The sequence below is a fragment of the Macaca mulatta genome, chromosome 15 (genome assembly GCF_049350105.2).
Source record: "Macaca mulatta isolate MMU2019108-1 chromosome 15, T2T-MMU8v2.0, whole genome shotgun sequence".
NCBI lineage: Eukaryota > Metazoa > Chordata > Mammalia > Primates > Cercopithecidae > Macaca > Macaca mulatta.
In genome coordinates, this window is record NC_133420.1 from 126,604,796 (window position 1) to 126,666,145 (window position 61,350).

At 43.0% G+C, this 61,350-nt stretch overlaps 1 protein-coding gene across 6 annotated transcripts; it reads left to right on the plus strand.

Moving 5' to 3' along the window:
• Positions 1 to 30,295: 30,295 nt before the first annotated feature.
• CTSV (cathepsin V) lies at positions 30,296 to 52,115 on the plus strand. 6 transcript variants are annotated; one of them, XM_028835376.2, is made up of 8 exons: positions 30,296 to 30,493; positions 31,307 to 31,442; positions 31,743 to 31,865; positions 31,963 to 32,109; positions 32,613 to 32,837; positions 33,663 to 33,828; positions 34,530 to 34,647; positions 51,723 to 52,115. In XM_028835376.2, the coding sequence occupies exons 2-8, from the start codon at positions 31,317 to 31,319 to the stop codon at positions 51,883 to 51,885; spliced, it is 1,068 nt and encodes a 355-aa protein (XP_028691209.1). In that variant the 5' UTR covers positions 30,296 to 30,493; positions 31,307 to 31,316; the 3' UTR covers positions 51,886 to 52,115. The 6 variants fall into 6 exon arrangements, with proteins under 6 accessions (XP_028691209.1, XP_028691210.1, XP_028691207.1 ...); XM_028835377.2 differs by having other exon boundaries at positions 30,296 to 30,492; positions 31,300 to 31,442; XM_028835374.2 differs by having other exon boundaries at positions 30,296 to 30,364.
• Positions 52,116 to 61,350: the final 9,235 nt, after the last annotated feature.

Here is a 61,350-nt window from a genome sequence, read left to right on the forward strand (position 1 = left end):
TCTTATTTGTTTTAATTTCGAATGAATATATATTATTTTAAGACCAGGCACCTGTGGCTCACACCTGTAATACCAGCACTTTGGGAGGCTGAGGCAGGCGGATCACCTGAGGTCAGGTGATCAACATGGTGAAATCCCATCTCTACAAAAAACACAAAAAATTAGCTAGGTGTGGTGGTGCACGCCTGTAATTCCAGCTACTCAAGAGGCTGAGGCAGGAGAATCACTTGAACCCAGGAGACAGAGGTTACAATGAGTCAATGTTGTGCCACTGCACTCCAGCCTAAGGAACAGAGTGTCTCAAAATACATATATATATATATGATTGTAAAATGACTTCACAGACAATACAACAGTGTAAGGCATATTGTTGAAGAAAAAAGTGCTAAACCAAATATAATATGTACCTTATGGTGGGAAAGAAAAAGAGAGAATAAGAAGCTGTATTTCTACTTGGTTTGATATGCATAAATATATCTGGAAGGGTGCATAAAGAAAACAACAATGCATATTATAGGGGTGAGGATGGAGAAGAGACCCAGATTTTTTCAAACCTTTCATTTTTTATGTATTTTTTTGAAGAGGTGTGGAACCGGTAACTTACTTGTTGAAAAAAAAAGTACTTTGTTTAAATTACGACAAAAAGACCTGGCACAGCAACTCACTCCCGTAATCCCAGCGCTATGGGACCCTCAGGCAACAAAAATTAGCCAGATGTGGTAGTGTATGCCTATAGTCCCAGCTACTCAGGAGGCTGAGGCAGGAGGATCACTTGAGCCTGGGAAGTGGAGGTTGCAGTGAGCCGAGATCATACCACCACACTCCAGCTTGAGCAACACAGTGAAACGCTGTCTCAACTTTTAAAAATAAATAAATAATAAATCATTTTAAAAGTTAAAAAATTGTTCCCTACACAGCATCCTAATGTCCCTATCAATGCTAGAGATCATTGCTAATATCATAGCAATTGGCAACCAGGGCTTCTCAACCTCAGTCCTATAGATTTGGAAGCCAGTTAAGTCTTTGTTATGAGTTGTTTATCAACATCCCTGGCCTAGTCACCTAGGCATGAAAATCAAAAATGTCTATTGACATTGCCAAATGTCCCCTGGTCTGAAATCTCCCCAAGTTAAAGACCACTTTACTAGACTCTCTCTATGCATATTGCTACATCTGCATATCAAAATACACATATATGGTAACTTGGGGTGTTTTCACAGTTTTTTTTCATTCTTAAATTCATTCTTCCAAAAATATGCTTTATTTTTGAAAACAATAAAACAAAAGCTTCAACTATGAACTGACAAAATAGAGGTGAGTTGGTACCGGTGGACCAATTCTTAACATGGACATTTTAAAATGCTGTTTTCCGTATTACATCAAAATGATTTGCAGTAAGAAATTGGAAGGGGTGTAATCCCAGCACTTTGGGAGGCCGAGACGGGCGGATCACTAGGTCAGGAGATCGAGACCATCCTGGCTAACACGGTGAAACCCCATCTCTACTAAAAAATACAAAAAACTAGCCGGGCGAGGTGGCGGGCGCCTGTAGTCCCAGCTACTCAGGAGGCTGAGACAGGAGAATGGCCCGAACCCGGGAGGCAGAGCTTGCAGTGAGCTGAGATCCGGCCACTGCACTCCAGCCTGGGCGACAGAGCGAGACTCTGTCTCAAAAAAAAAGAAAAAAAAGAAAAAAAAAAAAAAAAAGAAATTGGAAGGGGGCGCAAAGGAGAGTGCAAAGCATGTACTGAGGTCTTTCTCCAGGTGTGTGATAGAATGCTGATTCAGCATGATAAAACGTGCTTTGCAACACTGGCCTTCAAGGTGTGCTACCCCAAGGAACCTGTGAAAATCGGTTTTTTATTATGCTCAACAGAAAAAGTGGTATCCACTTAAACACAAAGTAAAACTTCATAGTAAGATCTGCTGTAAAGTTACTTGCTATAGCCCATAGATTCAGTTAGTTCAACAACCTCCCTCATTGACGGAAAAAGTCAGCAAATATGACTTAGGACAAAAATATTTTCTATCAACTTCCACTTGAAAAGACCACAGCTTTAATGATTTTACAATCCTGAAGCTTAATCCTTGGTCAGTACAGATTTCCAAACCAAGATCAAGTCATGAGCTGTTCACAATAGCTACACTATACTAAGATGCTAAACATTTTCTTTTGAGTATGTCTTCCTATGAGGGAAATAAAATAGTAGGAAGTCTTCCTCTTCACCTGGGGATTGATGAAAAGCCTTCTAATCTACAAGTGTTCTTCTGCAAAACTAAAATACATTATAAAGTCAAACACGTAAATTTACAACAAAACCAAACTGATCTCAACAAAGTCTTGTTTCCAAAGTAAAATCTGTTAAGAATAAGTAATATACAAGCACAAGAAATTACAAGAAATGAAGATCACAGTTAGTTACAAATGCAAAGTAGTATCTAGCATCCCAAGCTTTTGGGCATAATAATTAAAATCAAATTAATAAGTTAGTTCAAATATTATGTACAATTTTGATAAGCTGGTCACATGTTATTTGAATACACACCATATGTGGTAAACCTAAAAGTATATTACCTTTTCTCCTCCTTTAATATTTGTAGATACATGCCAATATGGGGAAAAAAATGTATTTCCATTTATGTATTTATAACAGAGAATAACAGAATTTCTACTGTGTATATTTCACACTGTTAAAAAAAAAAAAGTTGGCCGGGCGCAGTGTCTCATGCCTGTAATCCCAGCACTTTGGGAAGCCGAGGCGGGCAGATCACAAGGTCAGGAGTTAGAGATCAACCTGGCCAACATAGTGAAACACTGTCTCTACTAAAAATACAAAAATTAGCAGGGCATAGTGGCACACGCCTGTAGTCCTAGCCACTCAGGAGGCTGAGGCAGGAGAATCCCTTGAACCAGGGAGGCAGAGGGTGTGGTGAGCTGAGATTGTGCCACTGCACTCCAGCCTGAGCAACATAGTGAGACTTCATGTCAATTAATTAATTAATTAAAGGCCAGGCGCAGTGGCACACCTGTAATCCCAGCACTTTGGGAGGCCAAGGCAGGCGGATCACGAGATCAAGAGATTGAGACCATCCTGGCCAACACAGTGAACCCTGTCTCTACTAAAAATACAAAAATTAGCTGGGCGTGATGGTGTGCACCTGTAGTCCCAGCTACTCGGGGGGCTGAGGCAGGAGAACTGCTTGAACCTGGAAGGTAGAGGTTGCAGTGAGCCACGCAACTACACTCCAGCCTGGTGACAGAGTGAGACTCTGTTTCAAAAAAAAAAGATGTACATTCAGTTGCTGTTGGATGGAATGTTCTATTTATGTCTGTTAAGTCCATTTGGTCTAAAGTTTAGTTCAAGTCTAATGTTTTCTTACTGTTCTCCTGTCTGAATGATCTATCCATTGTTGAAAGTGGAGTATTGAAGTCTCTTGCTATTACTGTATTGTTGTCTATTCCTCCATTTAGATCTGTAAATATTTGCCTTATATATTTAAGTGTACCTGATGTTGGGTGCATATTATTTAAAATTGTTCTATCCTTTTTATGAATTGACTCCTCTATCATTATATAATAACCCATCTTTTTCTTGTTGAGTTTTTGACTTAAAGCCTGTTTTGTCTGATATAACTACCCCTGTGCTCTTTGCTTTCCATTTGCATGGAATATCTTTTTTCATCCCTTCCCTTTCAGTCTGTGTGTAGCTTTAAAGGTGAAGTGAGTCTCCTGTAGCAACATATAGTTGGGTCTTATTTTTTCTTTCTTTTTTTTTGAGACTCAGTCTCACTCTGTCTCCCAGACTGGAGTGCAGTGGCGTAATCTCAATTTACCGCAACTCTCCCTCCAGGTTCAAGCAATTCTCCTGCCTCAGCTTCCCTAGTAGCTGCAACTACAGGCATTCGCCACCACGCCCTGCTAATTTTTGTATTTTCAGTAGAGACGGGGTTTCACCATGTTGGCCAGGCTGGTCTTCAACTCCCAGCCTCAAGTAATCCACCCACATCTACCTCCCAAAGTGCTGGGATTACATGTGTGAGCCACCGGGCCTGGCCTTGTTTTTGTATTTATTAAATCCATGTAGCCAACCTGTGTCTTTTGATCAGCAAATTTAGTCCATTTACGTTTAAATTAATTATTGATAGAGAAGGATTGATTATGTCATTTTGTTCATTGTTTTCTGGTTGCTTTGCAGCTCTTTTACTATTTTTTTCCTCTCTTGCTGTCTTTATTTGTGACGTGAGGATTTTCAGTAGTGGTATGCTTTGATTCCTTTCTCTTCATCTTAGTGTATCTGCGATAGGTTTTTGCTTCATGATTGCTATGAGGCATATTAAAACATCTTCTAGTTATACTAGTCCATTTTAAGCTAAAAACAACTTAACTTTGATCCTGTATAAAAGCTCTGCACACACACGTACACATTCTGTTTTTGATGTCACACTTTACATCTTTTATGTTGTGTATCACTTAATGAGTTATTGTAAAGTTACTTTTAATACTTATGACTATATGTTTACCTTTACCAGTGAATTTTACACTTTTATATGTTTTCATATGATTAATTATCAGTCTTTCATTTTCAGTTTGAAGAACTCCTTTTAGTATTTCTTGTAAGGCAAGTCTAGTGGTGATGGACTCCCTCCCTCTGTTTGTGTGAAGAAGTCTTTATCCCTCCCTAATTTATGAAGGAGAGTTTTGCCAAATAAAGTACTAATATTTTGTTTTTTAATAGGATCGTACCATAAACATTGTTCTGAAGTTTGTTTTTTGTACTTACAGTTGTCCTGCACACCTTTTCATTACACACAGATACAACTATACACAGACACAACTCATTCTGCTTAACCATCACATGTAACCATAATTTTAAAATCTCCTTATCGATAAACTTATAGATTCTTTTCAGTTTTTTTATATTATAAACTCTGCTACAAGAAAAATCTTTGAATATGTGAAGCATGTAATATTCATGCTTGTGTGACTACTTTGTAGAATATAAGTGGATTCATTGAGGCAAACAGTATGTACTTTTTTACAAAGCATAAATATTGCCAAATTTTTGGTCATAAAAGTACATCAATTTACCAGTAAATGGGTAAATTTACTCATTTACCCCCTTCTCCACACTCACACCAACCCTAAATACTATTTAATCTATTTAATTTTATAAAATTTAGAGGTTAAAAATAAGAAGTTATCTTACTTTAATTTGCATCTTTTGGATTTGAGAGAAGCTGAGCATCTTCTCCTGGAATCTTGTCTCCTTTTGCTCTCACTCTGAGAAAAATAGTGGTCATAAGGTGGAATCCCTGGAGGAAGTATGGCTTCCCTTCCTAACACCCTGACTTTATCAAAGTTTCATCACATCAGAGGAGGAGCAATGAGATAACAGTCATCTAAGACAAAGGTGGAAAATTGAAATGCTGGAGGGCCCTATAGGAAAATACAAATGTTCAAGCAAATCTGTAGATAGCATAGAGGACTTTGGCAACTGGAGAGAGCATATCTTATCAAAAGGAATTCACAGCTGGGTGTGGTGGCTCACGTCTGTAATCCCAGCACTTTGAGAAGCCGAGGTAGGCAAATTACTTGAGCCCAGGAGTTCCAGACCAGCCTGGGCAAAATGGCAAAACCCCATTTCTACAAAAATATAAAAATTAGCCAAGCATGGTAGCACACACCTGCAGTACCAGCTCCTCAGGAGACTGAGGTAGAAGGATCACTGGGGCCCAGGTGGTCAAGGCTGCAGTGAACTGAGATCATGCCACTGCACTCCATCTTGGGTGACAGAGTAAGACCCTGTCTCAAAAAAATAAAAAAAATTAAAAAACAGAATTCATGTTTTAAAAATTGTTCATGGTTGGGCGTGGTTGCTCACGCCTGTAATCCCAGCACTTTGGGAGGCCTATGTAGGCGAACCACGAGGTCAGGAGATCAAGACCAGCCTGACCAACATGGTGAAATCCCGTCTCTTCTAAAAATATAAAAATTAGCTGAGCATGGTGGCACACACCTGTAATCCCAGCGACTCAGGAGGCTGAGGCAGGAGAATCGCCTCAAAAAAAAAAAAAAAAAAATTGTTCATGATTGTGTACACTGAGTATCAGAGGTCAGTGGGTCAAATCTGCACAACTTGCACCAATTTGCAAAATGTACTGGATTTTGGATTCTGTAGCAAAGGAAAAAAATTCTAATTTTCAATTAAAATTTTTGACTTTTAATTTTTAGAAAACATGTGAAATACATTTTCTTCATTACCTAAAAAGGGATACCAAGTAAGAACAAGCATGAATTTGCCCAGAAGCAAGTATTAAGAGTGTGCTAATTTTTATATTAACAATACCTATACTGAAACATATACATTCTGAGAATTCTTAAACCTTTCATTGGGTTGAACCATATAAAATTGCACTTTTGGAGGTCAAAAATTGTCAAATTTTTCATTAACCAAAAACTTACCTATTAAACCTACCTTCTCCATAGCCTATTTATTTATTTATTTATTTTTATTTTTTAATTTTTTTTTGAGATGGAGTCTCGCTCTGTCACCTAGACTGGAGTGCAGTGGCACAATATCGGTTCACTGCAAGCTCCGCCTCCCGGGTTCACACTATTCTCCTGCCTCAGCCTCCTGAGTAGCTGGGACTACAGGCGCCCGCCACCACGCCCGGCTAATTTTTTGCATTTTTAGTAGAGATGGGGTTTCACCATGTTAGCCAGGATGGTCTCAATCTCCTGACTCATGATCCTCCCGTCTCAGCCTCCCTAAGTGCTGGGATTACAGGCGTGAGCCACTGTGCCCAGCCTCCGTAGCCTGTTTATTTTAAGATACCCGTGCCTTTCCACAGGAAGGTGGGAACAATACCATTGAAGTGTTAAGACTCACATGAATTCGTTTATTTGTTTTATGATCTGATTCAGGCTCTTGCTCCATCTGTTTGTTGAGTTGATTGCCAACCAGTGTGGGAGTTTGGGTACCAGTTTTGGGAGAAGCCTGAATCAAAGCAAACAGCTGTATCTCTTACACGAAATGTCTGCCTACAGGGTTTATTGGAAAAAAAAAAAAAAAAAAAGTTCTACTCTTCAGAGAAGACTTTTCGGCTGTGAATAGAAATGAGTAGGCCCTGGCAGGTAAAATGTTCCATGCTGCTCTGAGGTATGAAACATTACCTGTTTGGTGAGGCAACATTACATAACTGCTGAACCGGGAACTCTCCAACCAAATGATTCATCAGTTTTATGGGGCCACTTGTCAACATCATTATTTTGTCACCACCAATTAGCATTTGCAGAGTACCCACACAGAGATGACACTGGATTTGATGCTTGACAGAACACAAGGAAGACAGAGAGGACAGTTGATAAAGTAAACTATTGGAACTCTACATGTGAATATGAAACTCAGCACAGGCACACCTGTAAATCCTGCCTGCCTGAGCCACACATGGTGGAATAAACTCATAGAAGCTCACCATGGAGCTTCACAATGGTTCTTTGTGTTGCAACAGGGGATGAAGCAGGTGCTCTTCCACCCAGAAGATGTGAGAAAGGCTCCAGGTCCCCTTGGGAATCCCAGAATCAGACCCTAAAAATTTGGAAGGGCCTTTGTTGAACACCGAGTCAAACTTCCCAGAATCCTTTTACAGAACCCCTGTCCAGCAAGTGACCAGCGAGGCTCTAAAGACACTGAGAATTTGCAGATTCTAGGGAAGACTTCATAGGTTCAGAGATGGGAATTTTGGAGCGTTCTAGAAAGAAATTCCGGAATACAAACAAATTTGGAATTATCATAGGAAGGCTATTATGCAATTGTTTTCCAGTTAATAGCTCTTAATAAGAGATCTAAGGTGGTCATTGGAGTTGAACCAAGACAATTTTCTTCCATTGTTGCCATTCTAATTTCAGAGTTCCTTGCTGTTTTATTCCTCCTCAGTTCCATTTTGGACTAGATAGAGATAGAATAGAAAGAAAAACTGAGCCACAAATTCCATTTTTCCCTGCTTAAAGGGTAAACTCCTGCCTGAGAAGCACACTCAAGTGTTCCAGAAGATTCCAACAGGGGAGTCCCAGTTTATAAGCAGGTTGTGTGTCTTCAGTGTGTGGTCAGTCAGCTGTGTGGAAAACAAGATGTATTTTCCCCCCGAGACTGTGCACTTAGTGGTTGGGTACTGAGGCTGGTACATGACAGCCTGCTTAACTGGGCACACACCTGAAGGGTGGTGCCCCATCAATGACACACAATGCAGCCTAGCCCTTGTGGGCCACAGTATTTCCCTAGGTAGCCAGGCACACACCTGTCCCAGTGTAGTAGGATCAAGGCCTCCCTCCCTCCCTGCTGCCCAGTGCAGGGCATTGAGAGATGATGGGCTCTTCTCAGCACCATGTCCTAACAGTACAGGCTGGGAAAGGAGAGAAATGGGGTTGGAGGGTTCAGTGAGCCTCTGGTGGTGCGTGGGGCTGGAGTAATTTTGTCTGTCCAAATAGCCTTCCTATTCCTCCAGCCTCGCAGATGTGTCTAGCATTCTTTTTTGCTAAAGATTTGAAAGTAGCCTTGGTGGAGAATGCCCAGCGCTGTGAGGTTTTCTGAGTGTTTGTAGCTAGTAAGGAAACAGATGTAATGAGATGGAGAGCCTCTCCTGCCCACTCGGCCACGTGGGGTGTCTGGTCCCAGGACCAGGTGCACAGACTCAGGGACAATGACAAAGGCCAGAGTCTGTAACTCTGCAGCTGGGGAAGCCACCCAAAGACGGGAGCCAAGGGGCAGGGGTAGAAGCTGGGCCCTGTCCTCCCCTTTGCCCTCTGAGGACCCAGCCTCTGTCCGCCTGGGCACTGGTGAGAATCGGGCCAGTGTGGGTGCACCAGGGTGTGCTCCTCTGTGGCAGCCTGGGCGGTGGAAGGGAGCAAGCACCTCCAGGTGGCAGAGGTGGTAGAGAGAGAACGAAGGTTGGCGTCTCCAGTCATTGGTGGTGCCAGGTGGGGAATTTGGTAGGACAAGATGCACTCAAGAAGCTTTAGGAAAAATAAAATCAACTTTCATATTACTCATTGCCTTTCAAAAAATATGCTTCTATACATCTCCAATGAAAAAAATCAATGACCCAATAAAAAATGGACAAAGAATATAAACTGTCTATTTTAGAAGATATACAAATATCCAATGCAAAATTAGAACAAAATGCACTAATGATCAAACATGAATCTCAGAAGCACTGTGCTAAGTGAAGGAAGCAAAAAAAAACACATACATCTATACTGTGAGATTCTAATAAAGGCAAAGCCATAGGGACAGAACTGATCAGTGTCCGGCAGGGGCCAGGCTTGCGGGCATCATGATTGTGATGGTGGTGGTGGTGACACAATTGTAAGCATTTTGCATTTTGTATATATGTATTCAAAACTCATCAACATGTATACTCAAATATGAGGAGTTTCATTGTATGTTAACTATACCTCAATAAAGCTGACAATAAAAAAAGATTTTAAAGCCAAATCATGGATATTAAGCAAACACATAATTTAACCTTGTTAGCGCTAAAAAAAAAAAAGGTCCTTTTTAGGTCTAAAAAAAGATCCAACTCCTACCTTTTAAATTTTATAAATAAGAAAATAAGACATTATTAATAATATTATTATTATATTAAATATTACACAGCCTGCTAGAGGTCAAGTCACATTCCAGCACTCAGACCTGTGTTTTTTTCAGTCTTGTCTTTCTTTCTCTTTCTTTTCTTCCTTTTCTTTCTTTCTCTTTCTTTCTTTCTTTTCTTTCTCTTTCTCTCTCCTTCTTTCTTTCCTTCCTTCCTTCCTTCCTCCCTCCCTCCCGCCCTCCCTCTCTCTTTCTTTCTTTCTCTCATTCATTCATTCCCTTTCTTTCTTTCTTTCTTTCCAGAGAACTTGGACCATGATGCACGGTCTGATGCCAGCTTCAGTCTGGATCTGCAGAGTCCTTCCTGCAGCGACCACCACAACTCGTTCTTCAGATGGGACTCACCCAGGTGCGGCATGCAACAAGAGATCTTTTCAGTCTTTCTATTTTGTCATCCTCCCCAGCACATTGAAACTGTAAACTGCGTTCTCACACAATCCAGAGGCACTGTAAAATACCTTGCAGATATAGAGTAATTTAGTTTTTAACACATCCCCATTGTACTCAAAGAGGCAGAGGCAGTGGGAGATACACATGACAAGATTTATTGCAGGGAATAGGTTTATGTAATTGTGGGGCCTGGCCAGGCAAGTGTAAAATCTGTAGGGCAGGTTCTCAGGAAAACCATGCTGGGACTGTCCAGCACAGCCAAGCCCATGAGTGCAATTTCTTCTTCCCCAGGGAAGCATCTGCTTTGCTCTTAAAATATTTCAACTGATTGAATCAGGCTCACCCAGATTATCTGTGATGATCTCCTTTATTTAAACCCAACTAATATGGACTTCCTTCATATCTACAAAATCCATGCACACCACCTAGATTCGTGTTTGACTGAGTAACTGGGAACTGTAACCCACCCAAATTAACAAGCAAAACTGACCATCACACCTATGTAGTAGAGAAGGAAGATATCGCCATTAACTTTTTTCTACTGGGGAACTAGAAGCAGAGAGAACTTAAATTATTTGCCTAAGGACACACAGCTAACTCACTTTTTGTTTTTCAGCTGGAGAATGGATTAGCAATTCCTACTTGGTGTGATGTTGTAAGGAGTTAATTAAATCCATTCCAGTTGTGTATGTACAGTCCCTCAATTTTGTATAAAAAACATCATCCAGGCGCAGTGGCTTATGCCTGTAACCCCAGCACTTCGGGAGACCGAGGCGGGCAGATCACCTGAGGTCAAGGGTTCGAGACCAGCCTGGCCAACATGGTGAAACCTCGTCTCTACTAAAAATACAAAAAAAAATTAGCTGTGCTTGGTGGCGCACGCCTGTAGTCCCAGCTACCTGGGGAGGCTAAAGCTGGAGAATCACTCGAACCCAGAAGGCAGAGTTTGCAGTGAGCCAAGATCGTGCCACTGCACTCCAGCCTAGGCGACAGAGGGAAACTCCATCTCAAAAAAATAAAAACAGTTATTAGGTCATGTTCTGCCTATAAAGTGAGCTGATTTATGAGTTGTGAGGGTTATAGACACTCTCTTTAACTACAGGGGGAGTACACGTTAAAATAACTTTTTTCAGCAAGTAGTTCCATTTCCAGAAATTAGTTTTATTTCTATTTTTATTTATTTATATTTTTTGAGATGGAGTTTTGCTCTTGTTGCCCAGGCTGGAGTGCAGTGGTGCATTCTCAGCTCACTGCAACCTCCACCTCCTGGGTTCAAGTGATTCTCCTGCCTCAGCCTCCCTAGTAACTGGGATTACCAGCATGCACCACCACACCCGGCTAATTTTTGTATTTTCAGCAGAGACGGGGTTTCTCCATGTTGTCCAGGCTGGTCTCAAACTCCTGACCTCAGGTGATTTGCCTGCCTCGGCCTCTCAAAGTGTTGGAATTACAGGCATGAGCCATCACGCCCGGCCCAGATATTAGTTTTATAATAATATTTTTAAACATCTGTAAAAACACATGCACAAAGATATTCATTGCAGTGTTGTTTGCAAGTGAAAAAAATCTAAATGTCCATCAACAGCAGAAAAAGAGATTGTTAAATGAATTATGATGTGGTCTAACAGTAGAATGCTCTATACGTATCAACAAAGAAAGGTGTCCATGGTATAGTATTACACCTAAAATAGAAGATCTAAATAGAAGAGCTGTTAGATCTGTTAGATCTATTAAATCTAAATAGACGATCTGTTAGATCTATTAGATCGAAATAGAAGAGTGTGTGTTATTTGATGCCTTTTATGATGTTAGACATTTTTCTGCTACCTTTGGTGGTGGGCAGCAAATGGGTCCTTTACTCATCTGTTCAAATGGATGCTTTGTCTCCGAGGAGGACCTCTGAGGTGGTGAGGGTGTTCGGGTTGAAACTCCCAAGGCTGCAGATCTCCAACAGCTGCCCCATCCACACCATGACCTGTTCTCCCTGGAGTGGGAACCTCAGCCATTATTTGGAAATCACCAACAGGAGTCGCTGTGCAGGAGCCTGGGGTTCCACGATGCAGTGATGCAACTCCTTGAAAATGGAGACCAGACACCAGGTCACAACAGAGTGAGCTAGAGCACAGCTACCCAACAAATGGTTAGAGCCGAAAACCTGAATTGGCAAGGCACGTTCCATTCATGATGAAAAGTGCCAGGATGGCCAAGTGCAGTGGCTCATGCCTGTAATCACGGCACCTTGGGAGGCCGAGGTGAGCAGATCACTTGAGGTCAGGAGTTCAAGACCAGCCTGGCCAACATGGTAAAACCCCGTCTCTACTAAAGTACAAACATTAGCCAGGTGTGGTGGTGCACGCCTGTAGTCCCAGCTACACGGGAGGCTGAGACAGGAGAATCGCTTGAACCTGGGAGGCAGAGGTTGCAGTGAGCCAAGATTGTGCTGCTGCACTCCAGTCTGGGCCACAGGGCAAGACTCTGTCTCAAAAAAAAAAAAAAAAAAAAAAAAAAGGTGCCAGTAGCCTTGGTCAGAATGTCTTCTGAGACAACAGGTAGCGTGGTGTACTTTTATGTAACATCATTCAGGACTTCTCTTTTTCCTGAGGAGATCAGGAGAAGAGTATGTGGCCATACTTTCTGAGATTCCCTCTATCGAGGGGAGGAGATGGCTTCATGGACACCTCAAGACCCTCTACCTCACACCTACTCCCTTTTCCAAAGTGGAATTGGGAGCATAGTTGACAATTCTATTATCCTTCTTAGAGGACTTCAAATTCATTTAAAGGTCCATGTGGAATCCTTGGCGCAGAGAGTGTTCTGTGACAGTGAGTTTTAAAACAAAGAAAACTGGCAGAGGACCATCCTGAAGGGGCAGGAACTCCCAGGATGTTATGGTTATTGAGGGTGTTTCCCTGAATCAAGTTCAACACCTCTCTAGTGCATGACAATAGTATGAGTATGGAAGAAACACACAAACTGAAAGTGCTTTTTCTACTCTCTCAACAACAATCAACATAGAAGACTTCTGTGGACCAAATGTGCAGGGATTTCACCCACCCGCAAGGAGGCAATCATTGCAGCAGTGGACACCAGCTGGGTGTCTTCCAATCCAATCCTGGCTTTATCTACCTGGAGATACCCTCAAATCCCACAGGTCGAAGACTCAGTCCCACAACACTGTCCCCATTTCAGACACCAGTCACAAGTCTAGTTCTCCAGAACTTCTGAACAACTGGGTTTGAGTAATTTGCTACAGCAGCTCACAGAACTCAAGGAAACACCTGTTTACATTTGCCCATTTATTATAAAGGATATTACAATGGATACAGGTGAAGAAATGCATAGGGCAGGGTATGGGGTAAGGGGTGTGGCGCTTCCATGCCCTTCCTGGGTGTGCCACCTCTTCGAACCCTGTCCTTTTGGGTTTTTATGGAAGTTTTATTAAGTAGACATGATTGATTAAACTATTGGCCACTGGGGACCAGCTTAGCCTTAGACTTCTCTCCCCTCTCCAGACATGGCTCAAAGTCCCAATCTTAACCCTGCCTTGGCCTTTCTGGTGACCAGCTCCCATCCTGAAGCTACCTAGTGGCTACCAGACACCAGTCAAGTCATTTGCATACAAAAACCCAACATTTTGGTGTTTCTAAGGATTTCAGGAGTTGTAAGTCAGGAATCGGGTTGAAGACCAATCACGGTCCACCCCTGGTCTTCAAACCAGGGTCTCTTACAACCAAAGGACATATAACTCAAAAGATACCATTACATTAGTGCAATCCAATTCAGTCCTTAATAATTAATCCAGTTCATCAGATTGTATAAATGTCTGCCAGGGCAAGGCCACTCAGGTCTGCAGGCTTCCAGTCCATCTTGCCAGGTTCCAGAAGCGAGTGGTCTCGGCACACACATCTTTCACCCTTTCAGGCATCTGGGATCATTGAGCTAAGAGACAGTACAGTCTCTTGCTCGGAGCTTCTTTCAAGGTGTTCAGGTAATACTGGGTTTCCCTCGATTTATAACCCATTTATTCATTTCTTTACACTCAGCTACCATTCCTCTCTCTCCATTAACATCCAAACTTTTCCACCTTTGGAAGGGAAATTAAAATTGCCTCTGTCTGTACTCCCCTCACTTTGGGACGCCGAGGCAGGCAGATCCCTTGAGCCTAGGAGTTTGAGACCAGCCTGGGCAATGTAGGGAGACCTCATCTCTTCAAAACATACAAAAATTATCCACACATGGTGGCATGCAGCTGTGGTCCCAGCTATTAGGGAGGCTGAAGTGGGAGGGTCACTTGTTCCCAAGAGGTCAAGACTGCAGTGAGCCAGGACAGCCTGGGTGACAGAGTGAGACCCTGTCTCAAAAAATACATATATATAAAATTTCATATTAAAAAAATGTATAGGCCGGGTGCGGTGGCTCAAGCCTGTAATCCCAGCACTTTGGGAGGCCGAGACGGGCGGATCACGAGGTCAGGAGATCGAGACCATCCTGGCTAATATGGTGAAACCCCGTCTCTACTAAAAATACAAAAAACTAGCCGGGCGAGGTGGTGGGCGCCTGTAGTCCCAGCTACTCGGGAGGCTGAGGCAGGAGAATGGCGTAAACCCGGGAGGCGGAGCTTGCAGTGAGCTGAGATCCGGCCACTGCACTCCAGCCTGGGCGACAAAGCGAGACTCCGTCTCCAAAAAAAAAAAAAAAAAATGTATATAGGCTGGGCGCGGTGGTTCACGCCTGTAATCCCAGCACTTTGGGAGGCTGATGGTCTCGATCACTTGTCCTCGTGACCTGCCTGTCTCAGCCTCCCAAAGTGCTGGGATTACAGGTGTGAGCCACCGCGCCCGGCCAACCATTTTCTTCTCATCATGATGAAGCTCTTCTGGGCACTGGGTATTCACATAGAGAATCTGTCCCTCCAGGCACTCCAGCTTCTGCTCTCCTCCGTGTGGGCTCAGGTAATCTTACTGGTTCCCCTTTAGCATGTCCAATTAATATTGCTTTTAGGATGGCTTACATGCCTTCTGTTTTCCAGAAATAAGTAGGGATAATATTCCCCACTCACATACAATGTCTGTTCCTATAAAACATTTAAGTAAAGGAGACACAACTACTTTACATGAAGACTGTGTAAACGTTCCAACTTTCTTAATCCTATCAATGCTTACATTTTTATGCTCTAGTCCCAGGAACTTCTCTCTCCATCCCCAGAACACTTTCACCCTCTCTTATATAAGGCTTTTCGTCTCCAGCAAGGGTCTGGCCAAGTGACTCTGGTCTCTGGTTACTTTGATTAGCCAGTCTAACTATTGCCCCACGCAATACCAGTTGGGATTTCTCATTGTAATCTTTCATCTTTCTGCCTTTTAAAATTCCTCCAAGCTAGGGAAAATACAGAAAACTGATTTGGGATCCTTTAATATTGGGGAATGGGGACTGGACTCCCTTTGGTCCATCCAACCTTTGATGGTATTGTATTAAGACTTTTGTTTCAATTCCATCAAGTTATTTATTCATTCCATTTTTAAATAACCATCTAAAGATTTCCACCCTGCTGGGATGAGTCCCATGACTCTCTCCTTTTCTTTTCCCCTTTGTTTCACCTTTATCAATTTTTTAAAACATTCACCTTATTTCTTAATGACATTAAAAATTTCCACTTCCTGGGATGAAACTTTGACTCTCCCTTTTGCCTTTCCCCATTCTCTTGTTAATTACTGTAATGTTTTATTAGCATCTGTAAGCCCCGTGAGGGAAAGCTGTGAATTACATAAGGCTTCTCTGACCATAGCTGGATTTGACAGCAATAAAGTTGCATGAGGTGCCCATGCAGAAGGGGTCCCCTTAGCCACAGCATTTACCATGACCTGGGTAACAGGTACATTCAGCAGGTGAATATTCATTCATCCGAAAACCAGTCCCACGTGGCTTACATATGAAGGATAGCAGTTGCTTCATCTGGGTTGCTCCACTTGGCATTTATAGGGGGAGAGGGACAGTTTCCCTTCTCAGGGTAAGCAGACCTTACAGTGGCTTTTTTCCAATCCACCAGGTGGGCTGTTCCCTCGGAAATAACCTCCTCTGTGTCTGCATCATGTATAGTCATCTGTGATGTTGAATAGTGAACTGTGGGTCCCTCATCAACCCAAACATGCTCTTGCACCCTGCAGCATACAAAACCAAAGACCCTGCTCCTAAGTCAGTTACTTCACTATCCGCTTTAGTAAAAGCTAATGATACTGGTCTCCAAAATGAAACAATTCCTTCCACCATACCCTCTGGTTTCAACAGTTACTTGGTCCTCCCCCAACATTGACTACTTTCTTGGTAATCATGGGTCTCAGAGGTATTTCTGTTGCCCCTGCATAATTTCCTCCTTTGTGCGTAGCTTTGAGGCTTGTGAGCAAAGCTCAGATTCACTGAAATCTGAGCTTGGTCTAGCATCAAGCTCTGACCCAGCACTCTCTTTTTATTTTCGTTTCAGCTATCAGAAAAAGAAAAATATGGAAAAAAAAAAACTTTTTTTGAGACAGGGCCTCACTTTGCTGTCCAGGCTGGAGTGCAGTGGCACTATCATGGCTCACTGCAGCCTCAACCTCCAGGACCCCACCTCAGCCTCTCGAGTAGCTGGGACCATAGGTGCATGCTGCCACACCTGGCTATTTTTTTTTTTTTTAAATAGTTTTTGTAGAGACAGAGTTTCACTACATTGCCTAGGCTGGTCTCAAACTCCTGGGCTCAAGCAATTCTCCCACCTCGGCCTTCCAAAGTGCTGGGATTATAGATGTAAGCCATTGCACCTAGCCCAGAAAAAAAATTGTTTAGGCGATTCAAGATGGCTGCAGGTTGGACATAGAGGCAATAGATACTGCTCAACCCTCCCCTGCAAGGCTGGAGTCTCAAATATTTCAGCGGCAGGTATTGATGACAACATTGCCTATCAGATGAAGCCCAAAGGCAGGATAGAATCAATCACCCCTCTTCAGACCCTAAGATGCCTGCAGACTTCCTAAGCCTTTCAACCCATATACATTAACAGCTCATTTGCTTTTTCTTAGGTACAAAGCCACTGAGCACCAATCAGAATTGGAACAATGTCACCTTTGCTTTACTCCTCCCATCTTCTACATAACAGAACATGTAAACAGAATTGGAACAATGTCACCTTTGCCCCCTCCTCCCATCTTCTATATAACAGAACATGTAAATAGGGCATGGGACACATTCTCAGTTTGCACTGAGTTTCTGTTTTTTGGCTATTAGTCCTCAAACTTGGCTCAGGATAAAAATTAATTTCTTTAAGTTTACAAGGTGCCTGTTATTTCAACTTTTGGTCTACATAGCTAATACAGATAACAGTAACCAAGGGATTGAGTATTTTGCTTTTTTCTTATCAGTTTGCATTTCCTTATGCATCCAGGGAACCAACTCCCTGAGAGTTGGATCCATCTCTAAATTCCACAGGTGGCCAGATGTGGTGGCTTGTGCCTGTAATCCCAGCACTTTGGGAGGCCAAAGCGAGAGAATTGTTTGAAGCCAAGAAGTCAGCTGCAGTGAACCACGATGGCACCACTGCACTTCAGCCTGGGCGACAGAGCCAGAGCCAGAGATCTTGTCTTAAAAAAAAAAAAAAAATCCTGTTGACAGAGCAGGAGCACCATCATCTCGGACAAACACTGCCACTTTAAGTTCCAGCTCCCTTTTTAGCCTCGTGCATTTCAAGAAAATCACTTCTCTTCTAACAACAAGCAGCCGGAAAAAGACAATAAAACACAGATAAGCTCAGGCACAGAGCGGGGAGTGGGGGGAGTCTCTTGGGTAACTGCCAAACTTCACCCTCATACAATGGGCCCCAGTAAAACAGTGGGTCTTAATAAGCACGTTCCTTTCCTTTCAGGGACACTAAGATAGGAAAGCTAAAAGCAGATTCGGGGGATACGGCTGCAGGAAGATGTATGGGAACAGACACACAACTCTCCCTCCCAGATAAGCACAACAAAGAGACACAGAAGCAGTCCAAGCCTCTGATAAACTCTCCCACCCTGAATCCTTAAAAACAAACTCTTAGTCTGTAAGAGAGTAGGGGCCAGGTACTGTGGCTCACGCCTATAATCCCAGCACTTTGGGAGGCTGAGGCAGGAGGATCATATGAGATCAGGAGTTTGAGACTGGCCTGGCCAACATGGTGAAACCCCGTCTCTACTAAAAATACAAAAATTAGCCAGGTGTGATGGTGGGTGCCTGTAATCTCAGTTAACTGGGTGGCTGAGGCAGGGAGAATCGCATGAACCTGGGAGGCAAAAGTTGCGGTGAGCCAAGATCATGCCATTGCACTCCAGCCTGAGGAACAGAGCAAGACTCCATCTAAAAAAAAAAAAGGGCCTCTGACCCCTCTGACCTAACTCAGCCAGAATCCCCTCTCAGGTTTATTTTCTCTAAAATAAACCTGTCATTGACTATCGAGCCACCTTTCATATTTCTTTCCTCTTTTGTTAATTCTTTTTTTTTTTCCGTTAATTCTTACACCCGTAACTTTTACCTTTAGTAACTCAACAGCTCCACACCATGCATGACCATGTGGCCACCCAGGAATCAAAGGATTCTGGTCTTGTCCCTACCCTTGCATCCTATCTTTCACCAAACTATGTGTTGCTGTGAGCTGGAGCCGTTCTAACAAATCCCACTCCTCTGACACCAAATGTGAAAGTGGAAAAACTCAAACTGTGTTTTACTCTGCTTTCACATCAAAACAATCAACACAGAAGACTTCTGTGACTAAACAGGTGGTCCCACAAGCAAATGAGCAATCAGTTTTGCAGTGGACACCAGCAGGGTGCCCTTCAATTTAATTCTGACACAATCTACCTGGAGACCACATCAGATCCCACAGGTTGAGGGCTCAGTCTCCAAGACCAAACCCCCATGCCTGAACCCAGTCAAAAGCTCGGCCTCTAGAACCTCTGCCCAGCTGGCTTCAAGTACAGGTTCCCACGATGCCCTCTTTGGGTTTGATTAATCTACTAGAGTGGCTCACAGAACTCAGGAAAACTTACCTACATTTACTGGGTTATTATAAAGGATCCAGTTGAAGAGACGCGCAGGCCAATGTACGGGAGAAGAGGTGCAGAGTTTCCATGCCTTTTCCACGTATTACCCACCAGGAACCTTCGTGTGTTCAGCTCTCTAGAAGTTCTCTGAATCCTGTCCTTTTTGGGTTTTTATGGAGGCCTCATTATGTTGGCATGATTGATTAAACCACTGGTGATCAATTGAACCGTCAGTCCCTCTCCCCTCCCTAGAGGTTTGCGGGGGTGAGGCTGCAAGTCCTACCCCTCTAATCCTGCCTTGCTCTTTCCTGTGACAAGCCCCATCCTGAAGCTACTGAAGGGCTGCCAGCCACCAGTCAATCATTAGCAAACAGAAAGACACCATTTTGATGTTTCTAAGGATTTTAGGAGTCGTGTGTCAGGAAACAGGTCGAAACCAAATATATATTTCATAGTATCAAAGTGGGATCACAGATGGGCAAGAATGGTTAAAGCACTAAACATGGTCAGTGTACAGAATTTCAATGGCAACGAGTTTCACAGAAAAGTTACTCTGCCTTTGGATTGAATGTGACTTCTCAACGATATGCCAATTTTCAGGGGAGAAATTTCTGTAGATGGCTGACTATATCAATACTTGTGTTCTCTCGCTTAATTTTTATTTATTTATTTATTTAGACAAGAGTCTTGCTCTGTCACCCAGGCTAGAGTGCAGTGGTACGATCTCAGCTCTCTGCAACCTCTGCCTGCCAGGTTCGAGCTCCCAAAGTGCTGGGATTACAGGTGTGAGCCTCTATGCCTGGCCTCTCATTTGATTTTTTTTTTTTTTTTTTTTTTTTGAGACGGAGTCTCGCTCTGTCGCCCAGGCTGGAGTGCAGTGGCCAGATCTCAGCTCACTGCAAGCTCCGCCTCCCGGGTTCCCACCATTCTCCTGCCTCAGCCTCCCGAGTAGCTGGGACCACAGGCGCCGCCACCTCGCCCGGCTAATTTTTTGTGTTTTTAGTAGAGACGGGGTTTCGCCGTGTTAGCCAGGATGGTCTTGATCTCCTGACCTTGTGATCCGCCCGTCTCGGCCTCCCAAAGTGCTGGGATTACAGGCTTGAGCCACCGCGCCCGGCCTCATTTAATTTTTAATACTACCTCATGGGGTAGTTGATATTGTCCACATTTTGTAGTGGATGAAACCAAAGCTCTGAGAAAGTAAGTCAGTTGTACAAAATTTATGCCTGCTAGAAATGGGATTGGAAATAGCTACATTCCAAAGTCAGTGATAATTTGGGTCAAGGGGTACTGATAATTGTTGCTCCTACTGGTTAGTCATTTTCTACGGAGCTTTTTTTTTTCACTTACTATTACTACTTTTATTATTATCTTTTGATTTCATTTCACAAAATTATAGGTTTGCATCAAAAAGCACCTAGTTCCTGGTTCGAGCCTCATCTTTGCAGGAGATCCTGAAGCTTAATTGCTTTACATGGTTCAGACTAACCACTGAGCTTTTTTCATTTAAAAATATTTAATTGATAAAGTTTGTATCTATTCAAGGTGTAAAATGTGATGTCACTGTTTCGGTGCATCTGCTGTAACATGGAGAGATTTTAAAATGAAAGCTTTTGGATATTCTGTCAGTTCGGTTATCCAAGTTTGGTATTTCCAGCAAACACTTATTTATCAACTCACTCTTTTATTACCACAATCAAAATAATAAACAGAAAGAAGGGATAGCATTCATGATTTATTTTTCAGTGCTTCTCCAATCCAAAACAAAAAAACAAAAGTATAAAATCAAATGAAAGATCACACAAGTCCCCAATTTTCTTCTCTTTCATCAGTTGGGCAAAATAACCAAATACCCATTTTCAGATGGTAACTCCCCTTTGCGCTCACAGAAAGGCTTTGTTGCCTGTTGGGTGCAAAGCTTCTATCTCTGTTGCCTAGGGTGTAATAACCCAGGGTTTCCTAGATCCTAGGGGAAACGAAACATTATTATCTCAAATGGATTTATTATGCTGCATATTCTTGGATGTCTCTAGATCAGACACTAGGTTTAGAAGTGTCTTTCCTTAAGTAGCCTCTGTGCTCATTTGTACCATTAACTTCAGCATCCCAAACTGTTTTCTTCTCAATATCCGTCCAGGGCTCTCTGGGGTAGGAGCAGCAGAAGAGACTCCCACCTCCCTGGGTGAAAACTGCTGGGATCAGGCAGGAGTGGGGGCCACCTGGCTGGTCATCCTGAGAAGTCACCTCTACCGGCCTCTTGCATTGGCCTTGTGGACTCTGGCAGAGTTCTAGCATTCCTGAGGATGGGGTGTGAGGCCGTACAGGACACTTGCAGGAGATACTGGCTGACTCCTGGTTGTGGGGACTCTCTAAGAAACAGAAGACATTGGCCTGATGCATGGCTCACACTTGTAATCCCAGCAATTTGGGAGGCCAAGGCAGGCAGATCACCTGAGGTCAGGAGTTCAAGACCAGCCTGGACCACATGGTGAAACCCCACCTCTGCTAAAAATACAAAAATAAGCTGGGTATGGTGAGGGCACCTGTAATCCCAGCTACTTGGGAGGCTGAGGCAGGAGGAGAATCGCTTGAACATGGGAGGCAGAGGTTGCAGTGAGCCAAGATCATGTCATTGCACTCCAGCCTGGGCAACAAGAGAGAAACTCCGTCCAAAAAGAAAAAGAAACAGAGACTTCTAAGCTCCCTGAGGCATTTCTAAGCATCTAAAGGACAGCAAGGAGAGTCTAGGATTTGTGTGTTGTGGGGGCAGAAGAAGTTCCCCAAGTCCACCTGAGACCCACTGAGCTCTAGGCCAAGTGCCAGGTTCCGTAAAGTTGTAGCCAAATTAGCAACAACTCGTCCCTTAGCCTAAAAATTGCCATTCTGCGATGCTATTTACTGGCCATCTATCATACATTGGGGTCCCCAGTTCTATAAAACAAAGTCTTTGTCTTCAATTCACTTGGTTAAGGAGAAAGAATATGCAACTTAGTTTTGCTTGCCCTCCTGGTATAACTAAAACACTTTCCTTATATCATTCAAGTTATCATTTTGTTCCATTTCTCCCTTTGAACTTGGAGAAAAACTCCTTTTTACCACTCTCTAATTTTTCTTGGTCAAATTTCTCTTAGTTTCCTCAGAGCCATGCAACCATCACTGGAGGCTAACTCATAAATGTTGCATATCAGCAACTTTCTATACAGAGCACATGGAAATTTAGAAGCTGGGGAAGTGTGCATGAGGAGAAGGGTGCTGTGCAGAGGTGTGGGTGGATTGAGAGGACACTCAGGCCATATCCCCAGTGTAGAAGCTAATTAGCCTGGGAAAGGTCAGCTTGTATGGTCCTTGCTCCATTGATAGCAAACCGGAGGTGCTGGCCGAGGGAATACAGGCAGAACCATCCCACTCCAAGCCTTGCCAAATCACTGTGGAGTGTGACTGCAAACATGGGAGATCTGTGCCTTCTGCCAGCGCCTGACTCCTCCTCCTAGAGTGGGAGGTAAGCAACTGGACAGAGGATCTTATGAACAGAAAATGCATTTAAAAGAAGCAATTGAGGCCTGGCACAGTGGCTCACACCTGTAATCCCAGCACTTTGGGAGGCCAAGGTGGGCGAATCACCTGAAGTCAGGAATTCGAGACCAGCTTGACCAACACGGTGAAACCCCGTCTTCACTAAAAATACAAAAAAATTAGCCAGGTGTGGTGCCAGGCACCTGTAATCCCAGCTTCTCTGGAGGCTGAGGCAGGAGAATCGCTTGAACCCAGGAGGCAGAGGTTGCAGTGAACCGAGATCGCGCCACTGCACTCCACCCTGGGCGACAGAGTCAGACTCCATCTCAATCAATCAATCAATAAAGCAATTGCTCCTCCTCGGATCAGAACTGTGAGTTTTATATGAACTGTTACATATTGTTTCCTCTTTATATCTTAGCAATGATCAAAAAACGATCAGATTCCTTTTGCAGAGGGTGGGCTAGTTCTCCTAAGGAGAATCTGGGTCCTCAGTGGATCCTCTGGATTTGAGAATGAAGTTTAGAAGTGCTTGGGACCATAGCTGTGGGTCTGATTTGAGGACAAGAAAACCAAAACAAGCGGGGAGCAGCCTCTGGTGTGGGGAGGTGGGAAGGAGAAAACAAGGAACATAAAAAAACAAGTAAAACCACCAGGGCAGAGTTTATAGCTCAGAAAAACTTTCGAGCTTATATGGAGAGGATTTCCCTGTTTTGGTTTTTAAGGGGATCATACAGATAACCAGGGAGGGTTGATTATCTGGTTCTATTTCCTTTCTGTGGTCTCAAAATCTTTTAAAAGAATATTTTATGTGTTTGTTTTTAAAATTGGTGAATGAATAGGCCTCACTTTTTATAATACCTGGGCTTCTCAGAACCATGAGTCACTGACGTATTATCACCAGAGCCAGGCATAAAATCTGACATTTAATTAGCACAGGTAAGAGCCAGAGCCTTTGTCTCCTAGAAATGATCAAGCACAAAAGCACCCACGAAGCACCGGGCAAAATGCCCTCCTGGAAGCTGGTGGGGTAGGAAGGTGTGGCGGCCCAGCCCTGCCCGGGCAACCTGCCTGCTGCGTGACTCACCTGCCTTTTATTCCTTTCAGGGTGAATCCAGCTGAGCCTCATTCACACTGAAGTGGAGAGACTGCCCTGGGGAGCCTCCGGGCTTTATCTGCACGGCCTTGGTGCTCACATTCCAGTTCTCCTAGTACCCTCTGGCTCCCAGAGTGCAGTTTGCCAAGCAAGTGATGGGCACTGGGAGAGGGACCAGGCAAGAGCCCAAAAGCTCAGCTTCCTTTCCTAAGCCCTGCTGGCCTAACGTGCATTTATTTATTCACTTTAGAAAAGAGCCTGTCCCCACCCTTGATTCTGTACCTCCCACTGCCCTGACCACCCTCATCTGTAAAATGGGGCGTAGAGGAGCCCCCATCTCCTAGGGCAGTGGTTTTCAAAGTGGGTTCCCCTGTATCCCTTGTGAAGTTTTGTTTTTTTGTTTGTTTTTTGTGTGGGTTGTTATTGTTGTTGTTGTTTGGGGTAGGGCAGGGGACGGAGTCTTGCTCTGTCACCCAGGCTCGAGTGCAGCGGCGTGATCTCGGCTCACTGCAACCTCTGCCTCCCGGGTTCAAACAATTCTCCTGCCTCAGCCTCCTGAGCAGCTGGGATTACAGGCGTGCACCACCACACCAGCTAATTTTTGTGTTTTTAGTAGAGACAGGGTTTTGCCATGTTGGCCAGGCTGGTCTGGAACTCCTGACTTCGTGATCCGCCCGCCTCAGGCTCCCAAAGTGCCGGGATTACAGGCATGAGTCACTGCGCCCGGCCCACCTTGGGAAGTCTTTAGAAAGCAAATTCTGGAACCCTGTCCCAGACCTACTGAATCAGAAACTGGGGTTATATTCAGCAATCTGAGCTTTCAGGAGCCTCCAGGTGATTCTGATAAAGCTGGAGTTTGAGAAGCAGCATCATAGGATTGTTAGGAAGATGACCTCAGGAGCACGTGTGAAATACTCAGAACAGTGCCCACGCCTCAGAGTTCCTTAGCTATTGGAAACCCAGGAAGTCACAGACAGAGACACTCTTCCTCTGGAGCAACCCCAGGACAGGTGCATCTGCAGGCCGAGCCTCTTACAGCACAGAGCCTTCTCCGTCTTCACCACTCACTAAAGTGACGCAGGGTGTCAAGCGGAAAAAATGCAAGTTCCTACATCAGTAAGGAAAGGCTTTATTAATGCAAGATATTGCAACAAGGAGATGCTCAAAGCCGAAACCAGAAGTATCTCAGGAAAAGGGTGGGTCAGCAATGCTTTTTTACACAGAGACCATGGGACAGCTGGCTGTGAAAAGAGTAAGGAGGGGTGGTAAAAGCTGCTGTATGGGGATCTTGAAGAAACTTTTTTGTTTTTTGAGACAGGGTCTCCCTCTATTGCCCAGGCTGGAGTACAGTGGTACAATCATAGCTCACTGCACCCTCAACCTCCTGGGCTCAAGCCAGCCTCTCACTTCAGCCTCCTGAGTTGGTAGGACTACAGGCATGCACCGCCATGCTTGGCTATTTTTATTTATTTTTTGTAGAGACAAGTTCTCCCTGTGTTCCTCAGGCTGGTCTCGAACTCCTGACCTCAGGCAATCCTCCCACCTCCGCCTTCCATAGTGCTAGGATTACAGACATGAGCCACTCACTACACCTGGCCAGGGTCTTGAAACTTAAAAGGCTGTGTCAAGCTTTGCAAGGGAAATGCAAGGCGGGAAATGTTGCCAGTATTCAGGTACGTGAGGCAGGGATCTGAGGCTGAGATGGAGCAAAGAAGTCACAGTGTGGGAAGTTCCCAGGGAGCGTAGGGCCCAACTGTCTAGTCAAGCCAGCCTTGAGTTTTTTTTTTTTTTTTTTAATTTTTAAATTTTTTAAAAAAATTTTGAGACAGAGTCTCACTCTGTTGTCCAGGCTGGAGTGCAGTGGCGTGATCTCGGCTCATTGCAAACTCTGCCTCCAGGGTTCAAGCAATTCTCCTGCCTCAGCCTCCCGAGTAGCTGGGATTACAGGCACTCGCCACCACGCCTGGCTAATTTTTGTGTTTTGAGTAGAGGTGGTTTTTCACCATGTTGGCCAGGCTGGTCTCAAACTCCTGACCTCAAGTAATCTGCTCGCCTCAGCCTCCCAAAGTGTTGGGATTACAGGCAAGCCACCGGGCCCGGCCAGCCTCGAGTTATAATAAACACAAAGTTTTCATCAGCATTGTCAAGAAACTGATTTTTATTTATGCCATGTGTAGCAGGATGTTTATAGCCCCTACTAACAACAGGTCTTAATTCCTGGCCCCTGAAGCTATTATCTTATACAGCAAAGACTTTGTAAATGTGAATCTGTGAAGAGTTCTGAAATGGAATGGTTATCCTGGGTTACCTGGGTGAGCCCTAAATGCAATCACAGGTGTCTTTATAAGAGGGAGGGAGATTAGACACAGACAGAAGAAACGGGAGGGAGATTGAATACAGACAGAAGAGATGGCAACGTAGTCACAGAGGTTGGAGTGATGCAGCCACAAGTCAAGGAATGCGAGCAACCACCAGTGCTGAGAGAGGCAAGGCACAGATTCTCCCCTAGAACCTCAGGAGGAATGAAGGGAGGGAGCCCTATCACACCTGGTCTTTAGCCCAGTGACGCTGATTTAGGACTTCTGGCCTCCATAACTGTGACTGAATAAAGGACTCCTGTTTCAAGCCACCAAGTTTGTGGGGATTTGTTACAGCAGACACAGGAAATGAATACACCTTGTTTCTTGAAAAGACTGTTTGAGGTTTGAAGAATTTTTTAGATTTGGCTGAGAGTTTGTGGATTACTCTTTTAGAGGAGGAGAGAAATTCCACCATTTCTCTTGTGAATTGGTTTCCTTGTTACCTACTATACAAAAATGCTTCACCATAGTTCCATTTAAATATATCTGTCCTGTTCGATTTGCTGTAGAACTGAAATTACTATAGTGAACCACATATTTAAATATGGAAAGGCTGAACCTCAGAAAGCTGTTAGGAAAGCTAAGAATGTGGAAGCGAATGCTCATGCTACACCAGAAGAAGAGAACTGGTACCGAGTAAGAGCTGAATTCTCATTGACTGATTTACTACGTGCTCAATGAATTGGCTGATAGTTGAACTCTACAGGAAAAGCACAGTTACAGTAACCCAGAAAAGTAGTTACTTCATAAGTGGTTTCATATGAACCTCAAATCATAAACAGGCTGTTTGCTGTATGATTATCAATGGTGATAAACCATTTTGCAAGTGGGCAGTTTGCTGGATAATGCTTCTTACGAGTAATTCTTGGCTCAGTGAATTTAAACAAATCAGAGGGGGTTATATTGGGGAGAGGTGTTAAGTGATGTCAGGGTCTTGAATGCCACCACACTAAGTTCACCAGTTCCCCTATGGTTTAAAACTTCCAAAGACTGGGTAAAGAATTATATCCTTATTTATTTTTTTATTTTTACGACACAGTCCCACTCTGTTGCCCAGGCTAGGGTGCAATGGCACAATCTCGGCTCACTGCAACCTCCGCCTCCCGGGTTCAAGCGATTCTCCTGCCTCAGCCTCCCAAGTAGCTGGGACTACAGGCATGCACCACCACACCCGGCTAATTGTTTTTTGTATTTTTAGTAGGGATGGGGTTTCACTATGTTGGCCAGGCTGGTCTCGAACTCCTGACCTCAAGTAATCCACCCGCTTCTGCCTCCCAAAGTGCTGAGATTACAGACGTGAGCCACCATGCCTGGCCTATATCCTCTTTTAATAGTGAGTAAAAGAAAGCCACACAGATGCACGTGAGAATAGACTTTCACAGGCACTGCGTTTTAAATAGGAATCAGGAAGTTCTGCCAACTCCATTTTAGTAAAGGCATAGCCAAGGCTCGGTTGCTTCACTAAAATGTGACCATTTTAAAATTTATCACTCATCAAAATTATTTTGCAAAGAAATAGGAAGAGACGAGTAAGGAAAGAAACAAATATTTAAATATATCTGTCCTGGCTAGTAATACCACATTTCTGTAATGCATTTTTTTACAGATATGAATAGATACAAAGAGGTGTCCTAAGTTGAAGCAATAACGTCTTCCACCCTCTTGCTTATTGGCTTTCTCCCATATTTCTTCTGCTTTTAAATATTTCTGGTATAATTTTAGATTTTGAGCACACTTGGTTTGAAAAGTGTCTATGTTTTCTCCACTACATTTGTCTCACATTCCAAAAAACCAAGCGGATGCCATTCTTCAGGGCAGCACCTGCCACTCGTCTGCTGTCAGGCTACTGCTTAAGGCGCAGATCTTCATGGCCTGGCAGGTTTCTCCACCCTACAATCTTAGGGAGCTGTGGCCCAAGGGCAACTGTAAAACCCACGTGTTAGAATAACTTAGCTTTCTTGTGATAGACTGAGTAAACAAATAGACAATGGCCACAGTATATGGCAATAGAACTCTGACCCACGGAAGAAATGAAGCATAATATCTGCAGAGACCAACTCAGAACAGTCAGGACTTACTCAGTGACTGACAACTTCCTCATTTTTGCCTCTGCTTCCAACCCAGGACAAACCAGAAAACCCAAACATGCTCCACAAACAAATCACATAAGATGCTCCATCTCTAGTTATCCCTCCTCCAGCTTCTCCATGATGACACTCTGCAAAGAGGACATATCTGAAGTTGCCCCCTTTTTCCCCTAAAGCTTTTCTTCTCCCTTGTCTTTGAATTATCTCCCTTGTCATAGCAAGTTCTGAATATATGGCCTCTGTGTGTTCTTATGTGGTGGTCTTCATTTATTTCCACATGTGAATGGTGATTGTGTTCAACACAATGATTAATTTTTAAAAAAGAAAAAAAAAAAAACTCCAGCTATTTATAGTACAACACGCTTTTGTTTTGTTTTTGTTTTTGTTTTTGTTTTGAGAAGGTATCCCAGGCTGGAGTGCAGTGGCGCATGCTCTGCGTCACCATGCCTGGCTAATTTTTGTTGGTTTGTTTTGTATTTTTGGTAGAGGTGTGATTTCGCCATGTTGCCCAGGCTGGTCTCAAACTCCTGGGCTCAGGAGATCCACCTACCTTGGCCTGCAATACAATATACTTTTGTATTTTTTATATAACCACCTGAGAGCTTTGGCCCCTAGTTGTGTTTGAGAGGGAAAAGCTGCTATTTCTTTAAAGGAAGGACATATAATTATTAATAAATTGATTTTTTAAAGCATGTATTTGCCTGATGGTGCTTCTGAGAAGTTGTCGGCTTGTTTTTAATTTGCTAAAAGAAAATCCATAGCCAAATTAAATTTAAGAGAATTTAATTGAGCAAAGAACGATTCGTGAATCTGGCAGCCTCTGGTGCCAGACTAGGCTGAGAGAGACTCCAGTGCAGCCACATGGGGGAAGATTTATAGACAGAAAAGGGCAAGTGAGGCATAGAAACTGCAGGACTGGTTACAGCTTCATGTTTGCCTTATTTGAACATGGTTTGAACAATTGAACCTCTTTGATTCACAGAACTTCGGGGATGGGCACAAGAGCAGGCTACAGTCTGTTTACACCTCCATTTAGGTGACAATTCGCTATATACAGAGAAACCTTCAAGCCATATGTAAATAATATAGGGAGGCAGCTTTAGGCTAAACTTGATTTAACAAATTTTCAAATTAACAAGTAAAAACTGTGCATATTATTCAATTTAATCTTTAAGAGTTTATTAATCAATATGCATTATAACTTCATTTTTGTAAAAAAAAAAAAAAGATATGCCTAGGAAAGGGTTATGGAGAGGGGACAAGGGACGTTTATTTTCTAAAACATATTTTTTATAATGGATGTTTTATATAACTTTAGAAAGAATTAGAAACGTTTCTGAATTATTAATGATTTCCTTAAATCTTTAGCTACATATATTTCTCCATAAAGAGCAGTTCCTCAAACTGCATCACCTCAACCCTGATATTAAATATTTTATTTTATTTTATTTTTTTACTTTTTGAGACAGAGTTTCACTCTGTGGCCAGGCTGGAGTGCAGTGGCACGATCTCAGTTCAATGCAACCTCCGCCTCCCGAGTTCAAGCAATTCTCCTGCCTCAGCCTCCTGAATAGCTGGGACTGCAGGCGCGTGCCACTACGCCCAGCTAATGTTTGCCTTTTTAATAGAGACGGGGTTTCACCATGTTGGCAAGGATGGTCTCGATCTCATGACCTCGTGATCCGCCCGCCTCGGCCTCCCAAAGTGCTGGGATTACAGGCGTGAGCCACCGCGCCCGGCGGATATTAAATATTTTTAAAGCAAAGTTATTAAATCTCAAAAGAAGCACACTTTGAATACTGAGGAAGAGACGTTGTAACCCACAAGCAGACAGTAGGTAAGTAAGAGCAATTTCCACCACTCTCAAGCTGCTCAGCGCAGTAAGTCGGGATACTCGGTAGATCTGAGCCCTTCAGGGAGGCGCCTCCCGCTCCTCCGCGCAGCCCCCGGGCGCCCGGCTCCGCTCCCCGCAGCGCGGGTTCACCGAGGTAGGCGCGCCCAGACCTGAGACAGGTGGGGACCGGGCTGCGTCACGTGCGGGCTCCGAGCGCCCGGGGCCCCGCCCAGTGGCCGGCGCAGCCAATCGCAGCGCGGGCAGGCGGTGGGGGCGGGGAAGGCCGCCTGGAAACTTAAATCCCGAGTCGGGCGACCCTGCGCCAGAACCGCGGAGGGTTGTTCGCCGGAGGGTTGTTGGCTGAGGGCGCCTGCGCAGCGGCGACGGCTGCTGGTGAGCGCCCCCGCCAGACGGAGGGGCAGGGCGAAGGGGGACTGGAGGAGGGAACCCAGGGACACTGAGAGGAGGCGGGCGTGACCCCTGAGAGTGAGAGCTTCTGCCCAGCGCTCTGCCAGCCTCGAGGTGGGGAACGGGGGAGGGCGGTTGGGGACCCCCGGGAGGCGCCGGGACCACTGGGAGGGCCCAGGCGGTGCAGGTCAGTCACCCTGCGGGCTGAAGCCGAGCCGGACCGGGCAGCTTCACCCCGGCATCCCGGCCGCGGAGCCCCCGCTCCGTGCGCCGCCGCAAACATTCTCGGGGCGCGGCGGGCGCGTGCGGAGGGCGAGAGCAGGCGGCGCGGCCCTGGTCCCCCGGAGCCCCGGGAGCTGCCTGACCCTGCCCGGGTTTAGGGGAGCGAGAAGCAGAGACCCAGGTGTGGGACGGCGGGAGTAGTGGGTGCTCTCCTTCCCAGTGTCTCCTGGAAAGGGATTCCAGAAAGGTTTTATTCCAAAAGGAGAGGTTGGAAGACATAGCTCATTCCTGCTGTGTATCAGCCACGAAGGTGTGAGGTGGTGTTCCTTGGGGATCCGCTTGCACCTACTTGGGATGGTATGTCTTCATTAGTGACGTTTTGCCTGGATGACCTCAGTACAATTGGTGCAAAAGCTGGACCAGCTGTTTCCTAGTTTTCGCCTTAAGCTTCTCACCCGTCAGGTATCTTCACACCCTTCTCATACCCTGAATTATCGCATATGCTGTTTCAACACCTCCAACTCCGCAGGCTGCTTTTCATCTTGATGGGCCCATCAAATACCTCCAGTAGGCCTGTTTCAGCGTGTTCCGCAGTCCTTGGGGAAATGCCAGGGAGAATAATTGAAATATTTTTATTCCACGGGGGCTGTAAGATGGCTTTTTAGGATTGGTCTAATCAGATACTCATTTCTTTTCCCGTTTTAGGTTTTGAAACATGAATCTTTCGCTCGTCCTGGCTGCGTTTTGCTTGGGAATAGCCTCCGCTGTTCCAAAATTTGACCAAAATTTGGATACGAAGTGGTACCAGTGGAAGGCAACACATAGACGATTATATGGCGCGGTTGGTAACATCTGAAACTCTCCAGAGGGACTCTGTAGAGATGGTCCTTGCTGTTGGGAGTTGATAGCCAGAGAGTAGCTTCTAGAAGCCAGACCTTACCAGGCAGTAACCTAACAGCACCCATTATAGATGCAGTATGGGCATATATCTCCATTGTGTCTCGGCTTGGAGAACAGCTCCCAGAGATGTATCAAGCCATCCCTGGCCATGGTTTCTCTTCATTTCTGCCCGCAAATCGGCTGGGTGAACATGGGTTGGGTAAGTAGACATGAAGTCCATCAGCTGTATGTTTGCCTCTAGAGTGAAGAAGGATGGAGGAGAGCAGTGTGGGAAAAGAATATGAAAATGATTGAACTGCACAATGGGGAATACAGCCAAGGGAAACATGGCTTCGCAATGGCCATGAATGCTTTTGGTGACATGGTGAGTGTGACGAGGATTGCTGAACTCTGTGCTGCTTCTCCTCAGTTCTTCACCAAAATAGTCTTGCTTTTAACATTTTATTTACTTCTCCTTGAAGACCAATGAAGAATTCAGGCAGGTGATGGGTTGCTTTCGAAACCAGAAACTCAGGAAGGGGAAACTGTTCCGTGAGCCTCTGTTTCTTGATCTTCCCAAATCTGTGGATTGGAGAAAGAAAGGCTACGTGACGCCAGTGAAGAATCAGGTGAGACAGCGTCAGATTCAGACCTCCCGTCTCCACTGGAAAGCCAAGAAGGAATTGGTGTCATTGCTGTGGTAGATGGTGGCACAACATATGATGATAGGTTTTTTTGTATTTTCGTTTTTGGTGTGTTTTTTTTTTGAGACAGAGTTTTGCTCTTGTTGCCCAGGCTGGATTGCAATGGCATGATCTCGGCTCACTGCAACCTCTGCCTCCTGGGTTCAAGCAGTTCTGCCTCTGCCTCCTGAGTAGCTGGGATTACAAGTGCTCACCACCATGCCCAGCTAATTTTTGTGTATTTTTGGTAGAGACAGGGTTTCACCGTGTTGGCCAGGCTGGTCTCAAACTGCTCTCCTCAAGTGATCTGCCCGCCTCGGCCTCCCAAAGGGTGGTGATGGGTTTTTTGGTTTTTGTTTTTTTAAAAGAATATTCAGATAATTCAAATATATGGGCTACTGTATTTATATTGGTCTTGTAAATTGACAGCTTTTTTTTCCCCTTTTTAGAAACAGTGTGGTTCTTGTTGGGCTTTTAGTGCGACTGGTGCTCTTGAAGGACAGATGTTCCGGAAAACTGGGAAACTTGTCTCACTGAGCGAGCAGAATCTGGTGGACTGTTCACATCCTCAAGGCAATCAGGGCTGCAATGGTGGCTTCATGAATAGCGCCTTCCGGTATGTGAAGGAGAACGGAGGCCTGGACTCTGAGGAATCCTATCCATATGTAGCAATGGTAAATGGAGCTCCTTGTCATTCGTGCTCTGCTTTTGGAAGGTGAAACCCTTTCAGAGATAACAGATACTTTTTTCAGAATTCACATTTTATATGGTAGAATCTACATCTGTAAACTGTGAGTATTGTCATTATAAATTATTAGCCTTTGGCCAGGTATGGTGAATCACGTCTGTAATCCCAGCACTTTGGGAGGCCGAGATGGGCGAATCACGAGGTCAGGAGATTGAGACAACTCTGGCTAACATGGTGAAATCCCATCTCTACTAAAAATACAAAAAAAAATTAGCTGGGCCTGGTGGCGGGCGCCTGTAGTCCCAGCTACTCGGGGGACTGAAGCAGGAGAATGGCGTGAACCCGGGAGGTGGAGCTTGCAGTGAGCCAAGATCGCACCACTGCACTCCAGCCTCGGCGGCAGAGCGAGACTCCGTCTCAAAAAAAAAAAAATTACTAGCCTTTGCACAGTTCTCCGATTAGATGGTCAACAGCTAATGGTTAACATGTAAGTAACATTAGATGGTTAACACATAGCTGTTCTTGCTTCTGCATAACATGGAGAATAAGCAAACCATTCTACATATAATAGAACTTGATCCATTGTGAAAATTTTTTATGGACAGATTGACATAGGGGTTCTCATTGAAGAAATATCGACTAATTTTTCATTTTTAAATCAACGAATAACATTTTATTTCATGGGACGATTTATAAGGGTGTTAATTTGGACATCGTAGGTTGCAAATTGCTGAGTGTTTTGGTTCTAGAACTAATGTTCCCCAGGTGGTAGATGGTAGTGATCGAGTCTCTCCCCCTTTAACTTTAAAAGGATGGAATCTGTAAGTACAGACCTGAGAATTCTGTTGCTAATGACACCGGCTTCGAGGTGGTCCCAGCTGGAAAGGAGAAGGCCCTGATGAAAGCAGTGGCAACTGTGGGGCCCATCTCTGTTGCTATGGATGCAGGCCATTCATCCTTCCAGTTCTACAAATCAGGTAAGTGTCATTTTATTACAGAAAGTTAGGCAGGATTGGGAAACATCACCATGATTGATTCTTTGATATGAAGTCCTGCTTTGCAGGAATGTAGTATTTTGAGAGTGTGCATTTAACATGGTGATATTTGCATTTGCCATGAGAAAATGCTTAGTTATGTTAAACTTCTCATAAATGTTTTTAAATGGCTATGTAGTTGTATAGAGACAACCTAATTTTCCAAACTGTTTTCCCGTTATTGGGTCTTTTTTTCTCAAAGCTTTTTACTACTGTAATTAGTAAAAAACTGTAAAGAACCCAGAACTCCTTTCAAGTTTTTGTTTATTTATTTTGGTGGTGTTTTAGACTGACATCCTAGGAGTAGAAAGGGATTATGCTAATTGGTATTTGGGCTCAGAGATAAGTATCTAAATTACCTTAGCTGTAAACAATAGGTTTTATCTTTTGGATTTTCTTTTTTTTAGGTAGAAAATATCTTGAACTTTGGTTGAAGTTAGTTGATTTCTAGTCAGTTGAGGTTGACTTTTTTCCTTTATCAGCCATTACTGTTTTCTGGCCAGTATTGTTTGGGTCCTTATTTGGCATTTGTTTATGACATTTCACTGAATTTAGAGATGCCTCCCTTATGGAGGGTGGTTGGGTGGGTTACTGTCACATGTCACTTGGAGCTTCTCACCCCAGCATTGATTTGACTCTCCCAGGCATTTATTTTGAACCAGACTGCAGCAGCAAAAACCTGGATCATGGTGTTCTGGTGGTTGGCTACGGCTTTGAAGGAGCAAATTCAGATAACAACAAGTATTGGCTCGTCAAAAACAGGTATAAAACTCAAAATTGAGAAGGAAATTTTTGTTTCAAATCGGTATCTGGATACAAGTTCACAAAAGCTCAATTTTGAAATTCCAGAAGTCTTCTACTTAGAGTGAACCAGAAATACTAAGGTTTGATTAGAGGATTCCGTACCAAGCTTTTTGGAGTTACTGCTATGTATTTGTCATATTTTATTACTAAGTTTTGAAAATTTTTACATTCCGAAACACATTAGGCCCCAAGGGTTTCAGACGAAGGATTGTGGACCTGTAGGTTTGAGAGCTGATTGCTTTTTTCTGTCTCTAATTTTTCAACAAGGAATAGTAAGCAGAAACATCTGCCTTTGCTGGTTCTTTGTTGAGTCTAAAACATCATCTGGGAGTCCACTGGTCTGTGTGCGTCCTTCTGTTGTTATTGGATGCCTTGTCATCGAATTTCACTCCCTAGCTCTCAGGCTTTGAAGGTTGTCAGAATCCATTTTCTCACAGTTAGCATTCTTTAATTGAGATGTGATACAAGGTAGCATGTGGAGACACACTGCTGCAGTGGAATTCCAGTTCTGCCTCAGTGTTCTTAAAAAGTTAAGGACCCACAAGAATCAATACATTCATTCATTCATTTATTTTTTGAGACAGAGTCTCACTCTGTCACCCAGGCTGGAGTGCAGTGGCGCAATCTCAGCTCACTGCAGCCTCCACCTCCTGGGTTCAAGTGATTCTCCTGCCTCAGCCTCGCAAGTAGCTGGGACTACAAGGGTGTGCTACCATACCCAGCTAACTTTTTTTGTATTTTTTAGTAGAGACAGGGTTTCACCATGTAGGCCAGGCTGCTGTCAAACTCCTGACCTCATGTGATCCGCCTACCTCGGCCTCCCAAAGCACTGGGATTACAGACATGAGCCACCATGCCCAGCCAATTTTATTTTATTTTGAGATGGAGTCTTGCTCTGTCACTCAGGCAAGAGTACAGTGGTTCAGTATCGGCTCACTGCAGCCTCCACCTCCCAGGTTCAAGTGATTCTCCTGCCTCAGACTTCCAAGTAGCTGGGGCTACAGGCATGCGCCACCACATCTGGCTAATTTTTGTGGGATTTTGTTTGTTTGTTTTTTCTTTTGAGATGGAGTTTTGCTCTTCTTGCCTAGGCTGAAGTGCAGTGGTACAATCTTGGCTCACTGGAACCTCTGTCTCCTGAGTTCAAATGATGATTCTCCTGCCTCAGCCTCCCAAGTAGCTGGGATTACATGCCCAGTTAACTTTTTTTTTTAAAGTTTAGTAGAGGCGGGGTTTCACCATGTTGATCAAGCTGGTCTCGAACTCCTGAAACCTCAGGTGATCCACCCTCCTCAGCCTCCCAAAGTGCTGGGATTACAGGCGTGAGCCACCGCACCCGGCCTCCAGACATTTATAAATGGATATTAACAGCGCTTAGAATAGTGCCTGACACATGGAAAGCACTGTTTAAGTATTAGCTATTATTATTAATGGAGCCAATTTTCCCTTGATTCTTTGTATAAAATGGAAAACCTGCTCCTCTTTCAGCTGGGGTCCAGAATGGGGCTCGAATGGCTATGTAAAAATAGCCAAAGACAAGGACAACCACTGTGGAATCGCCACAGCGGCCAGCTACCCCACTGTGTGAGCTGATGGATGGTGAGGAGGAAGGACGTAAGGACAGCATGTCTGGGGGAGTTTTATCTTGACACTGACCAAATGCTTATTGTGTAAGATAAACCACTTGAATCATTGAGGATCCAAGTTGAGATTTGAAATCTGTGACGTTTTTACAAGGGTAAAATGTTACCAGTATTTTAATTACTGTTATACACAGCTTTATGATATCAAAGACTCATTGCTTAATTCTAAGACTTTTGAATTTTCATTTTTTAAAAAGATGTACAAAACAGTTTAAAATAAACTTTAATTCGTATATAAAGGGGGGCCTTTTCTTTTTTTAATGCATTGACTTTTTGTGTAGTCAGGAAATATAATTGAGCTCTGAAATAATAGCTTCATGTGCCAATGGTGTATTAGGAGAAAGATGCTAGCAGAAAGCTGACTTCCTGGCTCTTCTGGTTATAAAAATACAGATTTTTATCAGCTACCCAGTTACTGTGTGTAACCCAACTCCTGAATCTACCACAATTTGATAACCAATTTGGAAGGACAGACCTAAATTTTTTTTTTTTTTTTTTTTTTTTTTTTAATGAGACGAAGTCTCACTCTGTCGCCTAGGCTGGAGTGCAGTGGCATGATCTCAGCTCACTGCAACCTCTGCCTCGCCGGTTTAAGCAGTTCTCTGCCTCAGGCTCCTGAGTAGCTGGGATTGCAGGCACGTGCCACCACACCTCGTGTATTTTTAGTAGAGACAGGGTTTCACCATCTTGGCCAGGCTGTTCTTGAACTCCTAACCTCGTGATCCACCCGCCTCAGCCTCCCAAAGTGTTGGGATTACAAGTGTGAGCCACTGCGCCCGGCCTCTAAATTGTTTTAGTAAAGAAGAAAGCAGTTGACTTTTTAGAAAACTGAATAGGCACAGATTCGTAGGTTTTAGATAGTAGAAAATGAGACGTCTTCTTCCTTTGACACATAACCTCAAGATGGTTAGGTTATGTGATAAAAAGTGAAGCTGCCCGAGACGGGCGGATCACGAGGTCAGGAGATGGAGACCATCCTGGCTAACACGGTGAAACCCCGTCTCTACCAAAAAAATACAAAAAATTAGCCGGGCCGCGGTGGCGGGCGCCTGTAGTCCCAGCTACTCGGGAGGCTGAGGCAGGAGAATGGCGTAAACCCAGGAGGCGGAGCTTGCAGTGAGCTGAGATCCAGCCACTGCACTCCAGCCTGGGCGACAGAGCGAGACTCCGTCTCAAAAAAAAAAAAAAAGTGAAGCTGCTTTTTACTGGAGCCTCTCTGAATTGCTGGTGGCCACTTTGCAGTCTGAGGAAGACTCAGGTGCAAGTAGGTTACCAAGGCTATTTTGTTTTCATTCCAAGTCTCTGATGACATATTCCCCCTAGCTCTTCTAGAAAAGCCTATTTGTTAACTAGTGTTAGCAAAAATAAATGTAATGGTGTGGTTAACAAATCTCAGGCATTTGGCAGTAGCTGGAGATATTTGTTCAAGGTCCACAAGAGATCAGGCTGGGCTACAAAAAGAGGCCTCTGGCCGAAGATGGATAAGAGATCACAAGTGAAAGGTCAGAAGTCACTAGGCCAGACTCTGGCTACCTAGTCCCTGAATTAAAAATAAAAGGGGGGAAAAAGGCTAAGAATATAGTTACACAGGTAGTAAATACAAATAAAACAATATATTTGCATATTTAAAATACTGGAAGAAAGTACACCAAACCTGTGGGTGAATTATGGGTGATTATTTAACTTGTTTAGTGGAAAGCATGTATTTTTATGAGCAGGAAAAAATAGTGAAGATATACCCACATTCTGCAGGCTAAAGGAGAGCCCCGTGTGTGTTTAAAAAGCCCGTGTTTCCAGTCAAATAAAAAAATACAGGGGATGAGCTGGTGAAATTTAATTGAGAGGTGATCCATTGTGAATGCAGTGGGAGGGAAGGGGGGATGTGGGACCGTTTATCCCGAAAACCTTTCGATAGGCCTTGTCCACAGCCGTCTCTGGAAAATCCAGTGTACCATATTCAGTCTTGAGTTTTTTCTGAGAAAGGATTCCTTTGTCTTTGCAGCAGCAGGCTAAGTCAGTACTCGCCACAGATTCCTGGCACAACGACCCGAGGCCCTTAGGAAACATCTAGGCACTGAATTGAATGAAAGAGTGATGGCTTTTTATTCAAATAAAAAAGTTCCCAATCTGTCAAAACAGCACCCCTCAGAAAACTAAAGTAGAGATAGTTCAAATTTTATAATTTTCAAAGACCTTTGAAACATTTTAAACTTGTGAAAAGTTACAAATCTGATGTGTTGTCTAAAAGCATTTTTCAAACAAGCCAGTAGACTTGAAAAATCAGCCTGAAGCACAGACTTAACCAATATTTGCTGGGAACAGGCCCCTAAATCTGGCCATAAACTGGCCCCCAAACTGGCCATAAACAAAATCTCTGCAGCACTGTGACATGTTTGTGATGGCCATGACGCCCACACTGAAGGTTGTGGGTTTACTGGAATGAGGGCAAGGAACACCTGGCCCACCCAGGGGGAAAGATTGCTTAAAGGTGTTCCTAAGCCATAAACAGTAGCATGAGCGATCTGTGCCTTAAGGACATGCTCCTGCTGCAGATAACTAGCCAGAGGCCATCTCTTTGTTTTGATCCCTTTGTTTCCGGTAAGGAATACTTTTAGTTAATCTATAATCTATAGAAACAATGCATATCACTGCCTTGCTGGCAGCAAATATGTGGGTAAATCTCTGTTCAGGGCTCTCGGCTGTGAAGGCTGTGAGTCCCCTGATTTCCCACTCCACCTGATAAATTTGTGTGTGTGTGTCTTTAATTCCTCTAGCGCCACTGGATTAGGGTCTCCCCGACGGAGCTGGTCTCAGCAACTATTTCCTATACTCAAACATCTAAATTGTTTGTTTTCTTACTTGAGTTGCAAAGGAAGTAAGGAAGGGTGAGACAGAAATGATTGAGCATATTAAGAGGGAGGAGTTTGCTGATGTGGGAGTGTAGTTATGACACTGGGGCATCATATTATAGGCCATGGGCTCAGCAATTAGCAAACATCCACTGAGTCCTATGTGTGTTTCACGTATGTGTTTTGCCTCTGAAAGTTGAAACTGTTTTCTAAGTGTATTTCCCTTTTAACTGATATAAAATTTCTAAAAAGCAAAGAAGAAACTTCTCTAGTAAAAATAACAAACATTAGTAAATGTATATATACAGTCTTGTGTTGCTTAATGATGGGGATACATTCTGAGAAATGTGTCGGGTGATTTCATCGTAACAACATCGTAGAGTACGCTGACACAAACGTAGATGGTAGAGCCTATTACACACCTAGGCTATATGGTACAGCCTGTTGCTCCTAAGTTATGCACCTGTGTAGCACATCACTGTACTGAATACACAGTTGTAACACTGGTATTTGTATATCTGAACAGAGAAAAGTACAGTAAAAATATAGGATCATAATTTTATGGGACCACTGTCATATATGCAGTTAGTCACTGATCAAAACATCACGTAGCACATGACTTGTGTGTATGGATATCTCAATTGTAAACAATTTCACAAATGTTCACTATCTCTTTTTAAGTAAGTTAATAAGTAAAACTATTAATAAGCTGCAACATGTTCTTGTTCTGCAGTGTATTTATTCATTCGGATACAGTTGATCCTTGAACCACGCAGAGGTTGGGGCATCAACCCTTGTGCAGCCAAATACCTGCATATAACTTTAATTCCTCCTAATTAATTCCTGCTAATTAATTAAAAGTTAATTAGCAGAACTTTTCTGCTAATAGCCTACTGTTGACTGGAAGCCTTGCTGATAACATAAACAGCCAATTAACACATATTTTGTCTATGTATTATAAAATACTGTATGCTTACAACAAGCTAAAGAAAAAATGTCATTAAGAAAATCATAGCCGGGCACAATGGCTCACACTTGTAATCCCAGCGCTTTGAGAGGCCGAGGCAGGCAGATCACGAGGTCAGGAGATCGAGACCATCCTGGCTAACACGGTGAAACTCCGTCTCTACTAAAAATGCAAAAACAAAATTAGCTGGGCGTGGTGGTGGGTGCCTGTAGTCCCGGCTGCTCGGGAGACTGAGGCAGGAGAATGGTGTGAACCCGGGAGGCGGAGCTTGCAGTGAGCCAAGATCGCACCACTGCACTCCAGCCTGGGCGACAGAGCGAGACTCCGTCTCAAAAAAAAAAAATCACAAGGAGGATAAATTATATTTACTAAGTGAAAGTGGATCATCATAAAGGTCTTTATCGCTGTCGTCTTCATATTGAATAGGCTAAGGAGGAGGAGGAAGAAGCAGGGTTGGACTTGCTGTCTTGGGTGGCAGAGGCGGAAGAAAATCTGTAAGTGGACCCTCAGTTCAAACCCATGTTGTTCAAGAGTCTACTGTTTGTTGGGCTCCTATGCAGTAGCTCTGTGCTGGGCTCTGGGGACACAAGTATGAAGCAAATAGTCACACTCCTTCCCTTGGAGCTTACATTCTTATGTTGCTGAGCCTATGCATAACCTCCATCCCTGCCACCATGGCCACTTTGTTCATGAACCCCAGGGTGGCTGGGGAAAGAGGCTGACTGGTGTCCAGAGAAAAGGTCATTCTATTCACTCAGTTTTTAAAGTCCTCCTCTGCCGAGGTCACCCTTTTGTGAGAATTCACATGGGATACAAATATCTTCACTTTTTTTTTTTTTACCCATTCAGAGAAGTCTGTTCAGATATGCATTCCCTAGACCCCTTTATCACCAATTTGCCAATCACGTTCATTACAACTCTGTGGCCACCCAGCCAAATCATTAACCATAGCCCGTGAAATGGTATATAATCATACACCTGGATATTTCTTCTTCCAAGCAAAATGAACAACCAAGTACACTTCGGAAAGTTTTGTTTCCCTTCACCTCCGTTCTTCCAGCGTGCTCTAATACCGCAGCATCCACTGGTTGGTGCCTGGATATTGTACAGAACCGTCTATAAATCACGCCCAAGTTTTCTCTTCCTCACCCAGTTGATGTTAGGGAACTCCCTATGAGGCCATAGATGTGGGCTAGGAAAGAAAACATGATGTAACAGGAGTTAGGACCGTCAGTGTTCCCACTGCTTCTTCCTGTAACTTACCTTCAGGGCCTCCTCATGCCCCATCACGCATGCAGTCATCCCTTGATATCCCATGGGGGATTGGTTCCACAACCCCCTGCAGATACCAAAATCCACAGATGCTCAAGTTCCTCATATAAAATGCTGTAGTGTTTACATATAACCTACCACATCCTCCCTTATACTTTATCTCCAGATTCCTTATAATACCTAGAACATTGTAAGTGTTATGTAAGTAGTTGTTATACTGTATGTTTTAAGGGAATAATGACAAGATAAAGAAGCCTGTACATTTCAGCACAGACTATCCTTTAAAAAAAAAAAATTGGGCCGGGCGCAGTGGTTCGCGCCTGTAATCCCAGCACTTTGGGAGGCCGAGGCAGGCGGATCACAAGGTCAGAGATCGAGACCATCCTGGCTCGCACTGTGAAAGGCTGTCTCTATCGAAAATACAAAACCATTAGCCGGGCGTGGTGGCAGGCGCCTGTAGTTCCAGCTACTTGGGAGGCTGAGGCAGGAGAATAGCGTGAACAAGGGAGGCAGAGCTTGCAGTGAGCCGAGATCGCACCACTGCGCTCCAGCATGGGCGGCGGAGCAAGACTCCAAAAAAAAAAAAAAAAAAGTCTATCCGAGGTTGATTGCATCCCACACAGTTTGAACTGCAAGGGCTCACAGATGCAAAACCCACTGTATCCCACTTCATTTGATGCTGGAGTGCTGTTCTGCACGCCTAACTTTATGGCTTGGTGGGTCAGATAGTACCCAATGTATGATGGAAAGCTCAGGTTGCAGGATAGCTAGGTGGCCCATGATTAAGCAGCCTCCACTAAGGCCCGGGAGCAAGCCAAAACTGCTTCTCAAAAGGAAAATAGTGACCGGCGGAAGATGGCATGCTCCAGAGTCCTAGGGTCCACACCGATTTGCCTGTAGAGGCCTGCCAGGGGCTTCAGATAGTGTCCCTATCTGCCACTGACACTTCAAGCTCCATTGGATCTCCTGGGACATAAAGCCCAAGTGGGAGAGCAGCTTGCACAGCAGCCTGGACCTGTTGTAGAGCCTGCTCTTATCCTGGGCTTAAAACTAGCAGCTTTGTGGGTAAATAGGTCAGAGAGTAACACACTCAAATGAGGAATATGTTGCCTCTAAAATCCAAAGAGGGACTAACGGTGTTATGCCTCTTTTTTTGGTTGTACATGGAGCTAGATGCAACAACTTATTCTTCACTTAGAAGGAATATCTCGACCACTAGAATCCTAGAAATTTCACTGAAGTGAAAGGCCCTTGAATTTTTGTAGGAATTATTTTCCACCCTCTGACGCACACGTCTTAGTAATAAGTGTAGAATAGTTGCTACTTCTTACTGCTTCCAGTCGGCATTATGTCATCAGTGAATGGACCAGTGTGATTGATATCTTACAGAAGGGAAAGGCAATTAAGATCCCTTCAGATTAAATTATGACACAGGGCTGGAGAGTTGGCATACACCGGAGGTAGGACAATGAAAGTGTATTACAGGCTTGCCACCTGAAACCAAACTGTTTCTGGTGGTCTCTACTAACAGACATCAGGAAAAAAAAGTATCTCCCTGATCAATAAGTGCATACCAGGTACCAGGGGATATATTAATTTACTCAAGCTATGAAACTGCGTTTGGAACAGCAGCTGAAATTGATGTCCTCACCTGATTAAGTTTCCAGTAATTGACTCTCATTCTCCAAGATCTATCTGTTTTCTTCACAGGCTTTACAGGGGAGTAGAATGGGAATGTGATAAAAAGTACCACTTCTGCATCCTTCAAGTCCTTGATGGTGGTACTAATCTGCTAGCCCTCCAAGAATGCAGTATTGTTTCTGGTTTGCGGTTTTTCTAGATAGAGGCAGTTAAGTGGCTTCCACTTTCTGCCATAATTGCCCTCACTCCTCAGGTCAGGAAACCAGTGTAGAGATTCTGCCAGTTGTTGAGTATGTCTATTCCAATTATTACTTCTGCAGCTACAGAGATAACCAGACTGGACCCACTGCAAGACAAACCCGAACTAAAATTCCACTGATCACCTAACCGCCCTAAGCCCCTACTCTCGCGTGTGGACCCGAGTGATGTGTCAGTTTTCCTGGGGTCCTCTGAGTCTGAGTTCAGAACCGATGTCCGGTAAAACTCCCCCAAAATCTGATTATTGCCTTTGCCCCAGTGCACAGTCATCTTGGTAAAGTGCTGTCGGTCCCTCTGGGAAGGCTGGGAGAAAAATGAACAGTACACAATTTTGGTAGTGCAGTGGGGACACAGCCTCCTCGTTATTTAAGGAGATGTGGGTCTGCAAACTGGTCCAAGTCTTGGAATTGATCAGGAGCTGTGACTCCATTTTTTTGATTCAAGTTAGACTTTTATTCACTTGACTCTTCTTTTTATACAGAACAAATAAGAATTTAGTAGGCTTTCCATCTATTTTATTTCTGTGGATACTATGACCAGCTAGCCAATGCCATAAGTCTCTATAAATCAGACTTTTTAACTATAGTTTTGACTTTACCGTCCATTACAGTAACCACGTTCACCTTGTCTTTGGTGACTAAACGCTGCACTTGGCGCCTGCCATCCTGGGATCCAGTTACTCTCCTTGTACTGAGGGATCCTATACAGTGGCAGCAGTTCCCACTGTAATCTCTGACCTAGAGAGAAGAGCAACTGCAGAGCTCTTTACAAATATTGGAACTCCCTCACAAATGTATTTCTCGTAGTCACGACAGAAAGTGTGTCCTGAGCTCGATGTGGTAGCTCACACCTATAATCCCAGCACTTTGGAGGATCGCTTGAGCTCGGGAGTTTGAGGCCTGATTGGGCAACATAGCAAGACCTTGCCTCTATAAAAATCTTAAAAATTAGCCAGGTATGATGGTGCATATAGTCCCAGCTACTCAGGAGGCTGAGGCAGGAGGGCCCCTTGAGCCCAGGAGTTTGAGGCTACAGTGTGCTATGGTCACACCCCTGCACTCCAGCCTGGGCAATAGAGTGAGCCCTGACTCTAAAAAATAGTAATAAATAGAAAACGAAAGCATGTCCTCTTGTTAAAGAAAAGACTTTTCAATGACACTGGTTCGAGGATGGTAAGGCTGACTTTTTCAAGATCGTCAGAATAGATATAGGGACCACCGCAATAGCATTTTACAGTGAGGGAGAGATATTGGGCTCAACTCTGAATGCAGCTTGGTAAGTGGGAACTCATTGCCAAGGAGTAGGGTGGGGGTCAGTGGATTGAAAATTACTAAGAGGAAACTTCAAGGGTAAGGAAAGATTCTGGCTTAACTGACCTAACAGAATTCTTGCTGAAAACAGGCTGGGGTGTTGAGACACCACCTGTGTACAACGTGCAGGTTTGTTACATAGGTATACATGTGCCATGTTGGTGTGCTGCACCCATTAACTCATCATTGACATTAAGTATATCTCCTAATGCTATCCCTCACCCATCCCCCCTCCCCACGACAGGCCCCAGTGTGTGATGTTCCCTGCCCTGTGTCCAAGTGTTCTCATTGTTCAGTTTCCACCTGTGAGTGAGAACATGTGGTGTTTGGTTTTCTGTCCTTGCGATAGTTTGCTCAGAATGATGGTTTCCAGCTTCATCCATGTCCCTACAAAGGACATGAACTCATCCTTTTTTAATGGCTGCATAGTGTTCCATGGTGTATATGTGCCACAGTTTCTTAACCCAGTCTATCACTGATGGACATTTGGGTTGGTTCCAAGTCTTTATTATTGTGAATAGTGCCACAATAAACATAGGCGTGCATGTGTCTTTATAGCAGCATGATTTATAATCCTTTGGGTATATACCCAGTAATGGGATCGCTGGGTCAAATAGTATTTCTAGTTCTAGATACTTGAGGAATCACCACACTGTCTTCCACAATGGTTGAGCTAGTTTACAGTCCCACCAACAGTGTAAAAGTGTTCCTATTTCTCCACATCCTCTCCAGCACCTGCTGTTTCCTGACCTTTTAATGATCACCATTCTAACTGGTGTGACATGGTACCTCATTGTGGTTTTGATTTGCATTTCTCTGATGGCCAGTGATGATGAGCATTTTTTCACGTGTCTGTTGGCTGCATAAATGTCTTCTTTTGAGAAATGTTTGTTCATATCCTTTGCCCACTTTTTGATGGAATTGTTTGATTTTTTTCTTGTAAATTTGTTTAAGTTCTTTGTAGATTCTAGATATTAGCCCTTTGTCAGATGGGTAGATTGCAAAAATTTTCTCCCATTCTCTAGGTTGCCTGTTCACTCTGATGGTAGTTTCTTTTGCTGTGCAGAAGCTCTTTAGTTTAATTAGACCCCATTTGTCAATTTTGGCTTTTGTTGCCATTGCTTTTGGTGTTTTAGTCATGAAGTCCTTGCCCAAGAGCATAGGGATTCTTTCTAAACTGATTTAGCAGGGTTCTTTTCTTTTCTTTCTTTCTTTCTTTTTTTTATTTTTATTTTTTTGGAGAAGGAGTTTTGCTCTTGTCACCCAGGCTGGAGTGCAATGGCGCAATCTCGGCTCTCTGCAACCTCCACCTCCTGGGTTCAAGCGATTCTCCTGCCTCAGCCTCCTGAGTAGCTGGGATTACAGGTGTACACCACCATGCCTGGCTAATTTTTGTATTTTTAGTAGAGATGGGGTTTCACCATGTTGGCCAGGCTGGTCTCAAACTCTTGACCTCAGATGATCCACCTGCCTCGGCTTCCCAAAGTGCTGGGATTACATGCATGAGCCACTGTGCCCAGCCCAGCAGGGTTCTTTTCTAAAACTGAATTTTCCAAGGAAGTGTACAGATGGGCCTAGGTGAAGTTTCAGAAGCCTGACTAAAGTTTGGTCAAGCAGAGGATCTTTGTTCCCTGTACCCTCATTGGGTGAGTGAGCAGGTCTTACCTTATAAATTCACTTTCACATATCAATCTCCCAAAGCCTTTGGATACCTTCTATGGTATACCAAAGGCAGTTCCAGCATCTCAGCTAATTTAGTGTAGGCCACTTTTGGGTCTGTGGTTCAACCTACTAACCAAATTGCCAGAGCCCTTTCTAATTCCTCAAGCTACAATACTGAATAAATAATCTCTGCTTAATGAGCCCATAGCAATAAATTTAGTCAGATCCAACATTGTCTTCCTTCCACCATCTCACACCTTAATATCCATTTTTATTCTTATTCTTCATATTTATGATGTGTAAGTTAGAAAAATTTTGCAGTTCTTTTGGCATCTGGTTCACGTCTTCATGGGGCACACTTCCTACTTCGCCTTTAAGAACATGCTGGGATTTTAATCTAGTAATGAGTCTGGAAACAAAGAGGGGTCTGGAAGTCACTGAAGAGAATCAGCAGTGTCTTACAGGGCAGCTCAAAAGGAGGCCATTACAGATTCTCATTAAAAGCAGGTTAACCTCCTCAGACAGAAGTGGAAAGGCTACTTCTGGAAAAGAAGATGCAGGAGACTTTAGGGATTCAATGTCCCCAGCTTCATCGGAATATGCCCATAAATCCCCATTCCAAATTCCAGCATGCCACTGCTTCCCAAACACCTTAACAACCCACACCCTGTGAGATTAGGGATTCAGTTTGTGTTGTAATTCATCCACTCACAGGACAAGACTTTGGGTTTGGTTTTCAGAAATCTTGGCTCTGTGGCTACAAGTGTTAATGATTTTTTCAGAGCATATATAGAAATGTTCAGGTCATTCTGTATGGCACTTGAGCCAAGTCCTGAGCTGATTCTTTTCTTTCCCTACTTTGTCCACTGCAGTTACAAGCAACCAGCTACTCTCATACTGGTTAGTTTAACAAAAGTGTTCTAAGGTATCAAATACTGGTCACCCTGAAATGTGCCTCTCCTAAGTATTTGATTAGGAATATCCAATGGTAATATTTGGCATCACATCACACCATGAACTATCTGTCCTCCCTTTACCACTGGAAATAGAGTCATTGTTGCCTTTAGATTTAATCAGATTAGATAATCCATTTCAGAAACTCCAGAACCAATTCAGAAAACTCAGTCTTCAGTTTCTTTTCCTCTAGAACCACTGTCAGTAGGAAAATCTGTATTTTAAAACATTGGCTCATAGGATTGCGGGTGCTGACAAATCCAAAATTTGTAGGGCAGACCAACACTCTAGCAACTCTAGGTTGTAGTCTTGAAGCAGTTTCCTTCTTCTCCAGGAAACCTCAGTTTTCACTCTATACCTTCAACTGATTGGTGAGGCCCACATACATTATGGCGTGAAATCTGCTTTATCCAAAGTCAACTGATTGTAGATGCTAATCACATCTACATAATACTTCACGGTGACATATGGACTGGTGTTTGACCAAATCACTGAGGACCATGGCCTAGTGAAGTTTGACACATAAAATGTAATCATCTCAGGAGCATTCTCCTTGATGTATCCCCTCCCCAGTGGTCCCTTCCCCACCTTCCCACTTGTTCCTTCTCTTGCTGTCATTCCCACCTTATGTCCCTCAACACACATACACACTCTGAAAACAGTTTTTGTTCTTTTTATTTTCTATCCTTTTTAGATAGCTCAAGTAGGCACTTTAGATAGCTCGAGTCTAATTAATACAGTCTGGGGGAAGGTGTTCTTTTCCTCAATGCCTTTTATGGAATGCCTTTTATAGAGTGTAGTTCTCCTCACCCTGCGATTTTTAACAAGAAGTGTCTTCAGGGTTTCAAGTTTCAGGTTTAAGGCCTCTTTGTCACCAAACCTTCCATAATCTAGGGTTTATTTCCCCAATCTAAGACGGCTTCCCAAAATAATAATTAAAGCAATAATACAATACGTAGCATTCATGGAGGATGACAAAGCGCTTTACGTTAATAATTTTATTTGATAACAGACTCCAGAAAAAGTCAGGATAGGGCCTCCTATTTTTTTTTTTTTCTTTGAGACAGAGTTTTGCTCTTGTCGCCCAGGCTGGAGCGCAATGGCATGATCTCAGCTCACTGCAACCTCTGCCTCCTGCGTTCAAGCGATCCTCCTGCCTCAGCCTCCCAAGTAGCTGGGATTACAGGCATGCGCCACTGCACCCGGCTAATTTTTTTATTGTTTTCTTTAATGGCCTCCTATTTTTTAACTATGAGTTGGAATTTGCTGCTTCTGATATGATGAGAAAGTTCGAAGTTTCTCTTCCTTGCTTTGTTGTGTGTTCTAATTCTTTTTTGCCCATCCCCAGTAAAGAAAAGGCTCAGTATGATTTCTTGAATAGATTGTTTAAGCGATTTTCAAAACAGGACTTGCTCAGCGGTAGGGAGTCTTCTTAAAAATGTTCAGAAGTCACTGGGTGGAAAATTGTGAGCATATAAGTGTTTTTCTTGGTCAACCATGTCATTTTATGACCAAAGTTTGACTTGACATGCTGGAATTAATCCACACGACTTTGAAAAGAATAAACTCTTTAAAAAGAGAGACAGAACTCCGCGGGTGTTATGAGAGTCATTGTCTCAAACCCAGTTGATCATATTGTGGCAGAAGAAACAGAGTCCTGCCATGAATTATAATTTTCAGGTTAAAAAAAAAAACAATTTGTAGGGAAGTCTGAATAATTTAGTACAATTTTTAAAAATACAGACATGCACAATTCCTATATGTGCATTTTAAAATGTTCACGAATGATATAAACTAGATATATTTCTTAGAGGTGTTTGAAAAAAGGTATTTCTTTTTGTGCTGTATTATCTCGATTTAAAAAAATAATTAAGATGCATAATTCTCATGAGATAACAGATTCAGAAGAATATAGTTCAAGAAAAAAATTTTAAGAACTGGTAAAGGAGAAGGAGGAGGAAGAGAGTGTGAAACATGGTAAAGGCGTGTCTCCCATTTGGGAACTGGTATTCCTAAGATCCGCACTGACGCTGCTCATCCGGTCCATCACACAGCACATGCGTGAGGAAGGGCCACTGCCCAGCTGGACTCCAGCGTTGTCCACACATGACAGTCACAACGAACCTTCATGAGGATGTGAACTATTGGCTCCAACTTACCATTCCCAGGCAAAGAAATAGGAAGACGGTTTTGCTAAGAACTAAAAAAGGGATGGACAGCAAGGGCATATACCCAGGGGCAATGTTCTACCATGACTGCTTTACTGAGAGCACAGAGTGCTTCTGCTAGGAATCCGAACACTTGTTCCCTATAGCTCCCCTGATTGCCCACAACCACCACCACATACTCCCCTTATCCCAACCATGGGCAGCAGATTGAGCTATTAACAGAAGTGTCCTTTCGCTGGATTTCTCAACCCTTTCCTCATCCTCCACACTGAGAAACAGTAACAGATTGCTACTCACCCAATACCCAGGGAAGTCCATTGCAGGTAGGAGTAACAGCAAATCCTTCAATTTCTTGATTCTGTTCTTAAAAATCTTAGCAGAGGCCACTGCAGTGGCTCACGCCTATAATCCCAGCACTTTGGGAGGCCAAGGCAGGTGGATCACCAAGACCAGGCTGGCCAAGATGGTGAAACCCCGTCTCTACTAAAAATACAAAAATTAGCCAGGTGTGGTGGCGGTCACCTGTAATCCCAGGTGCTCGGGAGGCTGAGGCAGAGAATTTTTTGAACCGGGGAGGCAGAGATTGCAGTGAGCCGAGATTGCACCACTGCACTCCAGCCCGGGTGACACAGCAAGACTCCATCTCAAAAAAAAAAAAAAGCTTGACAGAGCATTTCACAGGGAAAGGCCATGAGGGAACATCACCTGGGTGATGGTAACATTCTGTATCTTGATAAGGACTTCAGTTATACAGGTACACACATCTGTCAAAATTCAAAGCATGTACACTCAAGATGTGTGCGTTTATTATATGTAAATTTTACATAAAAATAAAAATGTTGTAAACAAATTTTGAGCAAATGTATGAATGCTAAAGTATTTAAGAGGAAGTACTAGTGTCTGCAAAATGAAAGAATTTTTTTCATTTTCTGTGGTAAAATATACATAATATAAATGTATTATTTTAAGTGTACAATTCAGTAGCATTAAATACACTCAGAATGTTGTGCAGCCATCACATTTATTCATATCTACAGATTTTTTTATTCTCATTCCAAATAGAAGCTCCTCTCCCCCACCCTCTGGTAACTTCTTTTTTTTTTTTTTTTTTTTTTTTTTGAGACGGAGTCTCGCTTTGTCGCCCAGGCTGGAGTGCAGTAGCCGGATCTCAGCTCACTGCAAGCTCCGCCTCCCGGGTTTACGCCATTCTCCTGCCTCAGCCTCCCGAGTAGCTGGGACTACAGGCGCCCACCACCTCGCCCGGCTAGTTTTTTGTATTTTTTAGTAGAGACGGGGTTTCACCATATTAGCCAGGATGGTCTTGATCTCCTGACCTCGTGATCCGCCCGTCTCGGCCTCCCAAAGTGCTGGGATTACAGGCTTGAGCCACCGCGCCCGGCCCCTCTGGTAACTTCTACTCGACTTTCTCCCTCCATGAATTTGCCTATTCTAGGTACCTCATGTAAGTGGAATATACACTATTTATCCTCTTGTGTCTAGCTTCTTTCACTTAGCATAATATTTTCAAGGTTCATTCTTGTTTTACATGTATCAGAATTTGATTTTTTCTGGTGCAGTAATGTTCCATTGTGTGTGTAGGCCACATTTTGTTGATCCATTCATCTGTTGATGAGCATTTCGGTTGTTCCCACCTTTGGGCTATTATTAATAACCCTGCTGTGAACGCTGATATACAAATACCTGAGTGGAATTGCTGGATCATATGGTAAGTCTGCATTTAACTTTTTAAGGAACTGCCAAACTGTTTTCCACAGAGCTGTAACATTTTACATCCAAACCAGCAGTAGGACCTGGATAAAAGGTGGCTAAGACCCAGTTAAATAAAATACTGTTAGTTATTGCCCAGTTGCATCTGGTTTCTAGTGGCAAATAATCTAGCCATGTCCTTGACTGGATCTCCCAATGATTCTTCTCAGTCATTTGAACGAGTATGATGGTGGTGACACTGGCGGGAGGCTGGAGGACACTTTAACACATGAACACACACAAATCCAGTGCACCCCACTAAGCCACCCAAACACACATGAAACACAAAAACTATCCTTGCTAGGGAACAGCCCTGGAACAAACCCCCTGGACCCCTTGTCACCACCAGCCCATCCTGTAAGAAGATGACAGTCGAAGCCACAGTGAAAGAATTGGAGAGATGCTGTTAGACAAGTCTGTCAGCTGAAAGGGGCAGAAACCACTGTTGAACTGCGTATACGAGAGGAGGACCTGGGTGACGCAGGCCTGGCTGGATTCTGGGCTCACAGAGCATCATCAGCACTCTGTCTCTTTCCCTGCAGGACCTGCTGTCCTCTGCCTTGCACACCCCCCCAGCCAGGCTCATCCCTATCCTCCTTGGAGGAAAGTACCAGGCTGGTGCTGCTTGGCCCTGCCTGGGTCACACACCTGCCTCAGGATGTGGAGGACGGTCAGCCCAGCCACAGCACATGGATTGCTACGTGAAGGATGATGTTCCACAAGAAAACCAGGATGGCTTCACCAGAGAGGCGAGAGCAGCAGATGCCCATGACAGAGAGTGTGTACTCTGAATAAAAGAATTTGGATTTTTAAAAAGAGACAGGAAGAAAAGGACTTCCAAACTCTAGAAAGTTTAAAACTAATAGAATGAAACGTATTGTGTATAAATGTAAAGCTCTTTGTTGAGATTAAATATATGTATCAGTTAAATTTTATTTAAACATATATATTTATTTATACACACACACATACATATGTATGACACAAGTACAGGATGAAGAAGAAATTAATAGTACTCTTTAAAAATCTCAGTTTTGGGGCTGGGCGCGGTGGCTCACGCCTATAATCCCAGCACTTTGGGAGGCCGAGGCGGGCAGATCACCCGAGGTCGTTTGTTTGAGATGGGCCTGACCAACGTGGAGAAACCCCGTCTCTACTAAAAATACAAAACATCAGCCAGACGTGGTGGCACATGCCTGTAATCCCAGCTACTCGGGAGGCTGAGGCAGGAGAATCTCTTGTACCCAGGAGGCGGAGGTTGCAGTGAGCCAAGATCGTGCCATGTCACTCCAGCCTGGGCAGCAAGAGCAAAACTCCGTCTCAAAAAAAAAAAAAAATGAGTTTTGGGATACCAATAATTTCAGTATTATTAACAACCTGACTTGGGCACCCCAAAAGTTTGCAATAATGGCATTAAATGGCTGGATAGAGAAAGAGATAGTGGCATGAATGCCTGCTTCCTGGTATCATGTCTGGAATTTCTTGTCCAGGCCTGAAAGCTGCATTTTAGGAGGGGTGCTACTGAGCATCCAGAGAAGACAGCATTTCGCTTAGTGAAGGGAGTGGGCTTACCGATGCATGGCAGGAGGAGTAATCTAGAAAGAAGTAAGCTTTGCGGGGCACAGTGTAGAGAAATTCCTGCTTTGCATCAAACAGACTGACCGGGCAGGCCTCACAGTTGTGCAAAGCCCTGAAAGCACAGGCTTGGCTGCAGATGTCGGATGACTTTCCAGACCAGTTTTGGAAAAAGCTCTTGAGGATCAGAAGCTCCTGGGATTTCTGGTATCACCTGATTTCATGGAGAGAGACAGTCCAGGGCTGGGAATTATGTGGCATCTATGTGTTCCCCAGTTGCGGGATCCATCTGGCCGATGGTTACGGTGGTCAGCGACTTTCAGAGGCCTGGAATTCATGACAGATGCTGTCGCTAATGTGCTTGGTGCCCCACTGAGGCTGCTGAGCAGTGCTTCCCGTGCGCCCGATGGCTCTTCTGGGTGCCTCTGAGAGCAAAAGTGGCCTCGGAGTCCGAAGGAGGGTAAAGTGGCCACAGCTGCAGACACAAAGTCCAGACTTTAGCTCTGGACCACATCCAAGTGCATCCTGCATTAAGTTCAGGCACATCAAACTGCCCAGTCAAGGTCTGCCAAAGGAAGGAGTCTGCAAATGACACAATCAAACACACTCTTAATTTGTGTTTATATTATTCACTCCATTTTTGATAAATTACTACAATTTTTAAAATTACGTCTAGTAGTTTTATCAGTTGCTGAGAAGAGTGTTGAAGTCCAAACTTACAATTGTGGATTTGTTGATTCTCCTTTCAACTTTGTTGGTTTTCACCTTATGCATTTTAAGGCTCTGTTCTTGGTGTGAACACATGTAAGACCATTTTGTCTTCATGGTAAATTAATTTTTAAAAATCATTATGTAGTGTCCCTCTTTGTCTCCAGTAATTCTTTGCTCTGAGTTCTACTATATTAGTATTAATGTAGTGACTTCCAGTTTTAAGTTAATGTTTGCATGGTACACTTATTTTAGTGCTTTTCATTTTCAATCTACCTATGTCACTGTATTTCAAGTGAGTTTTTTTGTAGATCCAGCATAATGTTGAATCATGTTTGGTTTTTTGTTTTTTAATCCACTCTGCCAATCTCTGTCTTTTAATTACTGTATGTAGACCACTTCAAGAATTGCCTTGTAGCAAGTCTGATACATGAGGACTGAAGTCTGCCATTTTGTTATTTGCTTTCTGTTTGTTTCCTATCTTCCTTCCTTCCTTCCTTCCTTCCTTCCTTCCTTCCTTCCTTCCTTCCTTCCTTCCTCCCACCCTCCCTCTCTCTCTCTCTTTCTCTCTCTCTCTCTCTCTTCTTTCGGCAATGGAGTCTTGCTCTTGTTGCCCAGGCTGGAGCACAGCGGCGCAATCTTGGCTCGCTGTAACCTCTACCTCTTGGGTTCAAGCAGTTCTCCTGCCTCAGCCTCCTGAGTAGCTGGGATTACAGGCATGCACCAGCACACCCAGCTAATTTTTGTATTTTTAGTAGAGATGGGGTTTCGCCATATTGGCCAAGCTGGTCTCGAACTCCTGACCTCAGATGATCCACCTGCCTCAGCCTCCCAAGGTCCTGGGATTACAGGCATGCACCACCACACCCAGGCTTATAGTGTTTTTGATCATACAGCTTTGGATAGTTTTCTTAGTGGTTGCTCTAGGTATAACAATATACATATGTAACTAATCACAGTCTACTAATATTGATGTTTAACCAATTCTAGTGTGGTTTAACAAACAACCTTTCCTACATTTACACCCCTTTACTCTCTCCACTTTTAAAATAAAATTTCTGTCGTGTTTCCTCCTTATACATTGAACACCACATTAGGTGTAGAGTTTTTGCTTTAACAGTCAAATATTATTTAAGAAACTCATGAGAGATTGGATAGTCTTTCATATTTGCCCTTATTTTTACTCATTTTGATGCTCTTTCCTGTCTTAAGCTTCAAGCTGTGAGCTATTGTGTCCGGCCTCATTCTTAAAGGATATTTTCACTGGATGTAGAATTCTGGGTTGACAGTTCTTTTTTTTTTTTTTTCTGTACTCGAAAATTGCTTTCTACTTTCTTCCAGTTCCAGGATTTCAGATTGAAAATGTTGGGCCAGACGTGATAGCTGATGCCTATAATCCCAGCACTTTGGGAGGCTGAAGCAAGAGGATCACTTGAGCCCAGGAGTTCAAGACCAGCCTGGGCAACACAGGGAGATCCTGTCCCTACAAAAAATACAAAAGTTAGTTGGACATGGTGGTGTGTACCTGTGGTCCCAGCTGCTTGGGAGGCTGAGGCTAGAGGATCACTTGAGCCTGGGAAGTTGAGGCTGAAGTGAGCCATGATTGCACCACTGCCCTCCAGACTAGGCCACAGAGTGAGACTCTATCTCTCTCTAAGAAAAAAAAGAAAGAAAGAAGAAAGAGAGAGAAAGAAAGAAAGAAAGAAAGAGAGAGAGAGAGAGAGAAAGAAAGAGAGAGAGAGAGAAAGAAAGAAAGAAGAAAGAAAGAAAGAAAGAAAGAAAGAAAGAAAGAAAGAAAGAAAGAAAGAAAGAAAGAAAGAAAGAAAGAAAGAAAGAAAAGGAAGGAAGGAAGAAAGAGGAGAAAGAAAGTTATTTAAATTGCGGCTCTGCAAGTAATGTGTTGTTTCTCTCTGATGCTTTCAAGATTTTTTCCTTTGCTTTATTTTGTTTGTTTGTTTGTTTGTTTCCAGAAACTTAATTATGATGTGTCTTGGCATCAATTTATTTGGGCTTATTATGTTTGGGAATCACTCAGATTCTTCAGTCTGTAGATTTATGTCTTTTCCCAAATTTGAGACATTTCAGCCTTTATTTTTTCAAACACTTTTTCAGTCCCCCCCCCTCTCTCTCCTGCTGGATCTCTGTTAACACATATGTTAGCACTGTAGTTATTGTCTTATAGATCCCTGACATGCTGTAATTGTTCTCTTTTCTTAACCTCCTTTTTTCTGCTGCTCACGTTGGGTAAATTTTATTGATCTGTCTTCAGGTTCATTGATTCTATCCTCTTTTATGTCCACTCTACTATTGAGCATATCCAGCAAGCTTTTTATTGTGGTTATCATATTTTTCAGTTCTCTAACTTCCATTTGGTTTCTTTTTGTAATTTTTGTTTCTTTGGTGAAATTTTCTAATTTTTTACTCCAAAAAAATTGCAATTGCTTTTTGAGGCATTTGATAGTTGCCTGAAAATGCTTGTTAGATAATACTCTATCTGATTTATCTTAGTGTTAGTGTCTGTTACTTTTTTCTCATTTCTGTGGGATTTTTCTGATTCTTGGCATGTCAAGTATTTTTAAAATCGTATCCCAGATATTTTCTCTATTACGAGTCCGTGAATCCTATTTAATTTTTCCTTAAATGTAATCCTATTTAATCTTTTTTAAAATTGCAATTGCTTGTTGAGGCATTTGATAGTTGCCTGAAAGCCCTTGTTAGATAATACTCTATCTGATTTATCTTGGTGTTAGTGTCTGCTATTTTTTTTTTCTCATTCTGTGAGATTTTTCTGATTCTTGGTATGTCAAGCATTTTTTAAAATTGTATCCCAGATATTTTGCATATTATGAGACCGTGAATCCTATTTAAACTTCTTTTAAGTGGGTATAGTGCCAGGGCCAGGTGGGTGTGTTTGGTCAGCTTCCTAATAGACTCCTCCAAACCCTCTGGCAAAAATGGGGCACTGACTCACACTGCATTGTTGCAGATGGGTGGGATGAAAGTTCAAGTCCTTCCTCATCCCACATTCATCTTCCTGGTCAAAGTGGGACGCTGACTCACACCACCTTGTTGCCTCTGAGTGTGATTGTGTGACCAGCTCCCTGACTGGCTCCACTGCCTTCAGGGTTGTGGGGTGGGAGGGAAGGGAGGAAAGGTAGAAGGCTGACTCACACCACCTTGTTGCTACGAGTAGGGGTGGAGGGTTGGCTCCCCTCTGCATATTATTGATATCAGGAAAGGGGGGAAGCAGAGCATCAGCTACCCTTCCTTATGGCACCCTAGTCTGCCTTGTTGATGCCAAGTGGAGGTGAAGGGTCAGCACCCAAAGGAGCTTGATGACAGGGCCTGGAGAGGTGAAGCCTCGTTGTAACCAGCTCTGCCTTTTACTGCATCATCAAATGTCATTGCTGCTGGGTGGGGGTGAAGGCGCCGCTCACTGTTTGACCCCACTGACACCACCCCTGTGCGGGAATCAGAGCACTGTCTGCTTCCAGGCAGAGGATGGAATCTCAGCTCCTCCTGCCACCCACTTCTGCCAGGCAGGGGATGCAAGATTATCTCTGTGCTCAGCCCCGCCAATACCACCAGACTGGGAAATCAGAGTTCCCCTGCTTGCTTCTACAGGGCAGAGGGTAGTACAGTTTTTCTGTTGATGTTTGGCTGGTGTAGGGCTGATATTGCTAAAAGGTTTTCTATTCGTAGTCCATCCATTCCAAGACCTTTGGCTAAAGAGAACACACTTTTGTTAAAGTTTTTGTTTCATTGTCTGTGCCTGTTGGTAGTTCTGGGATGGAGGTTTCTGTGGTGCCCTGTCTATGGCATACGAGAAGCAGAAGAAAACAGAGAACTCGTCACCCCGCAGTTCATCAACCCTTGATGTCTCTGGACAGCCCATCTTCTTCCATGTGTCTTTTCAGAGTTTTGCTATGCTTGTTTATTGTTTTGTTTCCAAAGATTTCTTTGTGTAGAAGGAAGGACTTTTATTTTTTATGTCGTTAGTTTCTCCGAACTTTCAGAAAGAGATGTGAAAAGCCTTTCAAACTTCACAGAGCTCGCTTCTATTGGTTGTGTCTAGGACTCAAAAATATGGCAACTTGGCTTTCTGAGATGTTCTGCCTTTATTCTCCTCCCTCCCTTTAGTCTAAACCTTCTCTCTCTGTCGTCTTTGTTGTCCCTATCCTGCTTGATTTTCATTCCACTAGGAGGCTCTCTTCAGTGCAGGGCCTGCCCTAAAAGGGATCCCTGGCAGGTGATTTCGGAGGAGCTACACTGCTCCATCCCCTTCAGCTTATGTTACACAAGCCCTTTGAGCCCTGCTGGTATTGGAGAAAGCAAACCCCTCCTTTTAGAGCTGCTGTTCTGGAATCATCCCACCCCAACGCTTTCCTTGCTTCCTCCTACACAAGATGTCACTTGTAGTCAGGTGGCTTTTATCAACACCCCATATTTTGGGATTCGTGAGAACATCCTGTCACCATGTTTTTAAAAAACATATTGTCCCTGGTGTTTGGTGTTTTGTTTCGATACCTAGCTGCTTTGTCTTTCTTTTTTTTTAGTGTGGCAATGCAAAGAAACTAAACAACTTCACTGCCACTGTTGTCTTCCAGAATTCCGTCTTTTCATTCTTCGTCTCCTGTTGTCCGTTCTTCTCACGACAGCCAGAGTGGTGTCTTCTCTGCACTGTTCCTTCATGGATAAAGTAACATCACTGGTGTTCACAGGTTATCCAAATCAAAGAGAGAATTCTCGTTTTAAGTCACTGACAGATTTAAACCACCCCTCCTACAAGTTCAGCAATGATAATTAAGGTCAAGGAAAACTTCAGCTAGTCTTTTGAGGCCACAGTGTCCAAGGACGAGATGTACTTTTTAAATTTAAAATTTCTATAATGGCATTGACATTTTACAATGAGACATAACTAAAATATATAAGCATGCAGTTAAAATAATCGTAGAACGCTCTTGCTACATGACTGAGACCAAGAGATTGATTCTTTCCTACTGATGCTTTCGGGAATTTTTTTTCAATTAGAGGCTTGATGTTTCCATAGTTTACAGTGCATAGAGATTAAAATGTGTAATACTATCACCTTTTTAAATAAAATGGGAGTACATTTATAAGAAATTAATATAATCTCAGTAATTTGCTAATTTACAATGGAAAAGAGAATCAAAAGATAATTCAAAACCCCTGATTAAAGGAAGCCTACTATTTTTTAAAAGAAATGCCTAATTTTTTTATTGGTGCTCAAACTTAAAATGAATTTATCATATTAAATATGCAAAAGGAAATAATGCAAAATGTACTGGCTGATGGTTGCTAATACGGTTTTATTGTGAATCATACTAGACATGTATGCCCGACCTCCAAATAAATAAGGTTGCTTCTCTCCAGTATCTCAGAAAGTCATTTTCATTTTTAAAATGCAGATCTAGTAACTGTTCTCTTAACCTTTAACACCCTTTTTTCACAGAGACTATCTTAATGAATTTAGGCCTTTTTTGGTGAACACATTCTTTAGTCACCTCAATCTATGTAAATATTAAATAGTTAACTATTGAAAGCCTGAACACTTTTATTTAAAATATGATTTTCTAATATTATTTTTTAGATTTCTGATAATATGTTGTTACAATGAGTACACACACACACACACACTCATACTTCCAAAATAGTTCATTTTATACAATACAAGCTCTTTTGTATAAATTAACAAGGAAGCCTTAACATTTATGTGGAAATGTAAAAGACCTAAATAACCAAAACAACTTTATGAAATAAAACAAAGCTAGAGGAGTTACATTTTATTTAAATAATTAATATAAAACTACAGTATTTACAATAGTGTGATATTGGCATAAGAATGGACATATAAATAAATGGAGGAGAATATGAAGTCCAGAAACAGAAAATGAACATTTATGGTCTAAACAACTGATTTTCTATAGAGGTGCCAAGATACCTCAACAAGGGAAGGATAGTCTTTTCCATAAATAGTGATGGGACAATTAGATATTTGTAGAGGGAAAAAAAAGCTCAAGCCTTACTACATGTTCCGTATCATACACAAAAATTAACACAAAATGGATTATGGTCTAATTTTTTTCCATTGGTTTATGCAACTTTATTGAAGAAAAGTAAATCAATTACCAGAATTGAAAAATCTTTATTGAAGAAAAGATCAATCAGTTGATTGATCACTCATCCATTCACAATTTGCATCATTTGCAACATAATATCTATTGGATGCACCTAAAGCTGTGCTTATAAGAAACTTAGAACATTAAATGTTTATGTTAGAAAAGGAAAAGTCTCAAATTAACAAAGTAAGTTTGTACTACAAGACAGAAAAAGGGAAGCAAAATAAACTAAAAGCTAGAAGAAGAAAGGAAATGACAAAGATATGAGGAATCAAGAAAATTGAAAACATTAAAACAAAAGAGAAAATCAACCCAAAAGTTGTGGGAGGTTTTGGAAGAGATAAATAAAATTGATAAACACCTAGCAAGATTGACAAAGATGAAGAGAAGATGTAAATGACCAACATTAGGCAGAAAAGAGGGGTTCTAACTATAGAACCTACAGACATTAAAAGCTTAATAAGGGAATAATATGAACAAGTCTATCCAAAATTCAATAACTTAAATGTTCTAATTCCTTGAAAAACACAAAGAAGACTCGCTCACTATAAAATAGATGATTTAAGTAGTTTTATATTAAAGAAATGGAATTCATAGTTTAAAACATGCTGAAAAGGAAATCTCCAGGCATAGATGTCTTCCTTGGGTAATTATACCAAACTTTTAAAGATGAAATAACATGAGTTTTACATAAACTATTCCAGAAAACAAAAGTGGAGAGAACACGTCCCAGCTCATTTTACAAAGCCAGCATTATGCTGATATCAAAACCAAAGACGGTACAAAGAAGGAAAACTACAGACCAATTCTCCTTCTGAAGACAAAAGTTTACAACAAATATCAGTAAATCACAGCTATTAATACATAAAAAGAAAGATACATTACAACTAGGTGTGGTTTATTCAGCAGATGCAAGCCTGGTTCAATATTTGAAAATCAACCAATGTTATCTGCAATTTTGACAGACTGAAGAAAAAATAAAACACCACAGGATCATACCAGTTGATGCAGCAAAAGCATTTGACCAGATCAAACATCCATTTATAATCATAACTCTCAGAAAACTAGAGCTAGAAGAAAACTTTCTCAACCTAAAAAACGAGGAACTACACATTAAAGCTAACATCACACTTAATGACTAAAGTCTAAATGCTTTTCCCCTAAAATCAGGACCAAGGTAAAAGTGTCTGATCTTCCCACTACTGTTCAACATCGTACTGGGAATCCTGGACATTACAATAATGTAAGAAAAGAAAAGCCATGCAAATTAGAAAGGAAAAAATAAGTCTATCCTTATTTGCAGATTGCATGGTTGTCTACATAGAAAATCCCAAGGAATCTAAAAAAAAAAACAAAAAAATCCTAAAACTAGTAAGTGAGTAAAGCAAGATCACTGAATGCAAAGTCAACACATAAATATCAACCATATTACATATTAGCCAAAAACAGTTGGAAACTGAAATAAAAAACATACGCTTACTTACAATAGCTCCAAAAAAGCGAAACAAATCTAACAATGTTCCTCTTTTTAAGACCATAGCTCCTGTTGGGATGGTCTTTTTTGCCAGGTTCTGGTAACATTTCCTTCCCCGATGTCAACCCTGGCAGTGATAATGACTCCACTGTCACCAGTCACAGGGCGCCTCACCAACTCTGCCCAGGCTTTGTAAAAGTCCCTTTTATTGGATGTCTTTAAGTGTCCCATATGTTTCTTTTTTTTTTTCCTTTTTCTTTCTTTTTTTTTTTT

Bases quoted from the DNA above. Each gene is read 5' to 3' on its own strand.
- CTSV (XM_028835376.2), top strand. From the start codon at position 31,317: ATGAATCTTTCGCTCGTCCTGGCTGCGTTTTGCTTGGGAATAGCCTCC. The intron at 32,838-33,662 runs GTAAATGGAGCT...TAACTTTAAAAG, and splicing joins CCTATCCATATGTAGCAATG to GATGGAATCTGTAAGTACAG. The intron at 33,829-34,529 runs GTAAGTGTCATT...TGACTCTCCCAG, and splicing joins CTTCCAGTTCTACAAATCAG to GCATTTATTTTGAACCAGAC.